General features: G+C 42.0%; 4 protein-coding genes across 4 annotated transcripts in view; 2 read left to right on the plus strand and 2 right to left on the minus strand.

Moving 5' to 3' along the window:
* Positions 1-2,211, minus strand: part of LOC117470068 (sialate O-acetylesterase-like) — a 13,064-nt gene extending 10,853 nt beyond the window's left edge. The window contains exons 1-4 of the mRNA XM_034114591.1: positions 2,098-2,211; positions 1,728-1,889; positions 1,004-1,170; positions 203-341 (exon numbers count right to left, since the gene is read on the minus strand). Of these exons, the coding sequence (XP_033970482.1) occupies positions 203-341; positions 1,004-1,170; positions 1,728-1,889; positions 2,098-2,155 (526 nt within the window). The 5' untranslated portion in view covers positions 2,156-2,211. The remainder of the gene's footprint in view (positions 1-202; positions 342-1,003; positions 1,171-1,727; positions 1,890-2,097) is intronic.
* A 46,025-nt stretch (positions 2,212-48,236) lies between these two features.
* On the minus strand, positions 48,237-49,168 carry LOC117470042 (interferon alpha-inducible protein 27-like protein 2A). Its single transcript, XM_034114565.1, has 4 exons — positions 49,073-49,168; positions 48,905-48,934; positions 48,600-48,761; positions 48,237-48,480 (listed from the first exon to the last, which is right to left on the minus strand). The coding sequence occupies exons 1-4, from the start codon at positions 49,080-49,082 to the stop codon at positions 48,392-48,394; spliced, it is 291 nt and encodes a 96-aa protein (XP_033970456.1). The 5' UTR covers positions 49,083-49,168; the 3' UTR covers positions 48,237-48,391.
* A 4,887-nt stretch (positions 49,169-54,055) lies between these two features.
* On the plus strand, positions 54,056-56,842 carry LOC117469955 (phospholipase A and acyltransferase 2-like). The gene is given in 4 exon segments (XM_034114454.1): positions 54,056-54,214; positions 55,118-55,226; positions 55,424-55,692; positions 56,529-56,842. Coding segments are annotated over 4 exon segments (666 nt in total). The 3' UTR covers positions 56,658-56,842.
* A 7,262-nt stretch (positions 56,843-64,104) lies between these two features.
* Positions 64,105-71,506, plus strand: part of LOC117469933 (eosinophil peroxidase-like) — a 9,807-nt gene continuing 2,405 nt past the window's right edge. The window contains exons 1-12 of the mRNA XM_034114411.1: positions 64,105-64,208; positions 64,276-64,363; positions 64,556-64,731; positions 65,385-65,517; positions 65,850-65,979; positions 67,549-67,755; positions 67,847-68,210; positions 68,733-68,893; positions 68,981-69,239; positions 69,442-69,612; positions 69,709-69,946; positions 71,230-71,442. Of these exons, the coding sequence (XP_033970302.1) occupies positions 64,145-64,208; positions 64,276-64,363; positions 64,556-64,731; positions 65,385-65,517; positions 65,850-65,979; positions 67,549-67,755; positions 67,847-68,210; positions 68,733-68,893; positions 68,981-69,239; positions 69,442-69,612; positions 69,709-69,946; positions 71,230-71,442 (2,204 nt within the window). The 5' untranslated portion in view covers positions 64,105-64,144. The remainder of the gene's footprint in view (positions 64,209-64,275; positions 64,364-64,555; positions 64,732-65,384; positions 65,518-65,849; positions 65,980-67,548; positions 67,756-67,846; positions 68,211-68,732; positions 68,894-68,980; positions 69,240-69,441; positions 69,613-69,708; positions 69,947-71,229; positions 71,443-71,506) is intronic.

Consider the following 71,506-nt stretch of genomic DNA (forward strand, 5'->3'; position numbering starts at 1 on the left):
ATGTAGTTAAAACAATATTGGATGATAGTCATTTTTTGTGTGTGTTTTGGACTGAGATAAATCATGGGTCAAAATTGACCCGCGAGCACCATGAACGGTAACAGCTTTCGAACACAACACACGGGTTAAGTAAACGACCTAAACCATTAAGATGCAAACACAGATTTAAACCATTTTATAATAAAACAATAATTCAACCCACTTGCTGGCTGCACAGACCAGGGAATTTGGATGTCAATCAAATCAGTTTGCTCAGTGTCACTCTTTTTCATGGATGCCATAAAGGTCCTCACATGAGGATAATGTGCTGCACGCTTCAGCTCCTCTGATGCATTGAAAATCTTTTGGAGAACAAATAAAAGAGTTAATGTAACAGACCCACACACACACACGCACGTGCGTGCGTGGGTGCGTGTGTGTGTGTGTGTGTGTGTGTGTGTCTGTTACATTAAAGGTGGGGTAGGTAAGTTTGAGAAACCGGCTCGAGATCGCTAGAATTTGAAAATACACAACCGGAGAAAATCTGCCACTTCCTTACAGAGCCCCTCCTCCAACACACACGAACGCGCACATGACCAATGAGGGCACGAGATAAGTTTGTGCCCCGATGGAAGGCTGACAGGCAGGTAGGCCATCCAGTTATTTTAGTCGGGCCGGCTCAAATGATTGGTCGTACTTTTTACAGTACTACAGCTTCCACAGATGACATTTTTTTATGGATTTTTTGTCAAAGCACTTCAGATATTCATTGCTATCGGGATGTTAAGAGCATTCCATGGAATATAACAAAAAGTGTATCTCGAGCCGGTTTCTCAAACTTACCTACCCTACCTTTAACTGCACTGCATTTCATGCACGCACGCACGCGCACGCACGCACGCAGCGCGCACACACACACACACACACACACACACACACACACACACACACACACACACACACACACACACACACACACACACACACACACACACACACAATCTCAAATAAATAGTTAACTAACCTTATATACTCGTCCAGATACTTCAAACAACATGTTGCTCTGCCCTCCGCACAGCCAAACGTCTCCAAACAGCACGTCTGTCAGAACAGCTGTGATGTTTTGCACGGCTGCTGTCACATTGTAGGGACCTCCAGCTTCAACAGGGTCTAGAGTGACCCGCCAGATACCTGTAAAGACAGTCAGTGACACTTAGGGCTCTTCTAATTTCCAGCCGGAAGAAACGTCAAAACTTTCGAAGTGTCAAGCAGTGGCTCAGTCAGTAGAGGCTTGGATTGAGATCCGTAGGGTCGCCGGTAGGGCTGCACGATTTGGGGAAATAATCTAATTGCGATTTTTCTGACAGATATTGCGACAGATATTGCGATATTTGTTTTTAAGCGACCCAACGGAAGTTTATTGTAAAATGCGGCCATATCTCCGCCTAGGAAGGTCGCATCAACATGCTCCCGTCTCTAGCACCCCCGCAGCCCGAGCTACAAGTGAAAGAACTAAACTTACATGAAACTGAAGCTTTAAAGTCAAGCTTCAGTTCAAGATTCTCGCACCTGTACCGGTGAGGTCACTTAAATACCCTGTGCCATCCAGTGTTCAAAATAATAACAAAAACATATACATGGGTAGATTGGGTACAACAAAAATGGTTGAGAAACCTAGAATTGCCTTGTGTGGAAAGGGGCTAAATAAAAGTGCCTTGCCTTACCTGACAGAAACTGGCTTTACTCACCGTTTGTCACAGTGGCTTGTGAGATGTTCTGTTGGTTTTGTCCTGACAAGGTGAGTGACACCTGTGCCCCCTCAGGTCCATAGCCCCACACTACAGCTCTCTCTGGAGATTTCTGCAGCACCATGTGGACTTTATAGTAGGAGGCAAAGCGCAGGACCCCATCTACACACATAAACATGTGTATAGTGAGAACAATTATTTAGGGAGTGCAGAAGAATTAGAATCACAATACATGAAGAAGTGATTATGGAAATAGTGTAAGTAAATATATGAACTTGCAAATCGTATTTTTTATCCCAATTTGGCATGGCCAGATTTTCTATTACACCACAGGTTAATGCTGACAAAAAGTTTGGCAGATGGTACTCACCGCAGTCGTGAATAGAAGCTGTTACCAGTAAAAAAACAACACAAAGTTTTATCTCCATGACAAAAAGATGATTTCAACAACTAAGGACAAATTCCTTCAATAAAGATACGTGGATACAAAGACTATATAAAAGTGAGATAAAGTGTTGGAGGTGTTGCCCTTTCCTATTGGATGTTCTCACACCCTCCCAATCTGACAGTTGGGAGTGAACTCAATATTCAGGTATTTTCACAGCTGAAAGATGCATCTATTGGGCTAGATTTGTCTCAATACTATTTATGTGAACAGAAATATTTTCAGACTCACAAAAACATTTAGCAAATGTAAAATAGATCTGCAAATACGCAAAATAATTCCACAAATTAAAAAAATATTAGTGAATGTCTCTCCAACCTTTATGACTTTCCATCAGGCATTTTTTAATCCATTTTCTATTTGTGGATCAAAAATGTGTTTGTGGATAGTCTTTTTACACAAAGAGAGTTTTGAGACAAACTTTCTGCCTGGCACTGTAAATCCTGTGTCTAAAGGTGTTGCTGACAAATAAGGAAACTAGTGTATACAAAAAAAGGGTGGTGTGCAACATAGATGGCACTACTTAAGTAGAATTTTATTTTTTATTTTTATTTAACCTTTATTTAACCAGATAAAAACATTGAGATAAAATCTCATTTTCAATGCTGACCTGGCCAAGAAGGCAGCAACGTTACACATAACACATACCACATAACACATAACACAAACATATAAAATACAGAGAACATAAAGAAAACAAAAGACGAAAAAGCAGTCACTACATTGTGCACATTAGGACAATAAAAAAAGTACACTACTTGTTACTGCAAGAGCAGCTGGTGGTGAGGACTTCAGACAACTTCAATTTAAAACATGAAATAGAGACAAGTGCCCTCAGTTTAAGGCGTGATTGAAGGTCATTCCAAGACCAAGGACCATAATAAGAAAGACTCCTTTTTCCAGCCTCAGTCCGTACAGTAGGTACCTGGAACCGTATCCAGGCACTGGTTCTGAGGTTGTAAGAGTCACAAACTGGGGCAAATCTGACACATATGTAGAGTGGAAGCTTACCTAAAATGGCTTTATACATTAATAAAAACCAGTGCTGCATCCTACGCATAGTAAGTGAGGACCATCCAGTTAGGCTATACAGTGTGCAATGATGAGTCCTATAGGGTGCATTTGATATATAACGCAGTGCAGCATGGTAGAGTGGGTCAAGTTTGGCCAAAACAGTGGGACAGGCAAATCTATAAATGGTATCACCGTAGTCCAGCTGGGACAGGAATCAGCCAGAGAACCACCTTTTACGGGATGAAATTGAAAAACAACATTTAAATCTGAAAAGGAAGCCAAGAGAAGTACAGATACTTGTGTAAAAAAAGACTTTGGTAAAAGTAGAAGTACTGATTCAACTTTTTACTTAAGTAAAAGTACAAAAGTACAGTCTCTGAGATGTACTCACAGTAAAAAGTAACTTTTAAATTGGCTTTTTTGTGCAAAGCTAACTGAACCTATATTCTTCAGATAGATGATATCAAACAAGTAGAATAAATATATCAGATGAAACAGAAATATCTTATAATACATTCTATGTATTTAAATGTTCCATGGTCAAAGCCAACCTTGATGAAGATAGTGATTATGAAATACTTGTAACTATCAAACATTATTTCTTTCACACACAAATATGTAATGATGTCACTTGTTTCACAGTACAAGCAGCAGAGCTGATCACTGTGAAAGCCAGGTCAAATGTCACAGAAAACCAGGTGGAGGCTCTGAAGAGAGACGCAGAAGGTATATAAATCTGCGTGCAGCTTCGCGACTGATCCAGTTGGAGCCGCGGGCTTACTCATTCTCCAGGAGCTGTGGCCGGCTGCGCAGAAACTTCGATCAGACAGGTTGGTGTCGGCTTGGTCGGTGATGGCAGTGTTTCCGCTCCCTCTCCCAGCTAAGTTGTCCTGATTACTGTCTTGTTTGCTATTTGGCTTGAACTTTTTGGTGACGGCAGCGTTTCCGCTCCCTCTCCCAGGAGTTGCCCTTGTCGTGCTCTTTTGTACTTTTTCTGACCGTGGCGTTGTGCCAAGCTAACATTTATTTTGTTCTTGTTTAGCTAGTTATCAGTAGCGTGGCTCAGCCTAACTGTGTCCTGCCTGTGCAGCCACTTGGCTGACGCTGGGATAAGCACCGGAGTTACCCGTGCTGTTTTTTCTTTAGAAGCCAGTTTTCTGGTCTAAGCTTTGTGTTTTCGTTATTAACTCAACCAGTGAAGGCAGAGTTCTGGCCCCCGCTCCTGGTGGACGTGTTGCTGGATTCTAGCAGCAGCCGCTGCCGTCACTAAACTGTCTTGTTAAGCTTCTTTATTTAATCCAGCTAGGTGAAGGCATGTGCTCTCGCTCCCGCTCCCTCTGCTGGTAACGTGGGTGTAGGGCATTTACATCCCTCTTTGTGTTCGGCGAGGAGGAGCATTGCTCTACTCTTTACGTTCAGCAGGTAGCTGGGGAAGGCTGTGTTCTCGCACACGCTCCCGGTTACGCTGCATCTGGCATTCATTATTAACTCAAGCAGTGAAGGCAGTGTTCTCGCCCCCGCTCCTGGTAGACGTGTTACTTTCAAGGTTCAAGGTTCAAGGTTCTTTATTGTCAATCTGTCATAGCTACAGAGTAATTATGCAGTTGAAAATCTTATGTCACAGGCTTCTCCAACAATGCAACATAATAACATAACATAATAACAATAAGAGCATGAGCAATACAAAAATAATAATAGTTATAAAAATGAAATAAAGTTATGATGTGGAATAGTGCAGTATGAGTCTATATACAAGTTATTGGAATGATATATATATATTAGGTATTAGATACATACTACTGAGTAGCAGTTGAATGTTTGATGTTGTTTCAACAGTTCAATTTTTTTAACAGTCTCACTGCCCGCGAGACCGATAACAAGGACAGTACAGCGATGGAGCGAGGAGTCAGATTCAGCACTGCAGGATTGCTTTGCATCTACGGATTGGAGTGTGTTTGAGGACAACAACATCAACACACACACGGACACTGTCATCTGCTACATTGGGAAATGCATCGATGACGTGGTACCGAAGGTTTCTGTACGGACATTCCCAAATCAAAAGCCCTGGATAAACGGTGAGGTGCGCGGCAAACTGAAAGCGCGCACTCTCTTGGGCAGACTGACGGCTGCCTCAGCCGTTGTGCCCTTAGGTCTGCTGTCGCTGCGCCCCATGCAGATGTGGCTGAACGGCCTTCACTTGGATGCCAAGTGGCACAGGCACAGGAGAGTCAGGGTGTCTCAGCGGTGCCTCCACTCTCTGTCCCGCTGGAGGGACAGGGCCTATCTTTTGATGGGCGTGCCCATGGGCGCCATCCCATCCCGCCGGGAGCAGGACTGTTCAGGGTCAGTGGTCTGCCCAGGAAGGTGCACGCCATATCAATGTGCTAGAGCTTCGGGCTGTGCTGCTTGCGCTCATGCACTTTTTACCCCAACTGGCGGGCAAGCATGTGCTCGTTTGTTCGGACAACATGTCCGCTGTTGCCCAAATCAACCACCAGGGGGGCACCAGGTCTGCACAACTGCTTCACAGAGCCTCTTGTCTTGGGCGTTCTCCCGCCTGGCCAGTCTGCGGGCAGTCTTTCTGCCAGGAGTCCAGAATCAGGTCGCAAATGTCCTCTCTCGGCACAAGCCTCCACCACGGGAGTGGAGGCTTCATCCAGAGGTGGTGGAGACAATTTGGAGCCTTTTCGGCAGGGCCGAGGTGGACCTCTTTGCCTCGGAAGAGTCGAGGCACTGCCCCCTCTGGTTCTCCTGGACAGAGGTGACCAGCCCGATGGGTCAGGACGCTCTGGCGCACGACTGGCCAGACAGTCTCCTGTATGCCTTCCCACCACTGCCTCTGATACTACAGACGCTTCAGAGGGTCCTTACTCAGGGGCACAGGCTCCTTCTGGTCGCCCCCCGCTGGCCGGGGAGAGTTTGGTTCCCACTGCTGCGCAGTCTCTGCTGCAGCCCACCATGGCGTCTCCCCGACAGGAAGGACCTTCTGTCACAGCTCAGGGGTCAGATCTGGCATCCCGACCCTCACCGCCTTCAGCTCTGGGCTTGGCCAGAGAAGAGCAGCTCTTCGTTTGCCATGGCGGCACTAGGAAGGGTCGTGCTCTCTCTAAGCAGCGGCTGTCCCACTGGGCTGATATAGCCGTGTCACGTGGGTCACAGGTGACTTTGTTGTTATTGGTACTCGAGCTGCGCATGCGCGCGATGGACATATCCAGTGCTAAAGCACCGCCTCTGGCGGTCATCCGGGACTCATCCGTAGTTACAGACGTAACTATCGTTTTGTTCAGTCGGATAATATCCACATGCCTACCCTACTTTTATAATTTTCTAATCATAAATCTATCGATCATGAATCTATCATCATTAGATTTATGATGATAATGTCGAGGGAACCGGAAGAAGCTTACTTCCGGGTTTTAGGACGCGTCAGCCTTCACTGACAAGAAATGTCCCACAGGTGTTTTCATTGCACCGGTGAGAGGAGCCTACCACTTTGAGTTTTACATATATGGTCACGGACATCCTTCACATGGTTCAGGGGCTGGGTTGTTCAAGAATAGAGAGCATGTTTGTCATGCATATGAACATCAGCCGTCAGGTTCTGTCACATCTGCAAATGGTATCACGCTGCTTCTAGAGGTCGGAGATGTTGTGTTTTTGCGTTTGCGGCAAAACAATGAAATACATGACAATGAAGATCACCATAGCACTTTCAGTGGTCATCTGCTTTTAACCATGTGAAAGGGAAACTCTTTTTCTTCAGCTATATGATAGCCAAGCTGCACAAGATGCAGCAGTTTGTCAGCACTTGTAGATACAAATGTCATCTATTTTGTTTGTATTAAAGCTTTTCTTTTGTATCGGCAATGCTGCACAACAACCAAAAGGACTGTATCAGTAGCAGCAAATTAAAGTCTCATTGTTTTTCTCCTGTAATTGAAAGCTGACTGACAAGCTTCACAGTAACAGCCATTTATACATTTTACATATGTTTTTTCATGTTCTCTTACATTTGAATACAATCATAGACATATCACTGCAATACTATTTGCAAACACACAAAGTTGATTATAACAAAAAATGAATCTTACTGTCTGAATAAAACCAAAAACATGTGTCTTATCTGTTTTGAAATGAGAGATGAAATAATCACCAATAGATGTCTCAGATGTTGGTGAGAGCAGGCTCTATGAACAGTCACTCTGATCTATTTTCAGATGAGAAGCTTTACACTTTTCATATTTTGACTTTATGACTCAGCACTTTTGTTTCGTTTTGGGAGAGAGTGGTTAATATAAGTTAGAACAAATAAGGTTGTTGTGAAGATCAGATAAAGCGCACATAAGGCTGCTACTTCCTGCCTGTAGATGTTTTATTACATCGTTCGGTTCTTTAAAAGTCAGACTTTGTCCCTGTACATCATTTATTGAGGAAGCAAAGAGATAACATTTCTTTATTGCTAAGAATGATTAACCACCCAATGAACTGCCTCATTGAGGTCACTTTATCTCACTGTCAATAATGTTTGAACAAGTGGATGATCATTATTTTGTTGACATTGACCTATTTTCACTGACCTGCCATGAGGTGATTTTTATTCTTTACTGGTAAGGACAATTATTTTAAATGTTTTATCTCACGTTAACAACATCAATAATCCGATGTTACAGAGAACATGTCCACCAATCCCATTAATTGCCACATGTATGTTAAGTGTTTATTTTAGTTTTTGTTCTGTTATAACGCCTTGTTCAGAATGCTTTGGCAATGCTATTTGTAATGCCAATAAAGCCCCTTTGTATTGCATTTAAGGTTCAAGGTTCAAGGTTCTTTATTGTCAATCTGTCATAGCTACAGAGTAATTATGTAGTTGAAAATCTTATGTCACAGGCTTCTCCAACAATGCAACATAATAACATAATAACAATAAGAGCAAGAGCAATACAAAAAGAATAATAGTTATAAAATAAAATAAAGTTATGATGTGGAATAGTGCAGTACGAGTCTATATACAAGTTATTGGAATGATATATATATATATTAGGTATTAGATACATACTACTGAGTAGCAGATGAATGTTTGAAGTTGTTTCAACAGTTCAATTTTTTAACAGTCTCACTGCCCGCGGGAAGAAACTGTCTCCGAATCTTCTTGTCCTTGCCAGGATGCTGCGGTAACGTCTGCCAGACGGCAACAGAAAGAACAGTTTGTGGCTGGGGTGATGGGGGTCTTTGATAATCCGTAGTGATTTCTTCCTGAGCCGCTGGGAGTAAAGGTCCTCCATGGATGGCAGCTCCGTCCTGGTGATGTGCTGTGCAGTTTTCACCACCCTCTGTAAAGCCTTACGATCGAGGTCGGTGCAGCTGCCGTACCAGGCCGTCATGCTGCCAGTCAGGATACTCTCTATCGTGCACCTGTAGAAGTTGCAGAGTATCCTGGAATCCATTTTGAACCTCCTCAGCCTGCGGAGGAAGAAGAGCCGCTGTCGAGCTTTCTTGGTGATGGTGGTGGTGTGAAGAGACCATGTCAGGTCCTCAGTGATGTGGACCCCAAGGAACCTGAAGCTTTTGACTCTCTCCACCGTAGTCCAAACTGCAGGTTGTCCAGAGATTCAGGGAGGGAGGAGGTGATGAATGATTTGACTAACCGCTCAAAGCACTTCATTATGGTGGAGGTGAGTGCTACTGGGCGGTAGTCGTTGGGGCAGGTGATGATTGTCTTTTTCGGGACAGGAACGATAGTGGAATGTTTGAAGCATGTGGGGACTACAGACTGCAGCAGGGACCTGTTGAAGATGTCTGTGAACACCTCTGCCAGCTGAACTGCACACACCCTGAGAACACGGCCAGGGATGCCATCAGGTCCAGGAGCCTTGTGTGGGTTAACCCTTTTAAAGGATTTACACACATCTGCCCTATTTAAAACAAAAGGGCAGTGTAGCTCCTGGTCCATCTGTACCTCCACAGCCTGGCTGCTCTCAAAGCGTGCAAAAAAACTGTTCAGCTCATCTGGGAGAGATGCGCACGCAGACACTCCCGCAGCACCCCCCGCTGCTCCTTTGTAGTCAGTCATTGTCCTTAGTCCCGCCCACATATTCCTAGTGTTACAGCCTTTGAAGTCAGATTCCACCTTCTCTTTGTACTGTCTCTTTGCATTTTTAATTGCTCTCCGGAGATCATACCTAGACTTCCTGTATTCCTCCAAATCTCCCGCTCTGTGCGCGATAGTGCGCGCTTTCAGCTTGCAGCGCACATCGGAGTTTATCCAGGGCTTTTGATTTGGGAATGTCCGTACAGAAACCTTCGGTACCACGTCATCGATGCATTTCCCAATGTAGCAGATGACAGTGTCCGTGTGTGTGTTGATGTTATTGTCCTCAAACACACTCCAATCCGTAGATGCAAAGCAATCCTGCAGTGCTGAATCTGACTCCTCGCTCCATCGCTGTACTGTCTTTGTTATCGGTCTGTCCCTTTTAAGTTTCTGCTTGTAAGCAGGCAACAACAGCAGTGAGATATGGTCTGATTTGCCGAAGGGAAGGCGAGGGAGAGCCTTATATCCATTCCGGAAAGGGGAATAAACATGGTCCAATATGTTTCCCCCGCGCGTCGGGCAGCTGATGTGTTGGTAATATTTTGGCAAAACCTTCTTCATGTTGGCGGTGTTGAAATCTCCGGCCACAACGAACGCCGCATCTGGCCGTGAAGTCTCGGTCTTATCAATAATCCCAAACAGCTGATCGAGTGCCGTGTTGTTGTCGGCGAGTAGCTGCGGGGGTACATACACTGCTGTTATCACAACAGATGTGAATTCCCTCGGCAGATGGAAGGCCCGAACAGTCACTCTGATCTATTTTCAGATGAGAAGCTTTACACTTTTCATATTTTGACTTTATGACTCAGCACTTTTGTTTTGTTTTGGGAGAGAGTGGTTCATATAAATTAGAACAAATAAGGTTGTTGTGAAGATCAGATAAAGCGCACATAAGGCTGCTACTTCCTGCCTGTAGATGTTTTATTACATCGTTCGATTCTTTAAAAGTCAGACTTTGTCACTGTACATCATTTATTGAGGAAGCAAAGAGATAACATTTCTTTATTGCTAAGAATGATTAACCACCCAATGAACTGCCTCATTGAGGTCACTTTATCTCACTGTCAATAATGTTTGAACAAGTGGATGATCATTATTTTGTTGACATTGACCTATTTTCACTGACCTGCCATGAGGTGATTTTTATTCTTTACTGGTAAGGACAATTATTTTAAATGTTTTATCTCACGTTAACAACATCAATAATCCGATGTTACAGAGAACATGTCCACCAATCCCATTAATTGCCACATGTATGTTAAGTGTTTATTTTAGTTTTTGTTCTGTTATAACGCCTTGTTCAGAATGCTTTGGCAATGCTATTTGTAATGCCAATAAAGCCCCTTTGTATTGCATTCAAGGTTCAAGGTTCAAGGTTCTTTATTGTCAATCTGTCATAGCTACAGAGTAATTATGTAGTTGAAAATCTTATGTCACAGGCTTCTCCAACAATGCAACATAATAACATAATAACAATAAGAGCAAGAGCAATACAAAAAGAATAATAGTTATAAAATAAAATAAAGTTATGATGTGGAATAGTGCAGTACGAGTCTATATACAAGTTATTGGAATGATATATATATATATTAGGTATTAGATACATACTACTGAGTAGCAGATGAATGTTTGAAGTTGTTTCAACAGTTCAATTTTTTAACAGTCTCACTGCCCGCGGGAAGAAACTGTCTCCGAATCTTCTTGTCCTTGCCAAGATGCTGCGGTAACGTCTGCCAGACGGCAACAGAAAGAACAGTTTGTGGCTGGGGTGATGGGGGTCTTTGATAATCCGTAGTGATTTCTTCCTGAGCCGCTGGGAGTAAAGGTCCTCCATGGATGGCAGCTCCGTCCTGGTGATGTGCTGTGCAGTTTTCACCACCCTCTGTAAAGCCTTACGATCGAGGTCGGTGCAGCTGCCGTACCAGGCCGTCATGCTGCCAGTCAGGATACTCTCTATCGTGCACCTGTAGAAGTTGCAGAGTATCCTGGAATCCATTTTGAACCTCCTCAACCTGCGGAGGAAGAAGAGCCGCTGTCGAGCTTTCTTGGTGATGGTGGTGGTGTGAAGAGACCATGTCAGGTCCTCAGTGATGTGGACCCCAAGGAACCTGAAGCTTTTGACTCTCTCCACCGTAGTCAAAACTGCAGGGGGTCCAGAGATTCAGGGAGGGAGGAGGTGATGAATGATTTGACTAACCGCTCAAAGCACTTCATTATGGTGGAGGTGAGTGCTACTGGGCGGTAGTCGTTGGGGCAGGTGATGATTGTCTTTTTCGGGACAGGAACGATAGTGGAATGTTTGAAGCATGTGGGGACTACAGACTGCAGCAGGGACCTGTTGAAGATGTCTGTGAACACCTCTGCCAGCTGAACTGCACACACCCTGAGAACACGGCCAGGGATGCCATCAGGTCCAGGAGCCTTGTGTGGGTTAACCCTTTTAAAGGATTTACACACATCTGCCCTATTTAAAACAAAAGGGCAGTGTAGCTCCTGGTCCCTCTGTACCTCCACAGCCTGGCTGCTCTCAAAGCGTGCAAAAAAACTGTTCAGCTCATCTGGGAGAGATGCGCACGCAGACACTCCCGCAGCACCCCCCGCTGCTCCTTTGTAGTCAGTCATTGTCCTTAGTCCCGCCCACATATTCCTAGTGTTACAGCCTTTGAAGTCAGATTCCACCTTCTCTTTGTACTGTCTCTTTGCATTTTTAATTGCTCTCCGGAGATCATACCTAGACTTCCTGTACTCCTCCAAATCTCCCGCTCTGTGCGCGATAGTGCGCGCTTTCAGCTTGCAGCGCACATCGGAGTTTATCCAGGGCTTTTTATTTGGGAATGTCCGTACAGAAACCTTCGGTACCACGTCATCGATGCATTTCCCAATGTAGCAGATGACAGTGTCCGTGTGTGTGTTGATGTTATTGTCCTCAAACACACTCCAATCCGTAGATGCAAAGCAATCCTGCAGTGCTGAATCTGACTCCTCGCTCCATCGCTGTACTGTCTTTGTTATCGGTCTGTCCCTTTTAAGTTTCTGCTTGTACGCAGGCAACAACAGTAGTGAGATATGGTCTGATTTGCCGAAGGGAGGGCGAGGGAGAGCCTTATATCCATTCCGGAAAGGGGAATAAACATGGTCCAATATGTTTCCCCCGCGCGTCGGGCAGCTGATGTGTTGGTAATATTTTGGCAAAACCTTCTTCATGTTGGCGGTGTTGAAATCTCCGGCCACAACGAACGCCGCATCTGGCCGTGAAGTCTCGGTCTTATCAATAAACCCAAACAGCTGATCGAGTGCCGTGTTGTTGTCGGCGAGTAGCTGCGGGGGTACATACACTGCTGTTATCACAACAGATGTGAATTCCCTCGGCAGATGGAAGGCCCGACATGAGATCATGAGGTGCTCTAGATGTGCGGAACAGTCCGATGAAATAATCTTCACATCTGAGCACCAGTTGTTGTTAGTCATTACACACACACCGCCTCCCTTACTTTTCCCCGAGTTAGCAGTCCGGTCCTGACGAAAAATAGAGAATCCATCAGGGACAATGGCGGAGTCCGGGATAGCGGGGTTGAGCCAAGTCTCAGTGAGAATTAACACGTTACAGTTCTTAATGTCCCGTTGAAAAGCAATCCGGCTTCTGAGTTCATCTAGCTTATTTTCAATGGATTGAACATTAGCCAGAAGAATACTCGGAAGAGGGGGCCGATTCTCTCGTTTCCTCAGTCTGACCAGAGCCTTGCGTCTCTCAGGTAGAACAGCAACAGGTAGCCATGGTGAATCTCCATTGTCTGTCGGAGGGTTATTTTTGTCCACGAAGTTTCGCAATTGAAGAAGTTCCTCTCTGCTATATTGTATGGCAGAGTAGGTGCGGTCGGCTAGCATGTTGCGAACCATGTTAAAAGTAAAACGGCAAAAGTAAAATAAATATGTACAAAGTACGAAAATGGGCAAAGTTGGAGAGGAGCACAAAGACGATGCGGCCATCTTCACCGGCGCATCTCATTGTATGCAATTGTAGCATGCTGCTAACATATGCTAATCAGTACCTCAGCAACATAGGCTGATGGAATCATCTGTTGTTTGAGATACAAACCAAACCATTGAAGTATGTCCAATGTCGACTTAATGTGTCCAACGTGCCCAATGAAACCCAGTTTGTCACTCAAAATGTGTTTTTGGTGGCAGTAAAATCACAATGTCTGAAGCAACTGAATAATGCACATTTTCAAATCTAGAGTCATGCTGTTAACATGGCTAAAATAGAAACTTAACAATTAACTGTAAAACACAAAAAGTATGGCAGGAACACAAAAAATGTATGGTTCAATAAATAACAAAATATGTGCATGTTGTTATTTAATCAAGCTCAAACCGCAAAGCTGAAAGAACTTGAGTTAGACTGAGCTGGAGAGGCTAAAACAAGAGCTTTGAGGTAATGTGTCAAGATGTAGCCCTGATAATGTATAGTGAGAAATGACAAATAATGCAATATCAAAGTCATGCATGTGACGTACTGTTTTATATTTTGTTCAAGCACAAACAGCTAAACTTACAAACCTGGAGTCACAGATGATTGAGGTGGACAAGCTGAAGCAACAACTTCAAGGTATTGTGGAGAAGATCATGGCTCTGACAAATTGTTCTGAAAATTATTTATGATATTGTATCATAAGCAAAGAAAAAACCCTGTTTTAGCTGACAGAATATATTAGAATAAATATATCAGATGAAACAGAAATATCTTATAATACATTCTATGTATTTAAAAAAAAAATGTTTTCCATGGTCAAAGCTAACCTTGATGAAGATAGTGATTATGAAATACTTGTAACTATGAAACATTATTTCTTTCAGACACACATATGTAATGATGCCACTTGTTTCACAGTACAAGCAGCAGAGCTGATCACTGTGAAAGCCAGTTCAAATGTCACAGAAAACCAGGTGAAGGCTCTGAAGAGAGACGCAGAAGGTACTGTATATCAATCTAAATTATAAAACATTTATTTTAAAAGTCTCATTCCCAAATATGTGCATATTTCAAAAACTTGAATTCTCTCTCTCTCTCTCTCTCTCTCTCTCTCAGCAACTATCGGACCATTTAATACTGAAACTAATCTGGTTTTCAGAAACGTCTACAAACATTGGGAATGCCTACAACCCAAACACAGGTAACTTAGAGTGGTGCAGTGACACGTCCTAAAACCCGGAAGTAAGCTGCACATTTAAGAGACGGATCACGTTTTATTCAGTCGGATAATATCCACATGCCTACTCTACTTTTCTAATCATAAATCTATCGATCATAAATCTATCATCATTAGATTTATGATGATGATGTCGAGGGAACTGGAAGAAGCTTACTTCCGGGTTTTAGGACGCGTCACTGCACCACTCTATAGTAGCAGGTTTTAGGCTTTGCTGAATTCAAATAAATGATCAACAAACAAATCTCAAGTTACCTTCACTGACAAGAAATGTTCCACAGGTGTTTTCATTGCACCGGTGAGAGGAGCCTACCACTTTGAGTTCTACGTATATGATCTCGGTCATCCTTCACATGGTTCAGGGGCTGGGTTGGTCAAGAATAGAGAGCATGTTTGTATTGCATATGGACAGGGCTGGACTGGCCATCTGGCATACCGGGCATTTTCCCGGTGGGCCGACGTGCCTTTTGGGCCGACACGTCATTTTTTTATTTTCTGAAGTCACCGCCCATAAAACGGGTAGATTGGCCCTCTGTTTAAATGTTTTTAGTAATTGACACTGGGCCGGCCCAATCAAATCTTTAATCACCTCCCCCTTTGGGCCGCTCGGTGTGCATCATTAATCACGCCCCCAGGAGGTGAGCCGGCCGTTGAAGCAAAACTGCCTTTTTTTTCGAGGCAAGAAAAAAGCAGGCCCTTCGTGCTGATGCTGCCGCTTGTGTCAAAATAAGCGACATGTTTAGTACAGGTGCAGGTCCATCTTCAGCACCCGTGGCCGATATTGGTGGTGAGGAAGATGATGAGAGGGAGAGAGTGCAGCGCGAGTGAGGAGAGGGAGGAGAACTCGCGGTAAGCAGAAGCTAAGAAAATTAGGAAAAGATTATTATTAAGGTTATGATACTCTGTAGTTCTGGAACCCATTAATATCCCCTTGATGAAGCACTAATAAGACAAATATTATAAGAGAAACATTCGTTAGCCTACAAGCTAGTAAGCTGGCTTTTTTAGGTTTTCCCTGGCAAGTTAAAATATAGCTTAATGGGACTCTGATACGTTGTCTCATTGAAAGAATGTCATTATTTTGTTAACCACCATTCATGAACAATTACTGTCAGATGGCAGCTTGTTTTGTTTAGTTTATTTACTTATGTGGTTATAAGGGCAACCGTGTTAGGATTATGTTTTAAACAGGACCCAGGCGCAGGCAATGACTGGAGATGTTTAAAAGGTTTATTGTTCTGAGACTCAGGCGGGTTTGGAGACTATGGAGGTCCGGAGTGGAGGTAGGCAGTTCAGGCTGGACTGAGAACAGGGCAGGCAGGTATGGTGAAGGAAGAAGCAGGCAGGTTGGCTGGAAGCTCTGGTGGCCGATGGCTGAGGGATCGTACTGGAAGTACAAGGAGAAACTAATTACAAAAAGTACAGAATAACACGCAGACAGGATAACTGAAATGAGCAGCCAGGAGGATGCAATACCACTGGTGTAGAAAACAATCTGGCGGTGAGTTGCTGGGAGACTGGAGTAGATATGCTGTGTCTTGATTGGATTGATGAGGGACAGCTGAGCCGGTCGGCCAGGTGAGTGCAATCAGGCTGCTGCCTGCAAGGGAAACCACACCCCCTCCACACACACACACACAGGGGAACAAACAGGGACACACAGGGACACAGTTTGGGCCGTGACAGTACCCCCCCCCTCAACGGGAGCCTCCAGGCGAACCACCAGGCTTGTCTGGGTGGTCTCTGTGAAAGTCCCGAATGAGAGAGGGACCTAGAATGAGCTTGCGGGACACCCAGCTCCTCTCCTCAGGACCATAACCCTCCCAATCGACCAGATACTGGTACCCACGGCCCCGGCGGCGAATGTCCAACAGCCGCCGGACCGTGTAGGCCGGGTGGTCATCAATAACAAGGGTGGGTGGAGGGGAGATGGCTGGAGGGCACAAAGGGCTGGAAAACACTGGTTTCAACTGGGACACATGAAAGGTAGGGTGAATTCTCATGGAGGGAGGCAGCTTGAGTCTAACAGCAGATGGATTGATTATGCGCTCGATCACATAGGGACCAATGAAGCGTGGTTTCAACTTCTTAGACTCGGCTTGTAAAGAAATATTTTTAGATGAAAGCCAAACTTTCTGACCTGGTTGGAACTGGGGAGCTGCGGTCCGGTAGCGGTTTGCAATATGCCGATTGCGTTCAGCGGAGCGGAGAAGGGCAGAGCGGGCATCCTTCCAGATCCTCCGACAACGACGGAGATGGGCTTGGACAGAGGGAACTGCGATCTCGTCCTCTTGGGCTGGGAACAAAGGGGGTTGATATCCAAGAGAACATTCAAATGGGGACATACCGGTGGCAGCACTAGACAGTGAGTTATGAGCGTATTCAATCCAGGGCAGATGTAAACTCCAGGAGGTGGGATTCCGGGAGGTGACACAGCGAAGTGCAGCTCCAAGGTCCTGATTGGCTCTTTCGGCCTGCCCGTTAGTCTGCGGATGATAGCCTGAGGAGAGACTGACAGATGCTCCAAGTGCTCGACAGAATGCTTTCCATACCTGAGATATGAACTGTGGCCCTCGGTCGGAAACAATGTCTGTTGGAATGCCATGAAGCCGGACCACATGATTGACTAGGAGGTCAGCAGTTCCAGAGGCTGTGGGGAGTTTAGGAAGAGGCACAAAATGAACCGCTTTGGAAAAGCGATCGACAATAGTGAGAATGGTTGAGTTACCCTGTGAAACCGGGAGGCCGGTAACAAAGTCTAGGCCGATGTGACTCCAGGGACGACTAGGGACTGGGAGAGGCTGGAGTAGACCGATAGGAGCCTGGTGTGAAGACTTGCTACGGGCGCAGACAGTGCAGGCCAGCACAAAGGCTCGAGAGTCCGCTTCCATGGAAGGCCACCAGAAGTGTCGTCTCAGGAGGGACAGGGTCCGATTCACACCCGGGTGGCAGGCAAAGCGGGAAGCATGGGTCCATAGGAGAACCTGTGAGCAGACAGAGTCAGGTACAAACAAACGGTTATCTGGACCATTTCCTGGATCTGGCTGGTCTCTCTGTGCATTCCTCACTGAGTTCTCAATCTCCCATGTCACAGCGCCCACCACTCTGGTAGCAGGGATTATGGTGTCAGGAACTATGGGGTCCTGATCCACTGCAAACTGCCGGGACAATGCGTCAGGTTTAAGGTTTTTAGAACCAGGTCGGTAGGTAAGGGTGAAGTTGAACCTGCCAAAAAACAATGCCCAGCGTGCCTGACGGGAGTTTAGTCGTTTGGCAGTTTGTATGTAGACCAGGTTCCTGTGGTCTGTCCACACAATGAATGGATGTTCACAGCCTTCCAGCCAGTGCCTCCATTCTTCCAGCGCAAGCTTTACAGCAAGCAGCTCCCTGTTGCCAACATCATAGTTGCGCTCAGAGGTTGTCAGTCGTCGGGAAAAAAAAGCACAAGGGTGAAGCTTTTGATCGGAGACTGAGCGTTGTGATAGAACAGCCCCCACACCGGTGTTGGATGCATCAACCTCAACAATAAACTGAAGAGATGGGTCAGGATTCATAAGAATAGGAGCCAAGGTGAAACGTCTCTTCAGCTCAGAGAAGGCAGCCTCAGCCTGAGTAGTCCATGAGAAGGGGATTGCTGGGGAGGTGAGTTGGTTGAGAGGACCGGCAACACGACTGTAGTCTCTGATGAACCGGCGATAGAAATTTGCAAAGCCCAAAAAACGTTGGAGCTGCTTCCTGGTGGAAGGTTTGGGCCATTGTGCCACTGCTTGTACCTTCTCTGGGTCTGTTCTCACCTGACCTTGCTCAATGATGTAGCCCAGGAAGTCCACTGAATCCACGTGAAATTTGCATTTCTCTACTTTGACAAACAGCTTGTTCTCGAGGAGCCTTTGTAGAACCTGCTGCACATGTTGGGTGTGTTCCTCCATGGTCTGTGAGAATATCAGAATATCATCCAGATACACAAATACTGAACGGTTCAGGAAGTCACGGAGGACATCGTTCACAAGAGCCTGGAAGACAGCTGGGGCATTAGTGAGTCCAAAGGGCATCACTAGATACTCGAAATGGCCTAGTGGGGTGTTGAATGCGGTCTTCCACTCGTCTCCTTGACGTATGCGGACCAGGTGGTAAGCATTCCTGAGGTCGAGTTTCGAGAAAATGGTGGCCTTCTGTAGGGGTTCGAAGGCTGAATTGATGAGGGGCAGTGGATACTTGTTCTTGATGGTGATGTTGTTAAGGCCCCGGTAGTCAATGCAGGGGCGCAGGGAGCGGTCTTTCTTGGATACAAAGAAGAAGCCTGCTCCGACGGGGGAAGAAGAGGGTCTTATGATGCCAGCAGCGAGTGAGTCTTTGATGTATGTCTCCATGGCCTCACGCTCAGTTCGGGACAAGTTAAACAGGCAACTGGATGGGAGAGATGCCCCAGGAAGAAGATCTATTGTGCAGTCGTAAGGGCGATGAGGGGGCAGAAAAAGGGCTCGCTGCTTGCTGAAAACCTCTCCCAGGCTATGATAAACCGGAGGGACAGCGGACAAGTTGAGTGGCTCCTGCTGAACTGGGGGAATACCGACCTCTGCTGGGGGAATTGCAGACCGCAGGCATGAAGAGTGACAAAAGGTACTCCAACTCCTTACTTGATTCTCCGACCAGTCTATGTGGGGGTTATGCAGTCTTAACCATGGCTGGCCCAGAACTAGGGGTGTGTGAGGGGAGGACATGACGTGGAACTGAATCATTTCATGGTGATTACCGGACAGGACGAGATGTAGGGGTTCGGTGACATGGGTAACGTGTGCCAGGAGCTTCCCATTCAGACCTCGAGCATTGAGAGGAGCTGTCAGAGGTTGAGTTGAGATGCCGGCTGAGGCAACCAGTTGGGCATCCAAAAAGCTCTCATCAGCCCCAGAGTCCAGTAGGACAGGCAGAGAGAGAGACTGTTGGTTTAACAACAGTGTGGCTTCAAGTGGCTTGCGGGTCTGGGGGGTTGAGGAAGAAACAGCCTTGCTCACCAGTATCCCCACCTTTACTGGCGAGCACCCTCTTTTGGGCGCTGGGGGCATGTGTCCACGAAATGACCGGAGTGAGCACAGTAGACACAAAGTCCTTCTCTTATTCTCCGGAGACGTTCTTGGGGAGTGAGTCGGGCTCTGCCTAGCTGCATCGGTTCCTCTGAAGACAGGAGAGGAGAAAAGACTTCAGATGGGGCACTGGGACTTGGGAAAGTTTCCGACCCGAATCTTGCGAGAGGAGACGAGACAGGGCGAGAGTGGAGTGACCCAGGAGATCGGCTGGCTCTTTCCCTACGGCGCTCCCTAAGGCGATTATCCAGTCTTATGGCTAGAGAGACCAACTCATCCAAGTTAGCTGATTCGTCCCTCACTGCTAACTCATCCTTAACCGAATCAGTTAGCCCTGTTTGAAAAACCCCTTGAAGCGCTGTGTCATTCCAACCCGCCTCTGCAGCTAAGGTCCTAAATTCCACTGAGTATTCGGCTACACTACGGGAGCCCTGTCGCAGTGAGAGGAGGCGTTTAGTAGCGTCCCTACCGCTGACGGGGTGGTGGAATACTTTCTTCATTTCCTCTACAAACTCTGGATAAGAATTACAAAGGTTGGACTGACTCTCCCATACAGCTGATGCCCAGGCTAGGGCGCTACCTGTAAGTAAACCTATCATATAACAAATCTTAGCTCTGTCGTTAGCATAAGTAGACGGCTGCTGCTCAAACACAAGAGAACACTGCATTATGAAAGACTTACATGTCCCTAAGGCACCTGCGTACCGCTCTGGAGTGGGAATATTAGGCTCACGTGAAGGGAGAGCGGGCTGGGCTGGAACCGGTGCTAACTCTTGTGGGGGAGCTGGATCTTCAGGAGCAGGCGGAGCAAGATGAGTTGAAACCAGGTTGAGGTGATGTCCCATCTGTGCTACGTTGGCAGCTAGTGATGCAAGGTTATCCATAACCTCTCTGAGCATCTGGTCATGCCGGCCCACGAGGACGCCTTGGTTGGAGAGAGCCTCACGAATTGGGTCCGAGCCTGCTGGGTCCATGGTGGCCAGATTGTTCTGTTAGGATTATGTTTTAAACAGGACCCAGGCGCAGGCAATGACTGGAGATGTTTAAAAGGTTTATTGTTCTGAGACTCAGGCGGGTTTGGAGACTATGGAGGTCCGGAGTGGAGGTAGGCAGTTCAGGCTGGACTGAGAACAGGGCAGGCAGGTATGGTGAAGGAAGAAGCAGGCAGGTTGGCTGGAAGCTCTGGTGGCCGATGGCTGAGGGATCGTACTGGAAGTACAAGGAGAAACTAATTACAAAAAGTACAGAATAACACGCAGACAGGATAACTGAAATGAGCAGCCAGGAGGATGCAATACCACTGGTGTAGAAAACAATCTGGCGGTGAGTTGCTGGGAGACTGGAGTAGATATGCTGTGTCTTGATTGGATTGATGAGGGACAGCTGAGCCGGTCGGCCAGGTGAGTGCAATCAGGCTGCTGCCTGCAAGGGAAACCACACCCCCTCCACACACACACAGGGGAACAAACAGGGACACACAGGGACACAGTTTGGGCCGTGACAAACCGTGTCTTTTGGGACTTGAAAAAAATGTTTATAGTCAGCTTTTTGTGGTAGTTTTGATTGACAATATATAGAATGAATAATATAGAAATAGATAAAAAAAATTGAGGCACACATGTAGCTTTGACTATTAACTGTGTGGTATTGTTATGTCAATGCCTATTTGTATGGACCTCTATCAGGGACCAAAGAGGTCACCTGCATCCTTTTTGACTCTCCCAAAGCCCCCCAACTACACTCACACATGCAAACACACACACACACACACACACACACACACACACACACACACACACACACACACACCGAGGAATGGACGCTGGACATAGTGCCCCTCTCCACAACAAGCATTCATTTGAGTTATTTCAGTCTAGTATATAAGTTACTTTGTGTGTACAGTATATATATACAGTATATATATCTTGCTAGTTGTGTACTTTTGTAATTTATGTGGGATTTCTGTCAAATGTTGCTTCAACTCTCTTTGTAAATTTAAATCTGTCTCTTTCAAACCTATTCTCAGGAAAAAAAATAAAGACAATGGATAGTATTTTTGGTTAAACCTGTGTTCCTTCAGTTCTGTGTGCTCTGTGAGGTTCTGAGAAACCAGCCGCCTAAGACTTGCACTATAGCCCCTTGCGTGCGTCAATCAATCACATTTTATTTATATAGCCCAATATCACAAATTACAATTTGTCTCAGAGGGCTTCACAGTGTGTACAGGTACGACATCCTCTGTCCTTAGACTCTTGCAGCGCTCAAGGAAAAACTCCCCAAAACAGACCCCACAATTAACAGTGGAAAGTAGGAAGAAACCTCTGTGAGAGCAACAGAAGAGGGATCCCTCTCCCAGGACGGACAGACGTGCAATAGGTGTCGTGTGTACAGATGAAAAAGGCAATACAATTACAGCGATTAAAAAAAGGATGGAAAAATTAAATGAAAGCGTCAATGTATATAAAAAAGATGCCGTCGACTCATCCTGTAGACTCATCTGGTCCTATCTCTATTGTGTTGTCATAGAAAGGGGAGGCAGGGCACTATAGGGTCCCCCCCCCCCTAAATTCACTAGAAGTCATCATTTAAGGGGTTATTTAAAAAAAAATTCTTCTGTGGGGGGCATACCCCACCAGACCTCCCTATTAGTGCTCGGTCACTGTTCGCTTTGTGAGAGGGTTTGAAGGTCTAATTTCTAATGATTGATAGTTACACATACTTGTGGTATGTATTAGTTTTGTTTGCCCCTGGTACGTAAAAAGGATAATAATAGCGTTTTTTTTAATTACACTGAGTTATTCTTCTTGTCAGGAACCGCTACTATTCGTTTGTTTTATGGATTTGGGCCGGTCTGGGTCTAAATGCCAGGGCCGATTTGCTGTCCCAGTCCAGCCCTGCATATGGACATCAGCCGTCAGGTTCTGTCACATCTGCAAATGGTATCACGCTGCTTCTAGAGGTCGGAGATGTTGTGTTTTTGCGTTTGCGGCAAAACAATGAAATACATGACAATGAAGATCACCCTAGCACTTTCAGTGGTCATCTGCTTTTCACCATGTGAAAGGGAAACTCTTTTTCTTCAGCTATATAATAGTCATGCTGCACAAGATGCAGCAGTTTGTCAGCACTTGTATATAAAAAAATAATCAATTTTGTTTGTATTAAAGCTTTTCTTTTGTATCGGCAATGCTGCACAACAACCAAAAGGACTGTATCAGTAGCAGCAAATTAAAGTCTCATTGTTTTTCTCCTGTAATTGAAAGCTGACTGACAAGCTTCACAGTAACAGCCATTTATACATTTTACATATGTTTTTTCATGTTCTCTTACATTTTAATACTATAGACATATCACTGCAATACTATTTGCAAACACACAAAGTTGATTATAACAATTAAAAAATCATACTGTTTGAATAAAACCAAAAACATGTGTCTTATCTGTTTTGAAATGAGAGATGAAATAATCACCAATAGTTGTCTCAGATGTTGGTGAGAGCAGGCTCTATGAACAGTCACTCTGATCTATTTTCAGCTGAGATGCTTTACACTTTGTCATATTTTGACTTTATGACTCTTGTCTAAGCACTTGTCTATTGTTATGGGAGAGACTGGTTAATATCATTTAGGAACATTTAGGTTGTTGTGAAAATCACATTAGGCACACATAATTCTGCTATTTCCTACCTATGTTTTTAAAACATTGTGTTCTTTAAAAGTCAGACTTTGTAACTATACTGCATTTATTGGGGAAGCAAAGGGAGAAAATATATGTTATATCTCTCACAGGCTCCGCCCTCTACTGGACTCTATGGGTACTACCTTATCCCGCGTGCATTCTCCCACTGAGACTTCAATAGAGTGGCGAAGTCACGCCCACTTACTTCCGGGTAATGGGACCTTATTTCGGAAAAATTATGCATTGAAGTCAATGGGGAGAGAAAACTTATCTTTCGATCCCGTTTGAATTGTGCCACGAATTACACATATGATGTTTGTCAATCTTAAAAAATAATTTCCATGTCAAAAAAGTCACAGTTTGTCGTAAAACTGTTGAAATATAAGACTATGAAAAATACGTAACTAGAAAGACTACAAATCCCAGAGTCGCGTAAGTGATGTCACAATTGTTTTCCTCCACCATTCAGATACCTAAGATCAGCGCAATATAGATATAATCTATCTATATGGCGCTGGCTAAGATAAGATAACTTTAACAAGATGCCTGTGGGCTTAGTACCAGGTTGTTATTATACCAGCAATGGGTCTTGCTCGTTCTTTTGCTTCCCGTCTGATGAAAGGACCAGGAGTGGCTTGATCAAGTTAGCTACCTAGCTAGTAGCTAGCACGTTAGTTAGCATTACAGCCTTGTCATTTTTATTAGCCTTAACATGAAGTAACATTAAGTAACCCAAAATGTTAAACAGTAAGAGTAGTAGTCATATTTCGTGAACCCTTTGAATAGTACTGTCACCGGTGTGATCATTCTATAATACACCATTTAAGCCCGGGGGAGAAATGCTAACGCTAACGTTAGCATCGGCGATCTTCTCTACTTCATGCTATCTGCACAAATGGTTGATATTAAACATTAAAACGACCAGGCAGTTCAGAGAGAATCAAAGGAAGGCAGGCAGGCAGCTTTGCATGACATTCTTCAGGACGTGTTTCATTGTGGTGATAGTGAGGGAAGTCAATCGTTTTGTTGACAAGACAGTAGTGACGGCCATCTTGGTGACGTGTGTTGTTGACCAGAGATGTAGTTCATTGAGCGTTTCACACAAACAAATGTGTTACTTCACAGTTTTACGACACATTTTCTTTTTTTGACTTGCAAAATTATCGGAAGGGGAGGGACTTCGCCACTCTATAGAGTGGCGAAGTCCCTCCCTTCCGGTGGACCTCCATGGGACCTTATTTCGGAAAAATTATGTATTGAAGTCAATGGAGAGAGAAAGATTATCTTTCGATCCCGTTTGAATTGTGCCACGAATTACACATATGATGTTTGTCAATTTAAAAGATAATTTTGCAAGTCAAAAAAAAAAAATGTGTCCTAAAACTGTGAAGTAACACATTTGTTTGTGTGAAACGCTCAATGAACTACTTCTCTGGTCTCACAGAACAACACACGTCACCAAGATGGCCGTCACTACTGTCTTGTCAACAAAACGATTGACTACCCTCACTATCACCACAATGAAACACGTCCTGAAGAAAGTCATGCAAAGCTGCCTGCCTGCCTTCCTTTGATTCTCTCTGAACTGCCTGGTCTTTTTAATGTTTAATGTCAACCATTTGTGCAGATAGCATGAAGTAGAGAAGATCGCTAGCGTTAGCGTTAGCATTTCTCCCCCGGGCTTACATTGTGTATTATAGAATGATCACACCGGTGTGACAGTACTCTTCAAAGGGTTCACGAAATATGACTACTACTCTTACTGTTTAACATTTTGGGTTACTTAATGTTACTTCATGTTAAGGCTAATACAAATGACAAGGCTGAAATGCTAACTAACGTGCTAGCTACTAGCTAGCTTGATCCAGACACTCCTAGTCCTTTCATCAGACGGGAAGCGAAAGAACGCGCAAGACCCATTGCTGGTATGAACAACCTGGTACTAAGCACACAGGCATCTTGTTAAAGTTATCTTATCTTAGCCAGCGCCATATAGATAGATTCTATCTATATGGCGCTGATCTTAGCTATCTCTTACACCGTTGGTGTGAATGGGGTGGAGGAAAACAATTGTGACATCACTTACGCGACTCTGGGATTTGTAGTCTTTCTAGTTGCGTAATTTTCATAGTCTTATATTTCAACAGTTTTACGACAAACTGTGACTTTTTTGACATGGAAATGATTTTTTAAGATTGACAAACATCATATGTGTAATTCATGGCACAATTCAAACGGGATCGAAAGATACGTTTTCTCTCTCCATTGACTTCAATACATTATTTTTCCGAAATAAGGTCCCATGGGGCGGAAGTAGATGGGCGTGACTTCGCCACTCTATAGACGTAGCCGGCCCAGGGCGGCAATAGTATGAAGATAGTCTTGAGTGCACACACACACATATAGGCCAAGCCCCCAGGAAGTGCGCCGGACTCTGATGAAAATATTCGTGCTGGCCAAACGGCGGTACTACACTTCCTTTTGGTTGCCAGGCCCGGAAACACTTTTTCCCATTGACTTACATGGGGAAAGAGTGGTCTGTAAATCGTTGGATAATTTTTTTTAAACTAAATAAACTACCCAGTATGAACACTTGTATAGCCCTTATTAAAAACATTCGTTCCTCAAGTTGTAAAATGTGCTAATAACGTTATTCTGAGAGTTATTTCCCTCTGCATTATGAACGCGCATCTAACCCACGGGACCGCGCCGCCCGGCACGTTCATGTTACGTGTTCAGCACTACATGCGTTTATCTTTACCCATGGATGCACAATAAGAACGAACCCATATCGCCTTACTGCCAGCCCACGGAGCTGTAATAATGGATATATTGCACATGTTTGCTGTAATTCATCATTTGTAAAATATTATACTACAAGGGCTGTATGATTAAATCTTGTACCGTAAATGTTGTATTAAATAAAGTTAATATTACCAACGTAGATTAACGTCCCTGTAGCTTCTTATTGCACTAAGAAGCTTATTGCACTGTGTATATATATATATATATATATATATATACATACAGTGCAATAATTATTTCATGCTAAATGAAGCTCTGTTGCTTGGATATCACTAGATCCTGTTACAGCGTAATATAAAAGTACATAACGATTGATGTGTAAATTAGCATAATTACTAGCTAACCGCTAGCTGCTAACTGCCGCCTCGTTAATATCAAATCTATCATAACAAACATTACCATGCTGTCATGAACGTGCGGTGCTGTTACGTGTACGCAAATTGACGTGCTTGATGTGAACGAGCATTTTGGGGGGCATGGTTAAAGTTGCGCATGCGCTATGAGCGCACATACGGGTACTTCTCAGGCATGCCGGGTAATCTGTGACGTTTCGCTCTCTCAAAAGTTGGGCCATTTTATCATCATGCGCGAATGAGCAACTCTCATAGGAATGAATGAGGCCCCGCCTCCCACGCTGTATCCAGTTCTTATTATACATCCATGATATAGGCCCAATCCCAAACCACTCCCTCGACCCTACCCCTCCGTGACGGAGTGAACTCCGTCTGTAGCCACACTCGCAGCTGAATGAGGCTCCCTCCTGTCAGATGGAGGGAGTAAATACAGCGGCAAGCTTTGGGACAAACTCCCCTCTCTCCGGCAGAAACAGGAAATGCCGTAACTGTACGTAACAATGGTTTCAAATCAGCATGTCTTAGACAAAAAATGTAAATTAATAACTCAAATAAAACTCCAAAAAATCTTTAATTGTGTTACTTTTTCTGTAAAGCTCTATTAGTTTTAAAATATGAGGTTATCATGAGGTTGTTAACATCGCAATTTATCAGTGGATGTTTGCTGGAACTGTTTGTAAACAGCGTGTTTCCTGACGGACACACACAGCGTTGAGACCGGTCAGGTAGAGACCGGTCATTGATATATATAAACACTAGAATCTAGTGTTTATATAGTATATATAAATAGTGAATAGTGAAACATGGGCTTGTGCTTCACTGAGGATCTTTGTCATTCTGACAGGGAGGCAACTGCAGTTATTACACTTCACGTTTTGAAATATATGTAACTCTGTTCATAAACCCACACTGCTCAAACTTTGTTACTTTTCCTAAAATTGGTATATATCTTTTTTCGAATTTTCTTTTTTTCATTAACATAATATAAATCTCACGTACCCCCTGCAGTACTCCAACGTACCCCTAGGGGTCCGCGTACCCCCATTTGAGAACCACTGCACGAGATGACTCACCTGCGTTGCTGGCCAATGGAGACCGACGTTGCCACATGGCCGCCATCTTGCTACAGGCAGTGCTCTCATTCATAACATTATGGTTTACAATTTAAATAACCATAGCTTGCTCAATTCTCAACCAATTTTCAAATGGTTTGGTTTTTTATAAACATCAAAGATGTAGTTATGATACTGCATACTTATAATCATGGACTTTCATATGAAAATAACATTAAGCAGATAAAGCAATAGCTATACACACACACAAGGTATTTATATTAAATATTTGCCGGTGTATATATTTCCATTTATTTTATTATATTGTTAATATTTAAAATAAATTATAAAATTAAAATGTATTTATATTTCATATATAAAAATCGGTCTCATGTTACCACTCTGTAAGCCAAGAGTTGTTCATTTAGCAATGCCTTAGTTGAAGAACAGGGACACAACTAATGACAATAGCATATGGTGGTATATTATTTAGATATTCACACCTTTATCAGAAGAACCAAACCAACATAAAATGAGCCCACAGACAGGCCAGTTCTGTCTCATTTATCACAATTATTTTTGACATGAGATCTTCATATCGTCCTAGTTTTGTATTTAGTTTCTAGATTTGTAAACAAATCCAGAACCTTTGAAATACGTTACCACTTCACAGCACGGTGCGCTGAGTTCTTGTAGTCGAAAAAAGCCCAAGAATAATATAAACTGTACCCTGTGTCCTTTTGTGTCCTTCTGTAGTCCATTTACTGTTGTTTGTCTTGTCTTACCCCGGCTGATATCTCACTAAATCCAGTTTTAATTGTTCCCTATATTGCCCCTAAGTAGTATTACATATCCCGCTTCAATCACATTAGTATGCATAAAAAAGTGACAGGTCACACCTTCTAAGTCCCACCCCCTAATTATGCTAATGAGCCCCCTTTGATATGCTAATGAGCCCCTTTGTTCGAGGTGTTATCGCGTACAGGTGTTACATCCTCCCGGTAGCGCCCACCCCTCTCAGACCACCCCCCTCCCCCTCACATACAGGTGTTACATCCTCCCCGTAGCCCCCACCCCTCTCAGCCCCCACCCCTCTCAGCCCCCACCCTTCTCAACCCACCCCCCTCCTCCTCCCCCCTCCTGTCCGGTCAACATGTCCGTTACAGTTTAAATCTTCCGGACAAAATTAGAAAAGTGCCGGTCAAAGGTCTTCGATGTTATTTATTGAGCTTTGAAACAAATTGATATGATTCGATATTAAACCAACTAATTATAGTAGATTAATTAACTATTCAAACGTGTATAGTAATTTACAATATTACGGGATTATTAAACGGAGCGCTCTCCCCACCTCTCCTGACAACACGCCAGTATCATGCAGCTCGCGGGTCCAATAATGAGTGACCCGACAGTAAAACTAAACATATCTATAAGTGCTTTTATCATTATAATATCATGTCATTATTTAATGTTGTTTTGTGTGTGTGTGTGTGTGTGTGTGTGTGTGTGTGTACAACGAACTCTCTTTGAGAGGAAAATTATAATTTAAAAGATCTTAATACCCCCTTATTGTTTAATTATTTCACACAACTATTAAAGAATCCCTATATGAAGTTACATGAGGCTACATTTACTGGTGTGCTTCCCTAGATGATGTAAATATCATGTGTGAAATCGGGGGTGACCCCCGTCCCAGATAGAATCATCCCCCCTTCATCAGTTCTGGGGCGACCCCCAACACCGCTGCAGTCTGAGAGCCAGGCATATGCTGTGATGTCAGAAGATAGAGGTGGGGGGTGGAGTGAGCTAGGTAAAAAAAAAAAGAAATCCAGTGCAAACTAGATAAAAAGCCACTCACCAAGTCACCTAAACTTTCAAAAACGAAAATGGCAAAGAGACGCATCGATATGGGTTTAATCAGCGAGACGCCTGTGACAACTTACCGCCATCCGTCGGGAGCGCCAGTCAAGAAACGGGTGCAGTATCTGTGCCGGGTTCAGACCCTCCGTCTGAGGCTCTTCATGAAAAATGGACTCTGGATGTGTGAGACTGTCTCCCCTAACACCCCCTCCCACCCCCTCCCCTCCCCCTGCCTGTCACCTCCTGATCTTGCTCTCAGCCGTTAATTCTCATTCACTAAGTCACCTAAAACTTTTATTGGAATTGGGTTCTCTTTAGAGCTGTTTTCAGTGAGACAATGCAGTTTCTGATCATTTTTAAGTTTCAAGTTTCAAGGCTTTATGGCATATGCCCATTAGCTACAGTGTAGATATGTCAATGAAAAAACATAGGTCACAGGCTCCTCCAACAGTGCACATAAAACAGATAAAATACTGCAATTTGTGCGTAATTCTCTCACAAAGGAACTGTAAGATACACGTTTATGTATGGAAAACTATATAACTTGGTAAAATATTCATTCATTTGTAATGAATTGAGTTTTCTTCAAGAATCAAACTCTAAATGGAGAGTTTGTGATTTTAACACTGTTTCGATGAAACAATGCAGTTTTGATAACTTGACTTGACTAACATTACTTTTTTAAATATATGTTTTTAGATGCTTTACTTTTGATTTCTTTCATATTATTTTAACACAACATTACTTTTTTCATATTTTTCAACATACTGTGATATATATATATATATTTTTTCTCTCCATTATATGTTTGAATATACAGTGATTTGTATCAAAATACAACATGCAACTATTACATTATACAATATTATGGCTTTTTGCGATATTTTCAACACAATATACTTTTTTTTTGTAGGGCTTCAGGATATTGGGCATGTCATGCCTAAAAACCGGTGTCCTCTTTCCTGAAACTGATGTGCTGTCCGTTTTACAAACAAGTTATCTTTCTGCTTCTTCACCCTCTGAATTTTCCTCCCCCATCCCTCTTACTTCAGCCATCACAACAGCAATCAAGTCAGATCTGTGAAATTAAACACCTCTTCCCTAAGCGTGACTTCCCTATTGAGGTAGTGGGGCAGTGGGGCCTAACCCGATTTGGCCAAATATACTAACATGCAGAACATATGGTATGTTTGAAAAAAGACTAACCATCTATCCAGTTCAAGCTGTCTTTAAGATGTGACATTGCGCTCTGACTTTTTCCCGTAAAATCGTGACAAACTATTACTTATTACATTTGACCTCATGCTGCTTGGTTGAAAATGATAGATGAGCATTTACCAACAGATCAACGCGCAATCAACCCATACAGGAGATCTCTTTCTACACATTATGTGTTATCACTATAATATCATGTCATTATTTAATGTTGTTTTGTTTGTGTGTGTGTGTACAACGAAGTCTCTTTGAGAGGAAAATTATAATTTAAAGATCTTAATACCCCCTTATTGTTTAATTACTTCACACAACTATTAAAGAATCCCTATATGAAGTTACATGAGGCTACATTTACTGGTGTGCTTCCCTAGATGATGTAAATAGTCTAAGTGTCATGTTAGGGGGGCATTACGGACCTCAGGAGTCCGCCCTTGGAGGCTTGGAGAGCGGATAAAGAGAGGTGTATTTACTGGTGTTGAGCCCCTGGATGATGTAAATAGTCCAAGTGCCATGGAACTCAGGAGTCCGCCCTTTGAGGCGTTGTTAACATTAATGCTTTTTGCTTTTGTTTTTGTTACTAAGATACTTTTTAGCCTTATGATAGGATGAACTTAAGCTGTAGTCAATAAAGACATGTTTAATAGAGTGTTGCTGCTAGAGAACATACCTGCGCAGCATTCCACCACGTCTTGGCTTTGGCTTCATGGCCTTCACTGTCCTCTCCCTTTGAGTTTTTTTAAAGGCTGGGATACATTTTTCCAAATGATCACTTGTTACCTGGTGACAAACATATGGTTATATAACCTTAAAGAACTAACAAAAAATAATTAAGTATTTGCAATGCATAAACATAGAAGCTATCACTGTCAATATTATTCACCTGGGCATTAGTGGGCTTGAGGGTCTCAGGGAGCGTGGACAAAGTGACTTGTCTCTGTATTTGAGGATTCTCAGTGCAGGCACTAACAGGAAGCTGCTGTGCATTAGTGGAGAGTCCTCTGAAGGCAGCTGTTATTTCATTCACACACTCATCTGTTACCTGCTGACTCCTCTTAGTAAGTCTAGCCAAGTCAGCTGTTAAGTTGTCCATACCATCGCTTGATAACTGGTAACTTTTGATTGACAGTCCAGCCATGGCAGCTGCCAACTCGTCCATATAATTCTTAAGAACGTGGTGACAATACTACAAAAAAGTGTATATATTAGGTCAGTTAACCTTGAAGAGCTAAACAGTTCAAGTGGTAAGTAACTAAGTATTTGCAATGAATAAAAGAAATGATCACTGTCATATTATATAATCACTTAATATGGAGATAAGTAAAACTGACACAGACAGTTTAAACTGCTTGTTAAAACGCTATTGCTTATTGTGTTTTCTCAGCACACTAACATAAATAAGGATGTATAATATAAAAAACTAGAAAACGATATAGTATTTTCAAGTCTTACTTTAGTATGGTAAAATTAAGAATAAGTCACATTAAAGTGTGTCATGAAAAAGTAAAAAAGTCAAGTATAGTTTGTCAAAAGAATATGAAAAAATCATTTTGTAGAGTAGTATGTTGAAAATCTCAGTGTTTAAATCGAGATAATGATGAGGCTCGTTATGTATCCAGTAACTATGAACAGCAGTTTGAAAATGTTATTTAACCCTTTAACTCTAATTGACAAATCTAAAATAGCCTCTAGCTTATCTATAAGTTTGTGATTTTAACACTTATTCACTGACACAAGGCAGATTATGGCTTTTTTCTCTTGCCAAGATACTTTTAGACACACTCTGAGGTATGCAAAACCTTAAAACTAGAAAATGAAGTACATTGTCTGATTAGATTTTTTCGTAAAGACTGTTTCTCTAAAAGACAAGTTTGTGATTTTTAACACTTATTTACTGACACAAGGCAGATTTGACTTTTTTTCTCTTTTCATGTGTTACCAAGATACTTTTTAGATACACTTTTATGTATGCAACACTTAACAAAAGGGTATAATATGAAGTACTTTGTAAGGGAATGGGGGTTTCTTTAATACCTCGTTTTTTATTTTCTAAAAAACACTTGTACAGTTAAATAATGTAGGTTTTCTCTGATATTCTAGTTATTTTCAGCTACCAAGATACTTTTGTTGATACACTTTTATGTAGGAACATTTGGCAACTGGTAGAATGTCAATTATTTTGTAACAAAAATGTATTTTCTTAAAGACTGTGACTCTAAAAGGGAAGTTGGTGATTTTAACACTTCTATTTTTCCCCCGTTGTCTTTCACTTACTGTTTTTGATACAGTTTTATGTATGACAACTTTACAACTGGTGGAAAGTTAAATACTTTTTCTTTCATATTATTTTAACACAACATTACTTTTTTCATATTTTTCAACATACTGTGATATATATATATATATATATATATATTTTTTTTTTCTCTCCATTATATTTTTGAATATACAGCAAACTCCTGGACTACTATCGTCACCACCATTGTGGACACCCACATATTGCAGTACTACTGCTGCTGATGTTACTCCTGGGGCCAAGACGTCTCTGTTTCTGAACATAGTGAAATCGGAGTTGGTTGATATTCTGGAGAGGGTGCTGCATCGGTACAGAGAAGAAATCTGCAATGGATGTCGAGTCAGCTACCCCAGCCAGAGGCAACACGATTGTCTGAATGACATTCCAGAATATTTCTTCAGAAACAATTACAACGCGTTAATGAAAAGACTTTGGCTCGCCGACTTCATTACTGTGATTGACCAGAGTCTTAATGATAAAAACATTTACACGGCTGAATGGAGGATCCAAGGCGCTTCGGAGGCTTTTATGCACAATCTCAAAAACTGCAGACGCCTCAAGGAGAGACTTGAAAAGATCCATGCCGAGCTGGATGGAGAAGAAGAAGACTAATAACCAGCGGTTGATTGAAGCCAGGGATTTTTTTTTTTTTTTTTTTTTTTCGATACTTTGACTTTTCTTTAAAGTAAAATAAAAAAAAAAGGGATAACTACTATGGAAAACAATCTGTATATATTTATCAGAATGCAGTCAATACCTGTTTAATAAGTGTGTTGTTTATGACGATTGAAAACAGAATGAGTAGTGATCCCCGTGTAAACAGAATGGCTGAAGTTTGTAAACTAGAAGACATTTTGGATATCGTTCATTCTGGCAGTACTATTCCGGGTCATTGGGAAACGATTGTAAACGAAACATTTAAAGTGGTACTGGAATCTTCATTTTCCGAAACATTCTGTAACATTAGTCAAGTCATAGTATAGTTTGACAAAAAGATCTTGAAAAAGTCATGACATTGTGTGTTGAAATGGTTTTGATTAAACACATCAGTATTTAAAAAAGTAAAATTGTATCAAGTGCATCAGACAACTCAAATTACTCCATTTGAACCATATTATAAATAAGTAAAGAATGGTCATAGTATATAGCAGGGCTGTTTAATAGTTTTGTGTGTTCTGTGTTTTGTGTGTCAGTGTGTCTGTGTTGCATTGTTTCAGTGTTTCAGTGTTTCAGTGTTCTGTGTTTCAGTGTTGCAGTGTTTCAGTGTTTCGGGTGTCAGTGTGTCAGTGTTGCAGTGTTGCAGTGTTTCAGTGTTTTGTGTGTCAGTATTTCAGTGTGTCAGTGTTTCAGTGTTTCAGTGTTTATGTGTTTCAGTGTTTTCAGTGTTTTGTGTTTCAGTGTTTCAGTGTGTCAGTGTCTCAGTGTTTCAGTGTGTTTGTGTTTCAGTGTTTTCAGTGTTTTGTGTTTCAGTGTTTCAGTGTTTTTGTGTTTCTGTGTTTCTGTGTTTCTGTGTTTTTGTGTTGCAGTGTTTCAGTGTTTTCAGTGTTTTGTGTTTCAGTGTTTCAGTGTTTTTTGTGTTTCAGTGTTTTTGTGTTTCTGTGTTTCTGTGTTTTTGTGTGTCAGTGTTTTCAGTGTGTCAGTGTTTCAGTGTTGCAGTGTTTCAGTGTTTTCAGTGTTTTGTGTTTCAGTGTTTCAGTGTTTCAGTGTTCTGTGTTTCAGTGTTGCAGTGTTTCAGTGTTTTGGGTGTCAGTGTGTCAGTGTTGCAGTGTTTCAGTGTTTTGTGTGTCAGTATTTCAGTGTGTCAGTGTTTCAGTGTTTCAGTGTTTATGTGTTTCAGTGTTTTCAGTGTTTTTGTGTTTCAGTGTTTCAGTGTTTCAGTGTTTTTGTGTTTCAGTGTTTCAGTGTTTCAGTGTTTTGTGTGTCAGAGTGTCAGTGTTTACAGCCTTTCTTTGCTCTGATCAATCCCCAGGGATCCTCCCCTGGAAGGAATATAGCAGGATGAGAGAAAAACATTTAAAAAAAAACGTATCTTAGAAGTGGCTATAACATTTGATGCAATTCTAAAAGATAGTCAGATTCCTAAAAAGTTACAAACGGATGCGGGAAAAGAATTATTTGTTTCTTCAGCAAGGCTTCAAAAATCTTGTTAAATAATTCTTTTCCAGCATCCGTTTGTAACTTTTTAGGAATCTGACTATCTTTTAGAATTGCATCAAATGTTATAGCCACTTCTAAGATACGTTTTTTTTTTTTAAATGTTTTTCTCTCATCCTGCTATATTCCTTCCAGGGGAGGATCCCTGGGGATTGATCAGAGCAAAGAAAGGCTGTAAACACTGACACTCTGACACACAAAACACTGAAACACTGAAACACTGAAACACAAAAACACTGAAACACTGAAACACTGAAACACAAAAACACTGAAAACACTGAAACACATAAACACTGAAACACTGAAACACTGACACACTGAAATACTGACACACAAAACACTGAAACACTGCAACACTGACACACTGACACCCAAAACACTGAAACACTGCAACACTGAAACACAGAACACTGAAACACTGAAACACTGAAACACTGACACACTGAAACACTGAAACACAAAACACTGAAAACACTGAAACACTGCAACACTGAAACACTGACACACTGAAAACACTGACACACAAAAACACAGAAACACAGAAACACAAAAACACTGAAACACAAAAAACACTGAAACACTGAAACACAAAACACTGAAAACACTGAAACACTGCAACACAAAAACACAGAAACACAGAAACACAAAAACACTGAAACACTGAAACACAAAACACTGAAAACACTGAAACACAAACACACTGAAACACTGAGACACTGACACACTGAAACACTGAAACACAAAACACTGAAAACACTGAAACACATAAACACTGAAACACTGAAACACTGACACACTGAAATACTGACACACAAAACACTGAAACACTGCAACACTGCAACACTGACACACTGACACCCAAAACACTGAAACACTGCAACACTGAAACACAGAACACTGAAACACTGAAACACTGAAACAATGCAACACTGACACACTGACACACAAAACACAGAACACACAAAACTATTAAACAGCCCTGCTATATACTATGACCATTCTTTACTTATTTATAATATGGTTCAAATGGAGTAATTTGAGTTGTCTGATGCACTTGATACAATTTTACTTTTTTAAATACTGATGTGTTTAATCAAAACCATTTCAACACACAATGTCATGACTTTTTCAAGATCTTTTTGTCAAACTATACTATGACTTGACTAATGTTACAGAATGTTTCGGAAAATGAAGATTCCAGTACCACTTTAAATGTTTCGTTTACAATCGTTTCCCAATGACCCGGAATAGTACTGCCAGAATGAACGATATCCAAAATGTCTTCTAGTTTACAAACTTCAGCCATTCTGTTTACACGGGGATCACTACTCATTCTGTTTTCAATCGTCATCAACAACACACTTATTAAACAGGTATTGACTGCATTCTGATAAATATATACAGATTGTTTTCCATAGTAGTTATCCCTTTTTTTTTTATTTTACTTTAAAGAAAAGTCAAAGTATCGAAAAAAAAAAAAAAAAAAAAAAATCCCTGGCTTCAATCAACCGCTGGTTATTAGTCTTCTTCTTCTCCATCCAGCTCGGCATGGATCTTTTCAAGTCTCTCCTTGAGGCGTCTGCAGTTTTTGAGATTGTGCATAAAAGCCTCCGAAGCGCCTTGGATCCTCCATTCAGCCGTGTAAATGTTTTTATCATTAAGACTCTGGTCAATCACAGTAATGAAGTCGGCGAGCCAAAGTCTTTTCATTAACGCGTTGTAATTGTTTCTGAAGAAATATTCTGGAATGTCATTCAGACAATCGTGTTGCCTCTGGCTGGGGTAGCTGACTCGACATCCATTGCAGATTTCTTCTCTGTACCGATGCAGCACCCTCTCCAGAATATCAACCAACTCCGATTTCACTATGTTCAGAAACAGAGACGTCTTGGCCCCAGGAGTAACATCAGCAGCAGTAGTACTGCAATATGTGGGTGTCCACAATGGTGGTGACGATAGTAGTCCAGGAGTTTGCTGTATATTCAAAAATATAATGGAGAGAAAAAAAAAAATATATATATATATATATATATATCACAGTATGTTGAAAAATATGAAAAAAGTAATGTTGTGTTAAAATAATATGAAAGAAAAAGTATTTAACTTTCCACCAGTTGTAAAGTTGTCATACATAAAACTGTATCAAAAACAGTAAGTGAAAGACAACGGGGGAAAAATAGAAGTGTTAAAATCACCAACTTCCCTTTTAGAGTCACAGTCTTTAAGAAAATACATTTTTGTTACAAAATAATTGACATTCTACCAGTTGCCAAATGTTCCTACATAAAAGTGTATCAACAAAAGTATCTTGGTAGCTGAAAATAACTAGAATATCAGAGAAAACCTACATTATTTAACTGTACAAGTGTTTTTTAGAAAATAAAAAACGAGGTATTAAAGAAACCCCCATTCCCTTACAAAGTACTTCATATTATACCCTTTTGTTAAGTGTTGCATACATAAAAGTGTATCTAAAAAGTATCTTGGTAACACATGAAAAGAGAAAAAAAGTCAAATCTGCCTTGTGTCAGTAAATAAGTGTTAAAAATCACAAACTTGTCTTTTAGAGAAACAGTCTTTACGAAAAAATCTAATCAGACAATGTACTTCATTTTCTAGTTTTAAGGTTTTGCATACCTCAGAGTGTGTCTAAAAGTATCTTGGCAAGAGAAAAAAGCCATAATCTGCCTTGTGTCAGTGAATAAGTGTTAAAATCACAAACTTATAGATAAGCTAGAGGCTATTTTAGATTTGTCAATTAGAGTTAAAGGGTTAAATAACATTTTCAAACTGCTGTTCATAGTTACTGGATACATAACGAGCCTCATCATTATCTCGATTTTCTACTTCCATTTTTATTTAACAGTGAAACGTCTTATTTTAGTACAGTCTAGTCAGAGGAGTTAATACTATTACTATATATGAAAGCAAAAATAAAACACATTTTCATTTTGTTATGGTTGTTTAATTGAAAAACACATCATTCGCCACATCTTCAGAAAGACATATTACATTTGACCAAGTTAATGTCGTAGTGCATACAAGGTAATAGACTTAACGATTTGCACTGCTGCCTCTCTCCGCGTTTCATTTACAGTGATCGGTTTATCGTTCAATTCACATTGCCCAAGTAGATGTTTAGGGGTCTCTTGGAAGTAAATGAATGCATTTTTTATATCAGATAAGTGCATTAACATCACTTGCAAATTCTCTATCCTTTCACCCGCAACGATTATAATCTGCTTTGCTTCTTCCTCGGTTTCATCATTATTAGCTCTGAATGTAATCCTTTCTGGGGCTTCTTGTGCTTCTTGTGGTCTGTTGAATACCTGGCATAGGATTTGTTTAGCTGTAAGGACGGGTACCATATAATTGTCTTCAAAAGCTGGAAATTCTTACAAGTTCCCCCTCCTCAAAGTTCATTCCCGTAGCACCTTTCCCCCACTGATGCTAGTGACCCCCCTTTGTATGCTAATTACCCCTTTGTTCGAGGCGTTATCACATGTAGGTGTGTTCAGTTAAACACTGAGATTTTCAACATACTACTCTACAAAATGATTTTTTCATATTCTTTTGACAAACTATACTTGACTTTTTTACTTTTTCATGACACACTTTAATGTGACTTATTCTTAATTTTACCATACTAAAGTAAGACTTGAAAATACTATATCGTTTTCTAGTTTTTTATATTATACATCCTTATTTATGTTAGTGTGCTGAGAAAACACAATAAGCAATAGCGTTTTAACAAGCAGTTTAAACTGTCTGTGTCAGTTTTACTTATCTCCATATTAAGTGATTATATAATATGACAGTGATCATTTCTTTTATTCATTGCAAATACTTAGTTACTTACCACTTGAACTGTTTAGCTCTTCAAGGTTAACTGACCTAATATATACACTTTTTTGTAGTATTGTCACCACGTTCTTAAGAATTATATGGACGAGTTGGCAGCTGCCATGGCTGGACTGTCAATCAAAAGTTACCAGTTATCAAGCGATGGTATGGACAACTTAACAGCTGACTTGGCTAGACTTACTAAGAGGAGTCAGCAGGTAACAGATGAGTGTGTGAATGAAATAACAGCTGCCTTCAGAGGACTCTCCACTAATGCACAGCAGCTTCCTGTTAGTGCCTGCACTGAGAATCCTCAAATACAGAGACAAGTCACTTTGTCCACGCTCCCTGAGACCCTCAAGCCCACTAATGCCCAGGTGAATAATATTGACAGTGATAGCTTCTATGTTTATGCATTGCAAATACTTAATTATTTTTTGTTAGTTCTTTAAGGTTATATAACCATATGTTTGTCACCAGGTAACAAGTGATCATTTGGAAAAATGTATCCCAGCCTTTGAAAAAACTCAAAGGGAGAGGACAGTGAAGGCCATGAAGCCAAAGCCAAGACGTGGTGGAATGCTGCGCAGGTATGTTCTCTAGCAGCAACACTCTATTAAACATGTCTTTATTGACTACAGCTTAAGTTCATCCTATCATAAGGCTAAAAAGTATCTTAGTAACAAAAACAAAAGCAAAAAGCATTAATGTTAACAACGCCTCAAAGGGCGGACTCCTGAGTTCCATGGCACTTGGACTATTTACATCATCCAGGGGCTCAACACCAGTAAATACACCTCTCTTTATCCGCTCTCCAAGCCTCCAAGGGCGGACTCCTGAGGTCCGTAATGCCCCCCTAACATGACACTTAGACTATTTACATCATCTAGGGAAGCACACCAGTAAATGTAGCCTCATGTAACTTCATATAGGGATTCTTTAATAGTTGTGTGAAGTAATTAAACAATAAGGGGGTATTAAGATCTTTAAATTATAATTTTCCTCTCAAAGAGACTTCGTTGTACACACACACACAAACAAAACAACATTAAATAATGACATGATATTATAGTGATAACACATAATGTGTAGAAAGAGATCTCCTGTATGGGTTGATTGCGCGTTGATCTGTTGGTAAATGCTCATCTATCATTTTCAACCAAGCAGCATGAGGTCAAATGTAATAAGTAATAGTTTGTCACGATTTTACGGGAAAAAGTCAGAGCGCAATGTCACATCTTAAAGACAGCTTGAACTGGATAGATGGTTAGTCTTTTTTCAAACATACCATATGTTCTGCATGTTAGTATATTTGGCCAAATCGGGTTAGGCCCCACTGCCCCACTCCCTCAATAGGGAAGTCACGCTTAGGGAAGAGGTGTTTAATTTCACAGATCTGACTTGATTGCTGTTGTGATGGCTGAAGTAAGAGGGATGGGGGAGGAAAATTCAGAGGGTGAAGAAGCAGAAAGATAACTTGTTTGTAAAACGGACAGCACATCAGTTTCAGGAAAGAGGACACCGGTTTTAGGCATGACATGCCCAATATCCTGAAGCCCTACAAAAAAAAAGTATATTGTGTTGAAAATATCGCAAAAAGCCATAATATTGTATAATGTAATAGTTGCATGTTGTATTTTGATACAAATCACTGTATATTCAAACATATAATGGAGAGAAAAAAAAAAATATATATATCACAGTATGTTGAAAAATATGAAAAAAGTAATGTTGTGTTAAAATAATATGAAAGAAATCAAAAGTAAAGCATCTAAAAACATATATTTAAAAAAGTAATGTTAGTCAAGTCAAGTTATCAAAACTGCATTGTTTCATCGAAACAGTGTTAAAATCACAAACTCTCCATTTAGAGTTTGATTCTTGAAGAAAACTCAATTCATTACAAATGAATGAATATTTTACCAAGTTATATAGTTTTCCATACATAAACGTGTATCTTACAGTTCCTTTGTGAGAGAATTACGCACAAATTGCAGTATTTTATCTGTTTTATGTGCACTGTTGGAGAAGCCTGTGACCTATGTTTTTTCATTGACATATCTACACTGTAGCTAATGGGCATATGCCATAAAGCCTTGAAACTTGAAACTTAAAAATGATCAGAAACTGCATTGTCTCACTGAAAACAGCTCTAAAGAGAACCCAATTCCAATAAAAGTTTTAGGTGACTTAGTGAATGAGAATTAACGGCTGAGAGCAAGATCAGGAGGTGACAGGCAGGGGGGGGGGGGGGGGGGGGGGGGGGTGTTAGGGGAGACAGTCTCACACATCCAGAGTCCATTTTTCATGAAGAGCCTCAGACGGAGGGTCTGAACCCGGCACAGATACTGCACCCGTTTCTTGACTGGCGCTCCCGACGGATGGCGGTAAGTTGTCACAGGCGTCTCGCTGATTAAACCCATATCGATGCGTCTCTTTGCCATTTTCGTTTTTGAAAGTTTAGGTGACTTGGTGAGTGGCTTTTTATCTAGTTTGCACTGGATTTCTTTTTTTTTTTACCTAGCTCACTCCACCCCCCACCTCTATCTTCTGACATCACAGCATATGCCTGGCTCTCAGACTGCAGCGGTGTTGGGGGTCGCCCCAGAACTGATGAAGGGGGGATGATTCTATCTGGGACGGGGGTCACCCCCGATTTCACACATGATATTTACATCATCTAGGGAAGCACACCAGTAAATGTAGCCTCATGTAACTTCATATAGGGATTCTTTAATAGTTGTGTGAAATAATTAAACAATAAGGGGGTATTAAGATCTTTTAAATTATAATTTTCCTCTCAAAGAGAGTTCGTTGTACACACACACACACACACACACACACACACACACAAAACAACATTAAATAATGACATGATATTATAATGATAAAAGCACTTATAGATATGTTTAGTTTTACTGTCGGGTCACTCATTATTGGACCCGCGAGCTGCATGATACTGGCGTGTTGTCAGGAGAGGTGGGGAGAGCGCTCCGTTTAATAATCCCGTAATATTGTAAATTACTATACACGTTTGAATAGTTAATTAATCTACTATAATTAGTTGGTTTAATATCGAATCATATCAATTTGTTTCAAAGCTCAATAAATAACATCGAAGACCTTTGACCGGCACTTTTCTAATTTTGTCCGGAAGATTTAAACTGTAACGGACATGTTGACCGGACAGGAGGGGGGAGGAGGAGGGGGGTGGGTTGAGAAGGGTGGGGGCTGAGAGGGGTGGGGGCTGAGAGGGGTGGGGGCTACGGGGAGGATGTAACACCTGTATGTGAGGGGGAGGGGGGTGGTCTGAGAGGGGTGGGCGCTACCGGGAGGATGTAACACCTGTACGCGATAACACCTCGAACAAAGGGGCTCATTAGCATATCAAAGGGGGCTAATTGGCATAATTAGGGGGCGGGACTTAGAAGGTGTGACCTGTCACTTTTTTATGCATACTAATGTGATTGAAGCGGGATATGTAATACTACTCCCCTATGCCCTGTAAGGTGTCCTTGGGTGTTATGAAAGGCTGCCCCCCAAAATAAATGTATTATTATTATTAAGAAGAACAACTTGGTGTGGTTTCTATTCTCCTAAAAAAATGTTACGTTCTCCAACAGAAAACACAACTCAGCGTACTTTTAAGAAATTGATCTTAATAGGCTTGTCCCCTTATAAGGCAGAAATATGTTTTGAGGCTCTGGACAAAAATGGCTATTTTGATTGATTGTAAAGGTTGCCAACCCCTGGGTGTAGTTTCAATGTTTGCACATGTTTATTCAAGTGTATGAGTGACATAGAGCAAGTGAGATGGCCAGTGGTTCTCAAACTTTTTACACAGAGTACCACCTCAAATTATATTGGGCTCTCCTAGTAACACCATCATAGACCTTCCTGGGTACCACCGAGATAAAGGATTTAATATGACAAGCCATATGATGCTCTCATTTGTTAGTGACATTCCACATGCAAATAAGATAAGATAAGATAAGATGGTACTTTATTGATCCCAATTTGGGAAAACATGTTTAGTTACAGCAGCATAAGGGACAAGGCATTTTATAATAAATTAGAAATAAGCAAGAAAAATAAAGAAAATAAAGAAAGAGGAAAATAATATACATGTTGAGTTTGGCAGGATATTATATATATCTAATATACATATACATAAATATAAGGCATATGGAATATTAATGTTAAAGGTGGGGTAGGTAATTTTGGAGAAACCAGCTCGAGATCGCTAGAATTTGAAAATACACAGCTGGAAAAAATCTGCTACTTCCTTACAGAGCCCCTCCTCCAACACACACGAACGCGCACATGACCAATGAGGGCACGAGATAAGTTTGTGCGCAGATGGAAGGCTGACAGGCAGGTAGGCCATCCAGTTATTTTAGCCGGGCCGGCTAAAATTATTGGTCGTGCTTTTTACAGTACTACGGCTTCCACAGATGACATTTTTTTATGTACTTTTTGTCAAAGCACTTAAGATATTCATTGCTATCGGGATGTTAAGAGCATTCCATGGAATATAACAAAAAGTGTATCTCGAGCCGGTTTCTCAAACTTACCTACCCCACCTTTAAATATTGAACAGATTATATATGTGTAAAATGTACAACGTGGTTATATTCAAGATAAACTATGGAGCAGAGAGTTATCTACCAGCCAGAGGTGATTTGTTGTACAGAGTTATGGCACTGCGGAGCTGCAGCAGTCTGTTGGAGAAGGAGCTCCGTTGACTGTCCAGCTGCAGGTGGAGAGGATGGGGGGGGGGGTTATCCCTGATGGACAACAGCCTGTTCAGTGTCCTCCTCTCCACCACAGCTTCAAAGGGGTCCAGCTTGATGCCGATGACTGACCCAGCTTTCCTGATCAGTTTATTGATCCTGCTGGTGTCACCGGCTCTGATGCTGCCCCCCCAGCAGACCGCAGCAAAGAAGAGTGCACTAGCCACAACAGACCGGTAGAAGATCTCCAGCATCTTGCTGCACACGTGGAAGGATCTCAGCTTCCTCAGAAAATAGAGTCTGCTCATCCCCTTCTTGTGCACAGCGTCAGTGTTGATCCTCCAGTTCAGCCCATTGTCTAAGTGCACTCCCAGGTATTTGTAGTCCTCCACAACAGCCACATCCTCTCCCAGAATGCACAGGGGCAGAGGAGGAGACGTCCTCACCCTCCTGAAATCAATGACCATCTCTCTGGTCTTGGCCACATTCAGAATACTCACAACATTAGGCTGAGGTTCATCTTCCGCTCTTCTAGAAGTGGTTGTGCTTCTTGTTGCTTCCGGCTAAAATAAACATAATTAAAGACATTTTGAGTGTTTAAAATGTGCTGTAATACACAACACATTATTTATTCCTAAACTTGCAGAAAGAAAAACTAAAGTGTGACATTTAATCACATATTTATATATCAATCTTATACACCTTGAATTCTTGTTGGCCAATGATACACATACCCTTTGAATATGAGCTGGGAAGTTGAATACTGTTGGCACAACACCATCTTTAAGCCGGACAGTCTGCCCCGTCCTGTCAAAGTCCTCACAACTGAAGTGAGCAGTGTCCTGCCACAGGCAACTTCCCACTGCCTCCTCCTCTCTCCGGTTTTGGGAAACCTTAAAAACATGAGAAAGGTAGCCAGATATATAAATTATTGTCAACATTTTCCTCCCTTCTTTCCTTTAACATTAAGGGTAAGGACAAAAATACACACCGAAATTATCATATTTTTGGGGTAATTGTATGTATGTATGTATACTTTAAGAATAAGACAACCACACTAACAGTTATAAAAAAGGTGTCCAAAAGAAACATTAAATAATTGTGTAAAGAAATGGTAGCAACATATTCTAAAGAGGCTGGGTCAACAACAATCTTGCAATACTATTATCTCACATAGCCCCACTGATCCTGCAGCAGAACTTGTAATGTACATACATCCACTAAGTAATTAACGATTATCCTAATTATAGTCATAATATTGTCATATCTTACACGTGAAAGGTGATTCCACGGGTTCTTGTTTCCAGACTGCGGCGATTAGAGCATCCGTAGGCTGCACTAAAGTCCGGCATAGTCAGGTACTTCTGTAAACACAAAGCCAGCAATTTCCTGTATCACAATGTATCTAAATGTAAGATGTTTTTAACAAGCCAAACCACTTGGAAGAAATCATGTGTAACTTAAGTTATGTTGAAAAGAAAAAGCAGTTCTGCCTCTCCCACTGGTGTAAAGTTGCTGGGTCAACTTTGTAATACTAGGTCTCACTCACAGCCTCTTGTTATTAGCCAGCTAATAAATACAACCACACACACATACATACTATTTCAACATGTCCAAGCATCCTGTATCATAGCCATGCTAATAATGTTTATAATAAACCAAACCGTTTGTAAATCAGTCAAGATTTCAGCGAGTTAAGAGTATTTTTGTGCAGATCACTCACCTTACAACAGCTACCATAGCGCGTACCAGAGTAGCTGTTGACTGTAGCAAGATGGCGGCCAGTAAGCTACGCTGGAAAATCTCCCATGAGCCATCTAGTGTTTATATTAGGGCTGTCAAGTTAACGCGTTAATAACGCGTTAACGCAAAAAAAAATTAACGCCACTAATTATTTTAACGCGATTAACGCATGTGTATATTTTGTCCTCGGCCGCCGTAGTTTCAGAGCGCATCGAGTGTAAAATACCATCGACAAGCTGATGCTGACAGCCCCGCTCCTGCCGCCCGCTTGTGGCAGACCACACTTCCACGCTCACTGGCAGGCCCGGACTGGCCATCGGGAGGACTGGGAGGGAGTGTGTATGTGTGGCGCGACTCGCGCGAGCGAGGCACACCTACGTGTTGTTGTTAGCATCTGGTGCTAGCTAGCTGCGCTAACGGATATAAGGAGCTGTTTCAATGACATTTCGCCGACAACTGCGCCGAGCACTTGACTTTATGCAGGTAGCCAGACAGTGGGACATTGTACGAAAAGTCAGCGCAACATTATTGCAGCGTCCAGGCAGCTCCCATTCGAGCATATATGCCTTGAGCTGCACATAGCTCAACGATCCATCACAGTGTCTCCACACACACACACACACACACACACACACACACACACACACACACACACACACACACACACACACACACACACACACACACACACACACACACACACAGTATTATTGTATGAGAGAGGTTCCAGGTTGATTTGTAATGTTCAGGTTGTTGTGTTTAATATTCATGAGAATATTTGTCATTGTTCAAATGATAATAAACAAACATATAAAGCATAGTTGTCCACTCATATGTTGATAAGAGTATTAAAAACTTGAAAGATATCCCTCTAAGGTACATTTAGAACAGATAAAAAATGTGCGATTAATTTGCGATTAATCGCGATTAACTATGGACTATCATGCGATTAATCGCGATTAAATATTTTAATCGACTGACAGCCCTAGTTTATATATATCTATGCATTTTATCATCATGCGCGAATGAGCAACTCTCATAGGAATGAATGAGGCCCCGCCTCCCACGCTGTATCCAGTTCTTATTATACATCCATGATGTAACCCCGGCGGGTCTAAAAGGACCTGGGAACAAACTAAAATTAAATATAAAAACATCATTCAATCTGGTAAGTTTCCCTCTTTTGAGATCTTAAAAATACATACACGTTTTGTATTGCTTCAATTGGTCTGTGTTTCATAACTCTATAGGAAAGCGGTCACATTTTTTCCCAATGCTTGAAGCCAACAAGAAAAAAAAGGACCAGAGGAAGACAGGAGGGGACCCTCCTCCAGCAGAATTCACCCCTGCCGAGGAGCTGGCCCTCAGCAACAATGAGGGTCGGCCCTTGATGGTAGGGGTGGAAGGGGGGGTCTCTACAGACCCTGGTGGCAGCAGCTCCCACCACATGTGTATACAGGGTAAGAGTCAGGGAGCTTTAAACAGCTGGGATGCTATAAAACACAAATATATAATATATCTATTTTTGTGGGAGTAAGTAACATGTATTTTATTGTTCTGCAGATGATGGGTTGGATGATGGAGAGAATGTGGTGTTGCTGCCCCCCTCCCCCCCCAATCAACAACTACCTCATACAGAGGTAACGTAACCTTTGGTATGTCACCTATATGGTCGCTGAATATGGATAAAATAGACCATTTACATTTCTTCTTTTTTTCAGGAGTGCCTAGATGATGCTTCTAAATAAGTGTCTAGGCTGCCTTACCAACTGTAACAGATGGATACTTTAGAAAATGTCTTAAAAAAACTATAGGATGATCCCGTGATTCCTGTTTTTTTTTTTAGGGAGAGGTCTTATTGTGGACGTGGTCAGATTTAATATTTATTTTAAGTATGTTGCTTATTTTAATGGGCAGGTTTTTTTATGAGATACCTATGGGAGACTTGGGTGGAACACCTACCTGACTTATCCTGTATTTTGTTGGTTTATAATGAGAAAAGCCAATGTGATAAAACACATGGCACATATGAAACCACAGGTTAATGTCCCAACTATTCAGCTCCCCTCATTGATCAAATCAATGCCTGGATGTGTCAGAATTTTCTTTAATCAGAAAAAGACAAAACTGAGGTAATTGTTTTTGGAGACAAGTCAGAGCTGAGCTTCAGTAGGCAATGTTCAAAACAACAGAAGAAGCCAGAAATCTAGGTGTAGTCATGGACTCTGACTTGCATTTAAATAGTTGCATTAAAACTATTACTAAATCAGCATAATATCACCATAAGAATATATGGATTAAAAGACTATTGTCACAGCAGGATTTGGAAAACTTGTCCATGCTTTTATCTTCAGTGGAATCGACTACTGTAATGGTGTCGTCACAGGTCTCACTAAAAAATCTATTAAAAAGCTGCAGCTAATTCAGAACGCCACTGCTCGAGTCCTTACCAACACTAAGAAAGTGGATCACATCACTCCTGCTCTGAAATCTTTACACTGGCTTCCTGTGTGTCAAAGAAATTATTAAAAAATACTGCTACTGGTTTAAAAAGCATTGAATGGTTTAGGGCCAAAATAAATTTCTGATCTGCTGCTAAATTATGAACCATCCAGTACTCTCAGGTCTTCAGGGACTGGTCAGCTTTCTGTCCCCAGAGTCAGAACACGGAGAAGCAGCATTCAGTTATTATGCCATTTTTAAATGTGTTTCTATTTTAATGTCTTTAATTCTTTGTAAAGCACTTTGAATTGCCTTGTGTTGAAAGGTGCGATATAAATACACTTGCATTGCCTCATCATCAGCTATCATTTTACAGCTTGGTTTTACAGCCCGACTTAACTGTGGCAAGAAAAAAGAAGTTAATAAACCAGTGAACTATTTTAGTCCTTTCTCTTGGACATAACAAAGAACGGAAAGATGCACAGGCGACACACTGAACAAGTATGTTTAATAGAAGACCGATTTATTAAACAAAACATTTTGTATGAGATGACAAAAGTGCTGTTTAGTCAGTGAAAGTGCTGTCAATTGTACTTTCCTCCTTCATTTGGCAAAGTACACATTCATCATGTTCCTTCATGATTTCTCAGATGAGGAGGACTGCAGTTATCCATCCAACGGTTGCTCCGACGCCAGCCACACCTGCAGAGGCAGCTGCTGGCAGACCGATTACACCTACAGCAAGGATCAAAGGTTTAATATCAACTATGCAGACACTGAGAACTTATATTACCATATTATCATTAGTTTAACCAAAAGATTAAAATGCAAAACATAAAAGTGATGATCTTTACCTGCTGTCTGCAAAACAGCCACTGTACCTCCGGCTGCCACTGCTCCCCCGTTAACCACTGCAGCAGCTGACATCATGCCGGCAGCATAGGAGCCTGCTGCGATCCCGGCGGAGGTGAACCCTACACCGGCCAGAATAGCAGGAGCAGCGACGACAGCTCCAGCTGCAGAGGAAACGTTGTTAATGCCAATTTGTTTGGCCACTCCAAAATGAATAGTGAGTCAGAAATAGTAAACATTCCCAATTTGGGCTCAATAAAGAGTATCTAATCTAAAGTGTGTTTACAATCAGATGTAAAAGTCTTACCTGCTCCACCGCAAACTAAAGCTGCAGTTACTGAAACACAAGATGAATATCGAAATCAACATCGGGCTTAATCAATACCTTTGCTAAAGTAACTATCATTATTATTTTTTGTAATTAAAAATAGAATGTACGAAGTAAAAACTCGATGAAATTTAAAGTGATACTCACACAGCCCCATGACTTCATATAGTGTGTAGTGTTGAGCTGCACCGGATTTATATAGCCTGCTTAGCTTTCATTTCCTGAAAAATAAAACTCTGCTGTATAACCAGACCCGTCGCGTGGGTGCAAAGTGCACCAGATTGATGCTTTTAACTTCAACATTCCCGGGGGAGCATGCCCCCAGACCCCCCTAGATGAGGTTAGGTCCACCCCCCACTTAAAGAAAATACCACCCTACTTACACCTATATGCCGTGAGCTGATTATCGAGCCTTTATTAGTGCGAATGCTGTGCCACAGCATTCCACTATAGTACTTCAAATCTTTATTCTTCCCCTTATTATTATTATTTCAACCATACTTTGGCTCTCCATAACTTCAGCTTATTTTCAGCTACAGAAACCATTCAAATATTAAACTATTCAGCCTGTTCAGGAATCGATGGGAAACCTTCAACTTTTTAAAAATATTTTATACTTTTTGAAATATTCAGCTTTTTAAACTCTTTTTTTAACATGGAAGTCAATGGGAGATGCCTTCAAATCCTCTTTTCCTACACCTTGCGCCAAATGCTACTCCTTCCACATACTTTCAGCTACAGACTTCATTCCAACTTTCAAATGATCACAGCACCTTCAGCTATTCAATTCTTATTCAGATTTTTGATATCTTTTACGGTTTTTGACTTATCAACGTTTACGTTTTGGTAAATGTACAGGCTGTTTAAGATTTTAGAGTGCGTGACATCATCACTTATGGCGCGTTTCCACTACAGCGCGGAGCACGGTTTAAGAGGGCTGTGACGTCAGCGGCCCGTTTTTGGTTGCGTTTCCACTTGGCCTAGTACCGGCCGGCGGGTCCTAATTCACAGTTTTTCTGGCCTCATAAAATCGTGGGTCTAGGGCCAGAGACAACGAGGCTGAGTCGGGCTGAGTATGCTAAACTAGAGAGAGAATCGCTGGCAAGGGGGCTACAACTACAACAAGATGGACATATTTGACCGTGATTTAATTGTAATACACGTTTCAAAATGATGCCGAAGTAACAACATACTGATACCGGTTAGTAAAAACCATGAATTAATGCTTTGTCAAGTCTGCAGACAGACGGCAGGCGAAAAACCTTTTAAAATGCGTGTTTTCTAAATGGAGATTGGCTAAGCTAACGCAGTATATGCTCCGACCGTCCACACTCACAACAACGGCCTATACAGACATAAATAAAGCAGCGACTGTATTCGCCATGACACAGGCAGTCTGTGGTTTGTACTTGTTTAACTTTTGTCTAGTTTCTGAACATATATGAGGAGCTGTGAGCTCTGAGTGCTAACAGCTAACGGCTGTGTTGTTTTTCTGGGGTTCTCATTGAAGATGACGTCACGGCTCCGTCTACACTGCGTTACTATAGATACTACCCCAGTTCCTAAACTGTAATGGAAATGCGCCATAAAGTGAGCCAGTCCTAACGAGGCCTAGCCATACCGAGCGAGGCCGAGCGAGGCCGTGTAGTGGGTATCCTTTTGTTGAACTGTCTGTTTAAAATTAATCGAAGCATCAGACAAAAAAAGCTTTTGAAAATAATATTATATTTTGGTTTAGGTCAAAATATAATATTTGTAAACCTGAAGAGTCAGTGCCAGTGCCCCACCAGCCATGAACCTCACTGCACGTCACTGCAGAAGCTTATATATAGACATCTAAGTTTTTTGTGCCCCACCACTTTTGTACATATAAAAACGCCACTGCAAACACTGATGGGTTTATTTGGAGCTTCGGCCGGAGAATTCACAAAACAAGTCCAGAGTCAGAGGTTCTGACTTCACGGTTGAGTTGCCACGTCAATTCTGAAGAACTCTACCCCAGACCCGTCTATTTAGCTAGTTCAGAGAGAAGAATCAACATTGTGCATAACAAGATAGAATGATAACACCTCTATCAGCTGACGCCAACAGGCAGGAACTGGGAGACAAAACACTGAGAGCACAGCAGCCAAGGTTACAGGTGCGTGTGCTCAGTCAGGACAGTATGAACTGATAAACTGGGTCAAAGTTAGGGGCCCTGGAAAATATTTGAGGGCACGAGATAAGTTTGTGCACAGATGGAAGGCTGACAGGCAGGTAGGCCATCCAGTTATTTTAGCCGGGCCGGCTCAGATGATTGGTCGTGCTTTTTACAGCACCACGGCTTCCACAGATGACATTTTTTAATGTATTTATTGTCAAAGCATTTAATGTATTCATTGCTATCGGGATGTTAAGAGCATTCCATGGAATATAACAAAAAGTGTTTCTGAAGTGAATTACCTACCCCACCTTTAAGCTGTTAAGCTAAAGATGTGTACTTTATTGTGTATTTTGCTAATGCAATGTGTTCAATGCACTTTAGTGAATTTATTGCTGTTTATAAAAAATGTGTGACAGTTGCAAGTCATGTAGTTATAGTGACACAGAAGAATTATTATAGTGTGTGATTATCAGAAAGTGTTTATGTAAAAAGGGTATATTTTATACTTCAAAGGAAATCTCATGTTAATATGTTTTTGTACAATTTCTGTGAATTGCTAATTTTGTATTTTGATTGTCATGTGATGCAAAACACTTGAGTAAATGTACGCGATGAAACACAATTTTTCACTCATTAATTAATTCACTAATTTCTCCCCATCTGAAAGGAAAGGGGCGTAACATTTCCATAGATCTCTTTATTTCCCCCTCAAAGTGCACCAGATTGATGCATTTAACTCCAAAAACAAATTCTTTACCGGGGGAGCATGCCCCCGGACCCCCCTTGAGGATTTGAGGTCCACCCCCACTTAAAATATGTTCGCATGGATAGGTTCCCAAATACATTTGCACATGTTTTAAATAGTAACCCCTGTTCATATGTTTATTATTGGGTAGTAGATTTAAACTATAGGGCTATCACACTTCTGCTCGGCTGCCCCCAGTCTGTGGAACGCTCTCCCCGACCACATGAGAGCACTACAGACCGTGGAGGCTTTTAAAAAAGGCCTCAAAACCCATCTCTTCAAAAGAGCCTTTGCCTAGACCTTTTTTTACCACCCTTTTATTTTTATTTTTATTTTTATTTATTTTTATTGCTTTTTATTAATTCTACCGTGTTGTGTCATGTCTATTTATACTGTTCCTGCTCACTGCTTGGAGCACTTCGGGATTTGAATTCGAATATGAAGTGCTTTATAAATGGAACCCATTATTATTATTATTATTATTATTATCACTATGGGCAGCAACGCTGTAAATATTCACAAATAAATCCAACAAAATGGCACAAAAAAAACTGGTAGTGGCCTGGCTGGGTGTATAATTCCCGGCCTGACTTATTGTCCCAGTCCGGCCCTGCTAATCCTCCGTCAGCCTCACAGAGCAGCTGTTAGCATCTACTCCACATCAAACAGGACCAAACATACTGCAGCAAGGATCTGTGATCAGCCGCAAATACTATTGTCATTTACAGAAAAGAAACATGGAAGTAGCCCATCATAAAGTCATCCAAACGTATAGTCTGTTTCTGTTTTAATGACATCTAGTGCTATAGAAGAGTAGGCTTTTTTAGAGGCCAAAAAAACAATACATTTGTGCAAGGCAAGTTTATTTATATAACACATTATGCAAAAACAACATTAAAGGCATTTACAGTAGATATAGTGCAACAGAAACCCATTATAACATGACATATACATCCATTTGAAAACCAATAAGCCAAAAGAATGCACATAAAAACAAGCTTTAATAGAATAATTGTGTTGATATGAATATTTGATTTAATAGAAGGCAGCGGCAAAGAGAAAAGTCTTGATTTCAAATGAGTTCTAGTTGCAGCAGATCTGCAGTTTTCTGGGAGTTGGTTCCAAACACTATACTAACGCTGATTCTCCATGTGTAGCAAATAATCCGAAATACATGTCGGCCCTAAACCATTCAGAGCTTCATAAACCAGTAGTATTTTATCTTTGACAGACAGGAAGCCAGCGTAAAAGACCCCAAAACTGGAGCAATGTGTTCCACTTTCTTGTGTATATAATATCTTCATTTCCTGTTTCACAGAATCAGATTAGCAAAACTTTGCATATGTGGGACTTCATGCTTTCGCACAGTAAGGCTTCGATTTGCATGTAGTGTGTGTTGGGGCTTGCTTTGAATAATAATACGTGGTAGTGATAAGAGTTTGCATAGCCCGTAGCCTTCCAGTAAAGGTATGCTAAACATCGACTATATTTGGATGCTCTTTCAGGAAGTCTTGTGTATTTTTAATGTAGTACGTGGGCCGTAATCAGTCATGCTTTGGTTAAAAAAGCAGATTATTTGCATGTGTTGATGCAATGACCCTTGTGATCCTCTGTGTGTACGTGTGTGTGTGGGGGGGGGTGTATAGTAGCTACTAAAGGTGTGAGTTAGCCGCCTGAGGTTCTGCAAACAGACGGTAAATCAGGTGGTTGTTTATTGTAGGGATGTGTGTGTGTGTGTGTGTGTGTGTGTGTGTGTGGTGTGTGTGTGTGTGTGTGTGTGTGTGTGTGTGTGTGTGTGTGTGTGTGTGTGTGTGTGTGTGTGTGTGTGTGTGTGTGTGTGTGTGTGTGTGTGTGTGTGTGTGTGTGTGTGTGTGTGTGTGTGTGTGTGTGTGTGTGTGTGTAATGCTGAATAAAGGCACAGCAAGGGCTTACTGCCGTATTTTCATAGTCATAGAAAAAATTTTGTTGGTCATGGTTTATGTTGAACAAAATATATCTGATTCCCACTATTACTGAAGTGTCCTTGTTAGACGGCTATTAACTAACCTACTTTGCATTAAACTGTCTGTCTTCATTGTGAACCAGGTCTCAGCAAGGCCGAGCTGCCCAAGAAGAAACGGGAGGAGATGAGGAAGGAGCTGAGAAACGGGAGGAGATGAGGAAGGAGCTGAGAAACGGGAGGAGATGACGAAGGAGCTGAGAAACGGGAGGAGATGAGGAAGGAGCTGAGAAACGGGAGGAGATGAGGAAGGAGCTGGAGGGGAAACGGGCGGAGTGCAAAGCTGCTACTGTAATAAACTCACAGCACCAACCAGCTGATCTTCTAACTGCTGAGTTCTGCTTTCAGTCTCGGTTTGGTTCGGACGTCGCCTCTGACATAAAACCAAGCTTACATTTAAAGGTAAGAACACTGTGTTTCAGTCAAATAATATTCACAAAGTGTACTGTCATGCCGGTCGAGGCTCTGTTATCGTGATGCTGCGTGTTTTAAAGCTCTACACAGTGTAGTTTGTATGTTTCGCAGCTTTCGGCTGCCTCGCTTATTTTGTTTGCCAAAATGTAAAAACGAAACCGAATGAAACACACACTTTCCGTCATGACAAATACTTGTTGGGATATTTTGACAATAAATGGTCCATTTACAAGCTTGTCGGTTTATTATAAAGTTAAAACTATGACAGTATAAAACAACAGTTCCTCAATCATTTGACCTTTATGAATGTTATATTAACCTTAGCAGATGTGTTGATTTAACATTATAATCGTTTTGGAGGCTGTAGTGTCTGGTGCTGTTGAAGTGAATGACGTTGTGGCCTACTGACAAATGTTTGTATTATGTGTCACTGGGTGCGGGCTCCACAACGACTTTCAGTATCATGTCATTAACAGTGTTTATGTATGCACCACAAACACCAAGGATGCCAATTCCTGGTATGTGTAAACCTACTTGGCAATAAACCTGTTTCTGATTCTGATACAGTTCAACTGCAACTCAAATTACAGCCTCCACTTTAAAAAATGATGAACAACTGAAAAAGAAGATGCCTCTTTTAAAAGCTTCCTATTTTTTTTTAAATGATAACCTTCACAAAGATAGGATTTTACCATAAGACTTATGGTAAATATTGTTTTTGACTGTAGTTTTGGCTTGGTCAGGTGTGAATATTAATGTATATTTAATGTCACACATTATCTATTGATATATTATATTATGCAGCATTAAATTCATCATTCATCATCATTCACATTTCATTCATTCATCTGTTGCAAAGTCAAACATTTGTTCTGTCTGTTTTAATCCAAGTACGATAAAAACCCAGAGATTGGGGATTTGATTGAGATCTTCAAGGGACCCTATCAGCACTGAGCTGTGTATGTGGGCGATGGCTTCATTGCCCACTCGGCACCAGCCTGTGAGTCCCTTACACACACACACACACACACACACACACACACACACACACACACACACACACACACACACCCACACACACACACCCACACACACACACACACACACACACACACACACACACACACACACACACACACACACACACACACACACACACACACACACAACATATCTTTTTTTCCTTTTTGTTCATAGCTGAGGTTGCGGGTGACAGTGCCAGCAGTATGATAGCTGTTCCCCATGAGAAGGCCTTGGTGAAGAAAGACAAGCTACGGGTTGTGGTGGGAACCAACAAGTGGAAAATCAACAACAGCCTGGATGAGGAGTACGAGCCCCGCCCGGCGCACATCATTGTGAGGAACGCCTGTGCTTTGGTCGGTAAAGAGGTGCCGTACTGCGTCCTCAGAAAGAACTGTGAGCACTTTGCCACCGAGCTGCGCTACGGAAAAGCAGAGTCCCGGCAGGTCGGTTAAGACTCTTTTTTTTAAGGGGGGGCTGGAGTAAAAATAATTACCTTTATAAACCAAATACAGTAATTGTGCTTGCTTTATACAAATAATGGACTATAAAGAAATCTCCCTGAAAAAGAAATAACACAAAAAATGTTCACATAAAAAATGTATCATGTTGGGGAAATACAAAATCTATAAAACCCCCTCGACAGCATAACAACATTATGTGTTGTCTTAGGTGAGTTGATATTTGGAATAATAATAACAGCAAACTGTTTGTATATACATCACACAAGGGACGCAGCACAAAGAGCTTTACAACAAGGAAAAGTAGAGAGGGAATTAAAACAAAGTAAAAAAAAAAAGAGAAATCAGAATTTGTAGCATGTTCAAGCAAATCATAAACTGCAGAAGCTTCGAAAGACAGACAGACAGACAGACAGACAGACAGACAGACAGACAGACAGACAGACAGACAGACAGACAGACAGACAGCTGTCTTAATTACACTGACAAAAGCATTTTTCAGCTGTCTCTGAACCTTAAGTCCTATGGTGTAACCTCACTGTGGATCTTATCTGTGTTGAGGAAGTCGCCGCCGGCAAAAAAACATACCATATTTAAAAAATGTAAGTTAAACTAAATGTATGAACCATTTTTAAGAATACATAGTAAAATAAAAATATAAAAAACGCTGAATAAAAATAAATAAAGTTGAACCCAATAAAGTCAATGTTTGCCGCATGTACAGTAGATGTCATTTAACACTGCATCAAAAGGACCAGCGTTTTGAATATTAAAAGCAGTCGGCTCACTAACTTACATGTGTCTGTTGTTCCCCTGTGCAGGTGCGTAAGGCAGAAGAGGTCGTTCAGGGTGCATTCTTGAGTATAGGTGTCATGGGTCTGTTCCTAGCTCTGGCAAGACTTCTGACAGCTCTGTTCGGCAGCAGGAAGGAAAACAAGAACGAACAGTGATACAAGTCTCAGGGTGCCTCTTCAGGGACACATGAGCAGATCACCAGCAGAGCCTGCTTCCTATCATGATCACTCACAGGAAACACTGACTAATTGACATATTGTTAATAACCCAGAAACCTGGTTGATTTCTATCCTGCCTAATCATCTTTAACTCCAAAATAAAATGTCACACAATCATGTAACACTTACTCAATTGTAATTGTCTCACGGAGAGATACCGCAGGTCCTTCCTTCCAGCAGCGGCATGGGCGTAATTTCCACTGGGGACAGGGGGGACATGTCCCCCCCACTTTTCAAAATCCCATTTGTGTCCCCCCACTTTTTAATCTTTTTTTTTTTTACGCAAGCGGTCATCGTCACGGAGGAGCGTCTGTGTGTGTGTGTGGCACGAGCGCATCTTGTGAGAGAGAGATAGAAAGAGAGAGAGACAGAGAGAGAGAGACATAGAGAGTTACGGGGGTTGTTGTTAGCATTTGGTGCTAGCTCGGAGCTAATGGAGATTAGTAGCTGTTTCAACAATAAGGAGAGGGAGAGCTCTTTCCTGTCGGACTTTGAGAGACTGAGAGAGAGAGAGAGAGAAATAGAGACAGAGAGAGAGACAGAGAGAGAGAGACAGAGAGAGAGAGAGAGAGAGAGAGAGAGAGAGAGAGAGAGAGAGAGAGAGAGAGAGAGAGAGAGAGAGAGAGAGAGTTACGTGGGTTGTTGTTAGCATCTGGTGCTAGCTCGGAGCTAACGGAGATTAGAAGCTGTTTCAACAATAAGGAGAGGGAGAGCTCTCTCCTGTGGGACTGAGAGAGATGACGTCAGCTCAGGGAGGTAAAGGACTCTCTGAGTGATTAGGTTGTAAACTTTAGTCTAGTTATCTCAGTGGGTCTCAAACGGTTTGGTCATCTATGTAAACAAATATTTCCATCTATGTAATATATAGTTGTATATAAAATAAGTTAAGAAATCCTTCCAATGTGTACTATCTATAGGTCAGTACAAAAATGAAAAACACAGTTTGAAAGGGGAGTGATTAGTCAAATATGCATAAATAAAAAGAAAAAATGCAGACTAGGTAAGATAAAGATAGGAGAGAGGAGTTTATCAATGATTTGTTATTGGTTGTGAGCATATTCTAATGGCTTTTTGATTATTGAAATATACACAGTTCTGTTTCATAAGAGTGTTGAGAACTGTATCCATAAATCTCTTAATGTTGCCCTCAAAGTGCACCAGATTGATGCATTCAACTTCAATTTAAAGAAACAAATCTTCCCGGGGTGCATGCCCCCGGACCCCCCTAGAGGATGTCAGGTAATCACAAATAAAACAGGTTCACATGGATAGGATACTAGATAAGTGTGCACACTCATTATATACACTACACATTTTTCTTGGATTTGTTAACACTATAGTCCCTAATATATTTGTAGAAAGGCAGGAAATGGAATTAAATTGAGAAACTATTTCATTGCGGAGGACCCCCTGTTTTGTGTCCCCCCCACTTCTCAAACCAAAGTTACACCCTTGTCGGTCAGACTATATAACCACCACGGCCCCTAGTAGACCCGCACACACACAACAACACAGACTATAGCTGTTGTTGTTAAATACCAACTATGTGCAATATATATATATACATATATATGCCGTTAAATACTGTGCAATACCTGGCTGCTAAATCCTCAGAACTGTTACAGGATGTGTATTTTGTAAAATGTGTAACGTTCTTTAAATTATAATTTCTTTTTTTTAATCTTTAATACTTTTTTTATGCATGCTTTAGGTAACATTAAGTTGTCTTTGGCTCTTTTCTGCTGTAACAATGTAAATGTCCCCTCTGTGGGACTAATAAAGGTATTCTGATTCTGATTACATTTTATGCAAGAGCCGTGTAATGTCACAGTCACTACGGCCTTCTGTTCAGTGTAAAAACTCTTTGATCCGAGAGGAGACAGTTTTTACTATGTTGTTAAGGAAATCCATTTAATAATACCTCTGAATACTGTGAGCTGTTGCTGTTTCTATTTAAAATGTGTTAACATAACATTTACACGTGTTTCATCCCAGGAATATCCTGTCCCAAATGTTTCCTCTGGATGGTGAAAATATTTGACGTGAATCTTGTCGGGATTTTTAAGTGTTACACCTTTAATGCACTGTCTCCTCGCCTCACATTATTTCTAGTTGTGGCATTATTGAGCACATGGATGCGTGTCCAAATACTGCAGGACGAAACGCCGGATTACGTATTGTAACCCTTGTTATATTAACACAGGCGGAGCCCTCTACTGGACTCTATGGGTACTACCCTCTATGCAAGCATTCACCTACTGAGATTTCTATAGACGTAGCCGGCCCGATTTTCGCGGGAGACTCCTAATTTCCTCCTGGGGTCATATTTATCCCGCATTTCTCCCGATTTCTGACTAAATCTGATTTGTGAGTCACGACCAAGCGGCAAACTCTGGGGCAGAGCCGGGACGCCAATAAGGAAGTGCCACAAACTGCAGTTCATCTATTGGCCGATAGGCGATGACTGCAGAAAGGAGGAATTTCCATAGACCCCCATGTTAAAATGCCCAACTTTACAGCAGAAAAAAAACATGTTTCTACCCCTGGATGCAATAAAAATTATTCGGGATATACTTAGATTCCACCTTCATGATTAGGAATTGTTGAGTGAATTGTTTTATAACGCGACCCTTTTATTTATATTAGGTCTTAAAGTGTTTGCATAAATTAGGGCGTGGTCACTTTGATGGACAGATGTGTCCATCAAAGATGTGTAACATTTTAAAGTTGGAATGAGATTTCTGAGTGAAAGTATGAATGAACAGTTAGCAGTTGAAGTCGCATGAAGATTTGTTGAAGTCTGAAGAATGTCTCCATTGACTTCAATGGTTAAACATTTTATGAATTATGGGATGTATCTCTGGAATTATGACGTTTTGATGTTTGAACGGAGTTTCTGCGATGTTGAATGTGGGAGGAGAAGAGGGCCAAAATAAGTCGGCGGAATAATAATAAAAATGTTGTCCGTAGTGTGTGTGTGTGTGTGTGTGTGTGTGTGTGTGTGTGTGTGTGTGTGTGTGTGTGTGTGTGTGTGTGTGTGTGTGTGTGTGTGTGTGTGTGTGTGTGTGTGTGTGTGTGTGTGTGTGTGTGTGTGTGTGTGTGTGTGTGATGGAGATCTTTAGGTTTAAGGAAGGCAGAGGAGGCCCTCAACAGGCCAGTTAGAGAACTACAACATCTGGAGGAAAAGAAGGAAATAAATTAAATAAACAAATCGGGTTGGTCCGGTCCAAGGTCTTTAACCAACAATTTCTCTCCCAAACTTCTCCTTTCGAAAGGATTTGATAACAGTGCTTGGGCGGAATTGGGCGGGGGCCGAGGTCCGGAGTCTCCACCTGCACACGCAGCCATCCTCATCAACTACTGTAGCATCACCTTGGATACGAGTCCAAACAACTCACAGACTGCATTGGGCGCTGAAATTGGCGTCCTATGACCATCAGATCTGACGACGCTGATTGGCTGAAATTATGTTTCGGCGGCATAGTTTACAGATAGCAACAGTCAGCAATTGGTTGGCTGCTGCTGCACTTACTTGGGCTCCTTTCTTGGCGCCCAGACGAGAGAGGGTAATGATACACGGGCAAAGATGTCTGCGGCCAGGCAGGAAACATGTGACTTATCAGTAACTTTAGACCGCCACTGGATATCAGGATTGTTTTTGTACTCCAAATACACATTATATAATGACTGAGTCATCATTTTGAGAAAAAGGCCTTTAAAGTTTCCTCTTCTCTGGAATCCATCGATCTGATTGATTATTAGCGGAGCAAATGATCAAAGTAGTACGGAGGGAAAATATTTTCGTTTGGATTGCTGGTCTGGAGGGAGCTCGCGAGTGTGTGTGTGTGTGTGTGTGTGTGTGTGTGTGTGTGTGTGTGTGTGTGTGTGTGTGTGTGTGTGTGTGTGTGTGTGTGTGTGTGTGTGTGTGTGTGTGTGTGTGTGTGTGTGTGTGTGTGTGTATTTTTGCGTTTGTGTATATTGTGTTTGTTTCCCGGGGAAAACACTCACGAGAAACACCGGCTGTTATGCCTGCTGTGACGTTAAGTTACTCCGTTCTCCGCTTGTAATTATGCCGTTACAAGCTTCAAAGTTTCATCATCCCTGCACCGCTGACGCTCCCGTTGATTTAAAATGCTCCTGTGGGTCGTATTATGGGTCGGAACAATCGACCTATTTAGTCGTATGAGTTGGAGGACTTGTTGCAACATTCATAATTAAGTCAAGGTAACACCCTTTTCACACCGGTTACACTTTTCATTTTCCCTGTACGATGGGCGCTGTAAGTGATGAAAGTGGGGGATATTGACTTATCAGGCGCCCGCAGCTCACAGCCAAAGTGCGAGCGAGCAAGAGAGAGAGAGAGTGGGTGCCCATCGGTACCGCAGATTGTTGTTGGATTGAGGCTGATAACTACAGCTCAGTGAGGTAAAGGACTCTGAGGGTTTAGATCAGGGGTCGGCAACCTTTTTGATATGAAGTGCCATTAAAAAAAAAAATTGTTATCAGCGTGCCAACGATCGAGAATTATCAACGGGGGGGAGGCGTTGAGGAGCTTGACGCTCGTGAACTATCAACAGGAGGGCGGGGGGGCCTCGCTGCGGGGAAGCAGTGTGTGGACCTGTCAGCACAACTTACATGATGCCGAATTTAGGGCCCCCTTGAAATTCAAGGTGTTTAAAAAACAAACAAAAAACAAATTGCAACTAATCTATATCTCCTGTCACTTTTCACATTGAACATGTGCTCTTTTATTAAATAAACTAAACGCTTTCATTTTAAGTTGTGAGTTTAGTGTTTTTTACCCTAAGAAAACACTGATGCAGTAATCAATAAGAATAGTCCACAGCTCCTCTCTCTGCTCCAAAGGATTTAAAAAATATATATCCCAATGCCCTATTTGTTTAGTGAGCTTATTAGAGGATGTTCCCTGAAAGATTGTAAAATGTCAATGAAGATGTCAGACTTAGTATATTTGTCAATAATTACATACAACACATAGAATGTGTGTGTGTGTTCCAAGTGAATCTGCGGCCCCCTGGTGGCCAGTACATCAATCAAACGATAATAGGGGGGGGGGGGGAGGACAAATTGAGGCTTAAAATGGTCTCAAACCCCATTTACACGAGGACGATACGGGTTGTATCCGCATAGTTTCTCTTGCGTATAGCCCTTTCGTTTACACGAGGCCGTAACAAAACAATAGAAACGGACCCCGCAAACGATAACGGGTCCCAAGGTGGATAGATCTGCAAACGGAACGCTCTGGGGGGCCAAAACATACCGTGTGTACGATCATATTCTGATAACGATGAAATAGCCCCGCCTCCCTCTCCCCACGTCTCCCTCTCCCCACGTCTCCCTCTCCCCACGTCTCCCTCTCCCCACGTCTCCCTCTCCCCACCTCTCCTGCTCAGAGATCAGCTGCTGGGCTGTCAGAAGAGGGGGAGGAAAAGAGAGGCTCCGTTTATTATTCTTATATCATTATATAGAGTCGTTATCAATTTGTTTTAAAAATCTCAATAAATAACAAAGAAGACCTCTGACCGGCACTTTTCTAATTTTGTCCGGAAGATTTAAACTTTAACGGACATGTTGACCGGCGAAAAAACATGTTAACGGAAACTCTGCCGCATGGTTCCCTCGTCCCTTGGAAGAGGCGGAGAGGTGGGTGTTTTTCATCTGCTGGTGGACTACCGGAGAGATTTACAGCCGGAGCACACGCCGTCCACCGCGGAGAATAAACAGAAGGGCAACCATGCTCCGGGGTCTTCTTCGCTGCTTTTGGTGTATTTTGTGGCGGCAGCAGCGCCACTTACAGGCCCAGCATATGTACTACAGCGTTTCCAGCGTTTCCAGCGTTTCCAGCGTTTCCAGCGGTCTCGTGTGAACGGACACGTTAATTGAGCCAAATGCGTGTGAACGGAAGACTTTTTTGAAAACGTTCCCGTGTAAATGGGGTCTCAGTGGGTCTCAAACGGTTTGGTCACAATTTATGAAACAAATATTTCCAAGGCCGACCTTTATAATTATTAGGATAAATAACAACAGGTTTGAAATCATTCCAATGCATACTATAGGACAGTAAACAAAAAATATCGTTTAAAACTGGAGATATAACAAAAAATGCATGAATGAAAACATGCATTTTTTCATTCTTTCATTTTCATTTCTGAGAACTATCTCAGTGTTAACTGGTAAAATAAGATATAAATGAACAACAAAAATAAAATACGTTATTTATTTGTTATTGGCTATGGTAGGTTATTGGTTATGTTCATATACTTATTTGATTATTAAAATGTAAACCGATCTTTTTCATATGGGTGTTTTAGAGTTGTACCCCCTCGATCTAGTCTCTACTAATTCTGCTCAAAGTGCACCAGATTGAAGCATTTTACTTTAAAATGTAAAAAGAAATGTCAATATGTTTCAGTTTTTGTAGTGTATTGGTCTTTTGTAGAGATTTTTCATTTATTCTTTATATATTCTATTGTGTATTCCTTGGAGGGGGGGGGGGGGGGCACCAAATCATAATCTCGCCTAGGGCACCAAAATGTCTAGAACCGGCCCTGCCCATAACAATAACTATCTCTGACCGAGAGTTGCCCGGTCATAATGGTAACAACAACAAAATGCTAGGGCAGCCCCTCCTTAAGGGAGATAGCATGCTGCCCAAGGCTGGGCATCTGCATCAGAGGGCGAAAGATGACATGCAGGGGGAACTATTCCCTGGCAGTAACACTGAGGGCCATCAGCCACAAAATGGCAACATCAGTAAACAAGCGATATAAAGAAAACTGTCAAAGTGCTGCTAATATTAATTTTTCTAAATGTGGGATACAAAATATTTCTCCAGTTAAAAAAAAAAAGACTGGATCTGAGGAAAAACAATAAAAGAATGTGCCCACAGAATGTCCAAAAGTAGACATTTTTTAAAATGGTATAAAAATGCTTTAAAAACAAAACACTATGAAAATAAGAAAATAATGTATTCAACAGCTTACTTACTTACCTTCCCACTTAAAATACTGTAAATGGTAGTATAATATAATGCAGTTACTTATTAAACATTACAGTTTTCACATAAGTTGACCAGAAACAATAACTGATTAGGGTAAAGGGTTTGCTGCAGCACGGAGAGAAGGAAGAAGGAACTGCATTTTACGGACATTATCTTCACTTAATCAGCGCAGGGGCGAGGCATCGAGGCCTCACGCTGAGTACAAGAAGGAGACAGCATCACACACTCCACATTTTCAAGAGCAACTCAAATCTTCATAGGAGTCTTCACAGACACAGGTAAGAACATTTGTGTTTTATTGGGATGTTTTGATATTTTGGTGTAACATTATGCTAAAACATATCTTTTCACAACCACATTAGATGTAGTTTTTGTATTGACTTTTTCTTATTTTTTATTCGAGATGTTTCTCTCTGCCCTTCTTGTGCTGGGCGTCTGCCTGATTCCTGCTCACTCCAAACCAGCAGGTAAGCTACATCGTAATCACTGCTAATTCCAAATTATTGCGATATTTGACAAATGTGTTCTTCGCAGGGAAACAACTCGGCACTCCTCTTCTTCAAACCTGTTTTGAGGAGGCAAAGAAAATTGTTGACGATGCTTACAAGTACTCGAGAGAAGAGTGAGTTCATTTTAAAATAGTAATTTATATTTTAATATAATTCTGCGATCATGTACACTAAAGAGTTTTTAATTTGCATGCAAGCCATTTATTGCATTATTTCAGAAAGATTTATGGAAAAAGTTACGGAATCTCCCAAAAAATAACACAATTTAAATTCATTGTTTGATTTTGTGACTTTTTCTCCTCCAGGAGTCTGAGACGGGTCCGTACAGAGGTGGTGCGTCCTCACGATGCTCTCCGCCTGCTGAAGCAGCCTCGCGGTGAAACGCGCTCAGCTGTGAGATCTGCAGACTACATGGCACAAACCCTCCGCCTGCTACAGGAGAGGGTGCATCATGTGCACAAACGCTCACTCAACGTGACAGGTCAGACATGTGGCACCAAACAAAAAGAACACCTATGTCAGGGAATCATTTGCTTAGGTATTCAACCTTCGACCCAGTTCATCGTTTTCTCTCTTTACTGTCTCTTTTCTCATGGCATAGGTCTACGGCCTTGGGTATTGCTGCTATCTCTCTTGGGTGCATTGTTGTTGCCAGTCTATGACAGAGCACAAGCCGCCATGAGGTCGTTTACTGTTCAGGGACGTAGGTTTCCTGGCGCACATTCTTTTCGATGGACGAGAGCTCTAGTTAGATTCAGGGTCCATATTGTTTAGTCTCACTGATAAAGAATGTTGATTATTACACTCCGAACTAGTTAAAACCTTGAGCTGCAGAAGAGGTCTTCAGAATTGGTTTGGCAACCGCAGTGTCAACTCGTGACACACCACCTGTCTTGTCAATTCTCCGGCCGTAACTCCAAATAAACCGTCAGTGTTTGCCATCAAAGCTCCAGCTCTCCTCGTGTCTCTCTGAGTCCTGTTTCCAATTGCTTCAGAAGATACAGAGATCACATTGTTTTCTCACAACTTTTCCTGGTTTCTGAGGTTTACCATTTTGTAATATAGGCACGGAGCATTTCAAGGCTGCAATTATGAACCAGACATGTGACTCTATTAAATATATATTTTGTACAGATTTGCTCTCTGAAGAGGACCTGAATAAGCTGACAGAAATAACTGGATGTGCAAGACAAGTCACGTTTCCTTCATGCCACTCAACACCAAACCTCAACATGTATCGCACAGCCACCAGCGTCTGCAACAACATGTAAGAGAAACATAAATGTTTTTTGAAAAAATGCACTTTTTAATCTAAGAAGCATTTTCATTTATTTTGACTTCTGAAACACCATATTGGACAAAAATACATTGTCAATGTATGTACAAATAAATTGTATTTTTCATTCCAAAAAGCAATCTGTGTTGATTTAGTGGAAACTTGCAAGGTCTACTGTATGAGAGCAATTGTGGCTTACATTTTAAGAGGAAATTATTTTGAAATACACCTAAACATCTTGAGCCAAACACGACAGGAGATGTGTAAACCTAGGATTTCTCAAGCAGCGTTTCCAAACATGACCGTTTTCTGTTTGCTTTTAGAAAAAACCCGCGCCTCGGATCCTCCAACACCCCTTTCGCCCGCTGGCTTCCTGCTGAGTATGACGACAACATCTCCCAACCGAAGGGCTGGGACAGAACTCGAAGATTCAACAACTTCTTGCTCCCACTGGTACGACGTCAAATCGCAAACACTCATCTTGATTAAGGCCACATTTACACGAGAACGAAACGGCTTGTATCTGCATAGTTTCTCTTGCGTATAGCCCTATTATTTACACGAGGCCGTAACAAACGGACCCCACAAACGATAACGGGTCCCAAGGTGGATAGATTTGCAAACGAAACTCTCTGGGGGGTCAAACGAGTCTGTGTAATCGCCTCTATACGAATATTTCCTGAAAAAATAACGATAGCCCCACCTCTCCCCACCTCTGCTGTTCACTGCTGTAGCATGGCCAGCAGCTACTAGAGATGGGCGAGTCCTGATTCATCCGGATCATTAACCCGGATCTTAGAAATGAGCTGGTCGTGACGAGTCTCCCCTCTCCATTAACCCGAGTCCTTGAGTCCCACACTTGGTGTGACGTACAAATTAAAACTATAAATTGCGTCACTCGCTACTCTCTTTATAACATGTAAAATCACATTACAACGTACCCCAGTCCATCTGCCTACACTTTAGCAAGTAGGATAGCTGCCAGAAGTGATCGTTTGGCTCAGGGGAGGGGACGCGGATCAGTGAAACTTCCTGCAGACTCGTGGGGACTCAGAGGAGCCGACGGCTCCTAACCGTAATAGCATAGCAGATCCAGCGATCCATACTCGTCATGTGCACGAGCATAGCCCCTCCTCCAGCACCCGGCTCCCGCGCTATATTATGCAGAGTCAACAGCAGACTCGCAGATTCGCAGATTCGCAAATCCTGACTCACTGTGCAACACACAGCAGAGCAGACTCGTGCGGACTCGGAGCCGTAACCATATAGCAGCAGATCCAGAGATCCAGCAGACTCGTCCTCATGCACGAGTCAACAGCAGACTCAGATTTGCCAAATCGCAAAATAACTCTTTTTTTTGTGATCAACATTTTTTATTAAAGCAAAATACACTGTGTAGCGGAGGTTAATATAACGTCAGTTTAATAGATAGATAGATAGATAGATAGATAGATAGATAGATAGATAGATAGATAGATAGATAGATAGATAGATAGTACTTTATTGATCCCAAGTAGCTACTGCTAGTGCTACTGCTACTGACCATGCTACAGATGTTAGTGCAAAATCTACAGCTCCTCTACCACAACCATCAGCAACAAGTGGACATGGAGAATTACATGAACTACTACATGTTGCTAAATCCACCGCGGGGCGTAAACAGAAGGGTAGCCATGGCAACATTGCTGCGGGACTGCTCCGGGGTCTTCTTCGCTGCTTTTGGTGTATTTTGTGGCGGAAGTTACAGCGCCACTTACAGTCCCGGCATATGTACTACAGCATGTCCAGCGCTTTCGAGCGGTCTCGTGTGGAAGTACAGCGCCACTTACAGTCCCGGCATATGTACTACAGTGTTTCCAGCGGTCTCGTTTGAACAGACACGTTAAATGAAACGAATGCATGTGAACTGAAGACTTTTTTGAAAGCGCATACTGTGCATACACGCAAACGTTCCCGTGTAAAAGCAGCCTAATATACGTAAATGCAGATTTAAATTAAAACCAAGTTGTCCTCCACCTTCAGGTGCGACAGGTGTCCAACAACATCCTGAGCACAACAGACGCAGGCGTGGTCAACGACCGAGAATACCCTCACATGGTGACCTTTTTCGGTCAATGGATCGACCACGATCTCACCTTCACGCCCTTCTCACCCAGCATCCGCTCCTTCAGCAACGGCATCAACTGTGACGAGAGCTGTGAGAAAACCGAGCCATGCATACCCATCCTGGTTGGTTTGAATGCTCAAAAATAAATATATATTATGTTGTTTTCACTTAAAATCGTCCCACCATAACTCTTGGACTCTTTCCTACAATCAGATTCCTCCCGGCGACCCCCGCTTGCCCACCGGCCGAAACAGCTGCATCCCTACGTTCAGATCGGCCCCTGTTTGCGGTTCAGGATACTCCGCCTACAATTTTGGCGGGGAACCTAAAAAGAGAGAGCAGATCAACGGGCTGACGGCCTTCCTGGATATGGGCCAGGTATACGGCTCCGAGGAGCAGCTCGCCAAGTATCTCCGAGATCCCGACAGTGACGGCGGTTTGCTGCGCGTCAACACCGAGTTCAGAGACAACAGACGTGAGCTGCTGCCCTTCCACCCGATGCCGGGGAATATGTGCGCCACTCGCAAGAGGTTCAGCAAAGACACCAACGCCAGCGAGGTGCCCTGTTTCCTCGCAGGTAAGTCTCTTCCTGTCACTAATGGCTCTGAAGGCGACATTTTAATGGCTTAATAGCTACACTATAATAGCTTAGTTAACACTTTTCTATATACAACCACATTAAGGTGATATAAATGTCTTTTAAATCATTTTTTCAATACTTATATTGTAATGCAGAGGTGTGTCTTATCTTGTAATTAAGTGTCCATATAAGTAAGTATATATAAATATACTGTATAAGTATCTTGAAGACTTAAAAAATTAAATATTCACTACAACAATGCATCATGTGTGCATTTAAATCATTTCTAGTATCAAAGAAAAAGAACATAGATTGTTTTCACTACATTAAAGATATAATAACTAAGCTAAGAAAAATAGAAAGTAATTTATAGTAGAGGTAAATAAGCAAATGTTCCCTTTTTTTTAACCTCTTCATATGAAACTATTAGGACATGATGAATCATTTATAAAGCCAATATTTTTAAAGGACATAAACTCCTCTGATCAACTATCTAATGGGTACATTTCTGTCTGTAAGGTGACATCCGCGTGGACGAGAACCTCGCTATCACATCTATTCACACTCTGTTCATGCGTGAGCACAACCGCCTGGCCCGGGAGCTGAAGAGAATAAACCCGCAGTGGGACAGCGAGACGCTCTACCAGGAGGCCCGCAAAATCATGGGGGCTTACACACAGGTAGCAAAACCTGAGGGTCACTCAGATTATATATTCCGATCCTTACAACAACATGTTTTACTGAAAATCGACCTCTGTCTCTCCCAGTTGTTTGTGTTCAGGGACTATCTGCCTCGCATTGTGGGTCCTGATATAATGCATAAACAGGTTGGCCATTACCCCGGCTACAATGCTAACGTGGACCCCAGCATCGCCAACGTCTTCGCTACAGCAGCTTACCGCTTCGGCCACTTGACCGTCCAGCCAGTCTTATACCGTCTGGATGAAAACTACAGGGAGATGTCCCGCTTACCCACCATGCCTGTGTTCGAGGCCTTTTTCACCCCCTGGAGGGTCGTCTACGAGGGTGAGTTTTACAGAGAGCAGTGGAGTAACTTATCAAATAGAAATGCAACTTTATAGTCAACCAAAAAACATGTCTAAGGACAGAAAAATAACAGTCAATTTACTGCTAAAGTACTTTTTCATACAATAATGGTAGAGAATGCTGTTTTCAGCTTCTCAAACCTGTCAATCTGTCACCCTAACTTCTATTTAAATATCTCCAGGGGGCATTGACCCCCTGCTCCGTGGTCTGGTTGGACGTCCTGCTAAGCTGAACACTCAGGATAACATGATGGTGGACGCTCTGAGGGAGCGCATGTTCCAGTTTGTGATACATCTGGCTTTGGATCTCGGTTCTCTCAACATGCAGAGGGGGCGTGACCACGGCTTGCCTGGTACATCCCTCACTTTGAATATCATCCTTCTCTGATGTTTCTTTCTTTCTTATTGTCCTCATCCACTATTTGCTTACCCGATGTTTTCTCCTCTAGGCTACAACGCCTGGCGCAAGTTATGTGGCCTGTCTCAGCCAGGGAACGAGGCAGAGCTCGCTCAGGTTTTGAACAACGCCAACCTGGCCCGTAACCTGCTGCAGCTCTACGGGGCCCCCGCCAACATCGACGTCTGGATGGGAGGCGTGGCGGAGCCGTTTATCCGTGGCGGCCGTGTGGGGCCTCTGTTCGCCTGCCTCATCGCATCACAGTTCCAGAGGATCCGCCAGGGGGACAGGTCAGTGTCCATGTAGATAATAACATGTGAATCACATTTAGTTCTGATTTCTAACAATCTACATGTCACAGGTTACAGTATTTTTGTTTTGTGGATGAACTGTTAAATTGTACATGTACTTAAATTCATGCCTATGTTGAGCATTAGATTTTAAAATGTATACATTTAAAAAAAATGTGTCTGACATAATAAATTGTGTTATATATTTATATCAGCGACGTGCAGTCAGTCACCTGTCATACTCCAATGTAACGGAAAAACAATTAAAGAAAAACTAAATAATAATAATAATAAAATGTCTCCACTGATCTTGTATAAATGTGATTTCTGTATGATTCCAATCGCATTTTACAGTCAAAATCAGCTAATTTGCCGAGCTCCGCTACGTGAGCGATGAGAAGTGAGGCAGGGACGAGCTCTGCCTCTCGTAAGCCCACAGTAACTGGCTGGAGCGCGGGCACTAATTTAGCGCGGCCACTTATTTTGTGAGCGCGCTCAAGCCATTTACTGTAGGGTGAGGTGAGGCACAGATGAGCTCTGCCTCACTTCAGAATGCGTCACCCCACAGAAACTTGCTGGAAAGCAGGCCCTAAGCGCATGCCTGTTACCATCTCACTGTAGGTCACCAATGTAATGTTTGTAGCTCCCTTTATTACATTTATCCTCGCCATCCATAGTCTCTAAATAACTTATTTCACGTATATATGATATTTAGGCTCGCTGGTCTCATCGTACAACGGCAATGAAAAAAGCACCAGGAGAGGCAGCCATAACCTCTGCCGCACTGAAGGGGGCGCACGTGAGCCCACAGGTTCTTGTTGCTACTGTTATTCTACCGCAAACAACAAACTAGACTTTTGAAACTACAGGAAGATAAGGAGGACTTTTACAAAACAGTAATAGAGATTGTTGTCCAGAAGGATAGCATGGACTTATATTCATCTTCAAGTCAAGGTAAGACCACAACTGTAATGAAAATGGGATCTTACTTAGAAAGAACAATCCAATATTTAGATTTTGGGTATCCTTTTGTTGATCGGTCTGTTTAAAATTAATCATAGCATCAGACTAAAAAAGCTTTTGAAAATAACAGAATATTTCGATTAAGGTCAAAATAGGCTATAATATTTGTAAATCTGACTCTGAAAGAGTCAGTGCCTCACCAGCCATGAACCTCACCGCACGTCACTGATTTATATCAAATGTCAGATGCACAATCATGAAAATAAATGCTTTACAAACACATGCTCTGCTGACCGTAGTCTGTTGTTTGATATCATCAGGCTGTGGTACGAGAACCGGGGCGTGTTCTCCCTGGCTCAGAGAGCGGCTCTGTCCACCTCCACCATATCCAGGATCATCTGCGACAACACCGGCATCTCGTCTGTCCCCACCGACGCCTTCAGCGTCATCTCAAATTGCAACAAACTCGTCGACTGCTCCAGCATCCAACATCTGAACCTGTCCGCCTGGAGCAAGGATGGGCAACTTGGACGGTGATGGGGGCCACATAATTTATGTACTGGTCACCAGGGGGCCGCAAATTCACTTGGAACACAC

The sequence above is a fragment of the Trematomus bernacchii genome, unplaced genomic scaffold (genome assembly GCF_902827165.1).
Source record: "Trematomus bernacchii unplaced genomic scaffold, fTreBer1.1, whole genome shotgun sequence".
Classification (NCBI taxonomy): domain Eukaryota; kingdom Metazoa; phylum Chordata; class Actinopteri; order Perciformes; family Nototheniidae; genus Trematomus; species Trematomus bernacchii.

Excerpts from the sequence above, each read along its gene's own strand:
- LOC117470042 (XM_034114565.1), bottom strand. Across the intron at positions 48,762-48,904 it reads TTTAGTTTGCGGTGGAGCAG|CTGGAGCTGTCGTCGCTGCT; the intron begins GTAAGACTTTTA and ends TTTCCTCTGCAG. Across the intron at positions 48,481-48,599 it reads GGCTGTTTTGCAGACAGCAG|GTGTAATCGGTCTGCCAGCA; the intron begins GTAAAGATCATC and ends TCCTTGCTGTAG.